General features: G+C 39.9%; 4 protein-coding genes and 1 pseudogene across 9 annotated transcripts in view; 2 read left to right on the forward strand and 3 right to left on the reverse strand.

Annotated features, from left to right (window-relative positions):
• Positions 1–326: 326 nt before the first annotated feature.
• On the forward strand, positions 327–5,817 carry Rpl24 (ribosomal protein L24). The gene is made up of 6 exons (XM_048454280.3): positions 327–469; positions 578–653; positions 1,081–1,191; positions 4,266–4,402; positions 4,752–4,815; positions 5,687–5,817. The coding sequence occupies exons 1-6, from the start codon at positions 465–467 to the stop codon at positions 5,765–5,767; spliced, it is 474 nt and encodes a 157-aa protein (XP_048310237.1). The 5' UTR covers positions 327–464; the 3' UTR covers positions 5,768–5,817.
• Positions 5,818–8,548: 2,731 nt separating this feature from the next.
• Positions 8,549–41,221, forward strand: Zbtb11 (zinc finger and BTB domain containing 11). 2 transcript variants are annotated; one of them, XM_085685528.2, is made up of 12 exons: positions 8,549–9,199; positions 17,768–18,003; positions 19,451–19,682; positions 25,581–26,422; positions 26,729–26,905; positions 30,765–31,010; positions 33,482–33,626; positions 34,959–35,076; positions 37,614–37,733; positions 38,144–38,302; positions 38,413–38,588; positions 39,092–41,221. In XM_085685528.2, the coding sequence occupies exons 1-12, from the start codon at positions 8,890–8,892 to the stop codon at positions 39,607–39,609; spliced, it is 3,279 nt and encodes a 1,092-aa protein (XP_085541654.2). In that variant the 5' UTR covers positions 8,549–8,889; the 3' UTR covers positions 39,610–41,221. The 2 variants fall into 2 exon arrangements, with proteins under 2 accessions (XP_085541654.2, XP_048310235.3); XM_048454278.3 differs by lacking the exon at positions 37,614–37,733 and having other exon boundaries at positions 8,550–9,199; positions 39,092–39,605; positions 40,257–41,221.
• On the reverse strand, positions 38,640–38,703 carry LOC125413248 (U6 spliceosomal RNA; annotated as a pseudogene).
• Positions 41,222–52,080: 10,859 nt separating the features above from the next.
• Positions 52,081–62,367, reverse strand: Pcnp (PEST proteolytic signal containing nuclear protein). 5 transcript variants are annotated; one of them, XM_048454277.3, is made up of 6 exons: positions 62,230–62,320; positions 58,659–58,836; positions 58,421–58,583; positions 57,612–57,686; positions 54,997–55,052; positions 52,081–53,886 (listed from the first exon to the last, which is right to left on the reverse strand). In XM_048454277.3, the coding sequence occupies exons 2-6, from the start codon at positions 58,712–58,714 to the stop codon at positions 53,760–53,762; spliced, it is 477 nt and encodes a 158-aa protein (XP_048310234.1). In that variant the 5' UTR covers positions 58,715–58,836; positions 62,230–62,320; the 3' UTR covers positions 52,081–53,759. The 5 variants fall into 5 exon arrangements, with proteins under 5 accessions (XP_048310234.1, XP_048310231.2, XP_048310230.2 ...); XM_048454274.3 differs by lacking the exon at positions 58,659–58,836 and having other exon boundaries at positions 57,612–57,683; positions 62,230–62,367; XM_048454273.3 differs by lacking the exon at positions 58,659–58,836 and having other exon boundaries at positions 62,230–62,367.
• Positions 62,368–65,451: 3,084 nt separating this feature from the next.
• Positions 65,452–66,804, reverse strand: part of Trmt10c (tRNA methyltransferase 10C, mitochondrial RNase P subunit) — a 3,996-nt gene continuing 2,643 nt past the window's right edge. The window contains exon 2 of the mRNA XM_048454271.3: positions 65,452–66,804. This exon is cut by the window's right edge and continues 141 nt beyond it. Coding sequence (XP_048310228.3) covers positions 65,682–66,804 — 1,123 coding nt within the window. The 3' untranslated portion in view covers positions 65,452–65,681.

Raw genomic sequence — 66,804 nt, forward strand, 5'->3', positions numbered from 1 at the left:
TATTGTCAGCTATACGATTTAATTTTATTTCAAAGGTAAAGGCATAGTGTGACGTCAGGTTTTACCTGAGAAATACTCGTCTGCGGTCTTCATGAGAAGTGAAAAGACACGTGTAATACGCTTGTCTTTTGTCCATGCTCCCTGCAAAAGGTCGGCTCTAGATTCTAGAACACTTGCCTGCGGGGAATGGAACGGCACAGGACCAAAGCCAAGCCTATCTTTTTGACGGCCACCTCTTCGGGCCCAACAGAACCTTTGGAGGTCAGTATCTGTCAGTAATTTCGGTAGAAAGCTGTTGCTAGGAAACCCATACCCGGCTCCCGGAAGTGACATCATCGCAAGGCGCCGGGGCTAAGAAAGGGAATTTAGGGAGGAGATTCTCTTCCCCTGCCCTATAAGGGGTTTTCCCATGATTCTTTCTTTCTCTTCGCCATCTTTCCTCCGGCCGGGCGGCAGCTCTCATCATGAAGTAAGCGATCTTAGTTTATCTCAATCCGCCTCCATCCTGCGGCAGAGCGCCTGGGGATGGCTTTTCTTTGCGGTACACACCCTAACGGGCTTTGGGTTTTCCTTCCAGGGTCGAGCTGTGCAGTTTCAGTGGGTACAAGATCTACCCCGGACACGGACGGCGTTACGCCAGGACCGACGGAAAGGTAAAAAGCCGGCTGGGCCGGGGGAGTGAAAGGACGGTCGGCTGGCTTGGGGAGCACCCCGAGCGGGCCACGTGTCGGGTGGGAAACAGATGGTGCGTGAACCAGGCGGGAAGTGACCGGTCTGTGTAACTAACTAATAGCCATAAAGGGAAATGGCCAGGACTCGGAGCTGGGCTGCACATCTTTTTGAGTCTGAAAGAGCTAAAAGCTAGATTTTCTCAAAATTTGACGCCATCAGACGACAAATTTTGAGACGAGTGTAGGTTCCCCTGCTCTTGAGAAAAGATGATGCCACCTTGTTACTTGTCACTTGTGTCACAGTCAAGACGAAAAAAACTAGACCAAAAATCATGTGAGGATTTTTCAATTTCAGCGTCTTATACTTTGTATAAAAGGAGTGACTGGTTTATGGATTTGTTAACCTCAGGTTTTCCAGTTTCTTAATGCAAAATGCGAGTCCGCGTTCCTGTCCAAAAGGAATCCCCGGCAGATAAACTGGACTGTCCTGTACAGAAGGAAACACAAAAAAGGACAGTCGGTAAGTGGCTTACAGCTTGCTAGCCTCTTAAAATTGCGCTGTCAGATTTTGCCATGTTAAATCTTGATTAAATAAGACTTAAAATTGAAAGCATCAAACAAGTGACAGAAATCACAGAACTAGATGTCACCTTGAATACCATAGTCTTAGGGCCCTTTGTTGAAAGGATCCCCTCTGCAAGTTTCATTGTAGAGGCCCTTAGGATGTATGGTGTTGGCAATGGGTAGAGGTGTGGGTAGTCAGGAGGCTTGGCTAGCTTTAGCTATGTTACAGTACATAAATAGCACTGGCTGTGACATACATTACACGGGGATGGTGGACCACTCTTAAAATCTCAGTGTTTCAGGGTGGAAGCAAGAGGTTCAAGGGCAACCTAAGCAAACTTTGTTTCCCAAAGCAGAATGCACAGTTAGTGGAAGGATTCATTTCTAATTTCATTTACTAGATCTCTTTGGTGTTGGTGCGGGTTTAGAGAAACATGAATCTTAGTGTCCTGATAAAGTGGAATGACAATTGCCTTGACAAACGTTTTGCTTTAACTCAAAATGTTAATTTTGTTTTGTTTTTTGAGACTTTTTTTTTCCTGGAACTCTGTAGACCAGGCTGATGAAATGTTAAATTTAAAAAATTCTAACAACTGGCAGTTACATTCTAAGTATCGAAAGCAAGTACTCAAAATTTGCTATTGAGCTCGTGGAAGGCTGAGGCAGGAGAATGGACTTTGAGGCCAGTCAAGGCTGCAAACTAAAACCCTTATCTCCAAAATAGATGCTGGGTGCTACAGATTGAATGCTTGAAGCTAGAAAGTTTGCTATTATGGGGGTACTTTGTTTGTTTTTTCGAGGCAGGATCTGTCTTGCCCTGGCTGTCCTGAAACTTGTGCCTCGCCTCCTGAGTGCTGTGATTAAAGACTAGTGCAGCTACAGCTTGCTTTAGTTTAGGGTTCTTAAAAGATAGTTGGGTGATGGAAATAGTTCTAGTCCTCTTCTAGCCTGAACATGTTCTTGCTTCATTCCTTCCTCCGTTCTCTTCTTTCTTTAAAAAAAAAAAAAGTATTCCCAGACCTGTAATTTGTTGACAAACCCTCACATGAACTTAGCAGTGAAATTTCCCGTTTGTGGTGGTTGCTCAACACCCCCCCCCTATTGGGTGGAGGGGCAGGTATTTTGGTTAGGAATGTTCAGCCATAGATATATATGCAGTGGGATATTTAACCTTTTAAAGAGTGAAGAACAGCCTGCTTTGAAGAAACCCAAAGATAGTTTGAAGAAATAGGCTAAGTTCCCAAGCTTCCTTTATAACTAAGTTTCTTGCTACTTTTAAGAATTATAAGTATCTGTTTTCTAATGGTCTTGGGTGGGCTAGATTAAACGTTGAGCTGGGCTAGGAAAAAGGATAATTCCATGGTTTCACTTTAATGAGGTGCCTAGAATGGGCAGGCTAATAAAGAATGAAATGTAAGGAGAGGGTAATGGAATGGAGAATTGTTTTAAGGATTTCGGATAAGAAATGATGAAACAAATTTTGACTGTAAGATTAAATCTTTGAAACGAAATTATTATTATTTTTTTTTTTATTTTTCAAGACAGGGTTTCCCTGTGAAGCTCTGGCTGTCCTGGAACTCACTATGTAGTCCAGGCTGGCCTCAAACCCTGAGAGATTAAAAGCCTGTGCCACCACTGCTGGGCTACACAATGAGAACTTGTTTTTCATAATAGCTATGATATATGATACAGATTTCTAGTATAGAATCTACAGCAGGCGTTGGGGTCCTGGATACTAAAGCTTGGTGGGTTTTTAGTATTCTCTTCCTAAGCCCTTTTTATAGGTAGACTATAAACAGTCTTGTTAAAATTATTTATTTTTCGTTTTTTGAGACAGGGTTTTACTGTAGTTTTGGAGCCTGTCCTGGAACTAGCTCTTGTAGACCAGGCTGGCCTCGAACTCCACCTGCCTCTGAGATCCTGGGGTTAAAGGCTTACGCCACCACTGCCTGGCTTTAAAATAATTTTTATAATAGCCTTTATAGACTTATTTTATATGTGTGAATGTTTGTTTGCATGCGTGCACATGCATCATGCCTGTGCTGGATGCTGCAGAAGTCAGGAGGTAATGTCAGGGCCCTGGCACTGAATTACAGGTGGTTTTGAACCACCATCTAGTGCTGGGAACTGAACCTGAGTCTGCTGCCAGAGCAACCAGTGTTCTTACCTGATGAGCCATTTCTCTAGCCTCTACAATAATTTTATTTTTTTAATTTATTTATTTATTAAAAATTTCCGCCTCCCTGCCTCCCTTTTCCCTCCCCTTCCCTCTCTAGTCCTAAGAGCAGTCAGGGTTCCCTGCCCCGTGGGAAGTCCAGGGTCCTCCCCCCTCCATCCAGGTATATAAAGGTGAGCATCCAAACAAACCAGGCTCCCACAAAGTCAGTCCATGCAGTAGAATCAAAACCCAGTGCCATTGTCCTTGACTTCTCAGTCAGCCCTCATTGAGAGCCACATTCAGAGAATCTGGTTTGATCACATGCTCCATCACTCCCAGTCCAGCTGGCCTTGGTGAGCTTCCATTAGATCAGTCCCACCGTCTCAGTGGTCCTGACTTCCTTGTTCATGTTCTCCCTCCTCCTTATTTGGACCTTGGGAGCTCAGTCCAGTACTCCAATGTGGGCCTACAATCATTTTAAAAAGTGCCATCTGACTCCTGAAGAGAACCTTTCTTCCTGAAAATTGAATAATTTTTTGTCCTTTTTCAGTAGCAAAAGAGAACACGATTTGTGATACAAGGTTAAAACAATTTATAACCTGGAAAGCAATGTTTATTTCATGGAATTGGCATGAATTAACTTGAGTATAAAATTTAAGAGCTCTTTGACCAAGGGGCTAAGCATAGTGGTACATACCTAATCTCAGCACCAAGGGTATAGCAGGATTATACAGAGAAATCTGTCTCAAACACACACACACACACACACATATATATATATATATATACACACACACACACACACAGGAAAGTTCTTTTTACATTTCCAGAAGTTATTGAGTCAGGTTGATCAACCAGTCTTTGCTTTGTAGGAAGAAATTCAAAAGAAAAGAACCCGCCGTGCAGTCAAATTCCAGCGGGCCATCACTGGTGCATCCCTTGCTGATATAATGGCCAAGAGGAACCAAAAACCAGAAGTTAGGAAAGCCCAGCGAGAGCAGGCCATCAGGTGAGGAATGCTCCACTCTGACACTGCAGCTATTGGGTGACCAGATGATTTTTCTACTATAGGAACCTAGTTTCATGGGACTGTCAGTTTCAGAAGCATAATGCAGGCCTGTACTCTATAATTTGTTAAACCTCAGTACGCACAATTTTTACGTTAAGAAGACTTGGGTAATGGAATTTATTGACAACTCTTGGGGTCTGCTTTTTGTTGGGTTCTTTGCCAAGCTCTCTAGTGAAGCCCCACTAAACCTTGGGTTTAAGATCTTCCTGTCTTGGCCTCAAAGGTTGTACAATCGAGCCTTAAAGAGTAAAAGTCTTTGGCTTAATGTTGCTTATGATACTCACCACAGGGCCGCCAAGGAAGCAAAAAAGGCTAAACAGGCATCCAAGAAGACTGCAATGGCTGCTGCCAAGGTAACTGGGGTCTTGGGTTTCTTACAATAGGAAACTTCATGTTTAATACAAGGGTTAGTAAATGACAGGTGCAAGTTTCTATTGGAAATGGTTGTAGCTAATTTCCAAGTCAGTGGTTATATCTCAGCTTTTTAGTGAGTCTTAATTTTAGGTGCCTTAAAAAAGGGAAAATAAGATGATTTTGTTTTGTTTTTGGTGGGTTTCTGTTTTCTGAGATGTGTTGCTATAACTGAGGCCGGCCTGAACAAGACTTGTCTCAATTTAAGGATAGTCCTGCTGCCTAGATGGATTATGGGTATGGTTCCTTGTACCCTGCTTGACTTTTGTGTTTTGAAGTAATTTTTCACTTTGAAAATCTGTACAACAGTACGCGTTTACCCAGCTTTTTCTAGTGTTTAAAAAAATTTAAAGCCAGAAAGTTAACAGTTTTTTATTCTTGAGTGGGCAAGATGGCTCTGCCAGTAAACGCACTTGCTGCCAACCCTAATTTATCCCTGGGTACACAAGGTGAAAGGAAAGAACCAACACTGAGTTGTACTGACTTGCACACGTGTCATGCAAGACCCTGAGCCCTCAAGCATAATAAAAATGTTTAAAAAATGATCATTCTGGGTCAACAAGATTACTCAATGGGTAAAGTGAGGACCCTGTGGTAGTAGGAGAGCTAATTTTCAAGTCTGAGCTCTACATGTGTTGTGCTCTGGTGTGTCCTACCGAAGAGAAATTAAATGCATCATACTTAAATGACTGTAGTTAAGTAGTGTGAGACTCAAGTCCCAGTACTAAGACAGTGAAGGGTATGTAAAGAATCTCAACCAAAAGGACAAAGTGACAAGATTCCATGGAATAATGCCCTGTTGTCTTTTTACAGGCCCCTACAAAAGCAGCACCTAAACAAAAGATTGTGAAGCCTGTGAAGGTCTCTGCTCCCCGAGTTGGTGGAAAACGCTAACTTGGTAGTTCATAGATCAAAGTTTTGAATAAAGTCTATTTCAAACTCTAGGTGGCATTGGATTTTCTTTTCCCTTTCATAAAACATGTTGTATGGGGGGAGGGTGGCTTAGCCACAGATTGTATGTTTAGGTTGCCCGAGTTCCTAACGTTCAATCTCCAGCTAAAAATGTTTATCTTTTTTTTACTGGCCATGCTCTCTGTGTTGCACACTTTTAAACTCAGGAGGTAGAGACAAGTAAGTGGATCTCTGAGTTCCAAGACAGCCAGAATTACATAATGAGACTGTCTGGAAAACTTTAAAAATATTTTTTATCTCAGCAATAAAGCCTAATATATCGTTAGTTGAAGAGATGGCAAGCAAAATGATACGGTGTGAGCTGTGTCTGGAGCACAGCTATGATCCCGGCATGTGAGACACATGAAAACAATTCAAGGCCAGACACCATGAAACCTCTTGGTGTATTTTGGTTTTTTCGAGACAGGGTTTCTCTGTCCTGGAACCTGTTTGTACAAGACAGGCTGACCTCTAACTCAAAGGATCCACCTGCCTTTGCCTCCCAATTCCTAGGATTAAAGGCATGCACCACCATCACCTGAGTCCATGAAACTTCCTAACTCACTACCCCCTCCCCCCATGTAGGGTTTCCTTGCAGTGCTAGGGATCAAACCCAGTCACTTGCATATGGGGAAGCATTAAAGGCATATTACTTTAATCTAGATTGGTAAAATTCACTACCTTTTGTTAGTGAAAGAATTATATTGGGTTTGCCTTCTATTGACTAGTGCTTCAGCTATCCTCGGCTCTAAGGAGTTTAAGATTATTAATCGGTTCCTATGATGAGCAGTGAAAACTACTGCTGCCTTTTGTACTTTGTAGACTGCTGGAAGCTCCAGATTGTCTTATTAGGATTAAACATAGCAGTGCACCACCTATACATCCAGCTGTTGAGATGTCTGGCTCTGGCTGTCCAAGGTTCCCAGTTCACCTACTACTATCTCTTTGGGTGCTGGGATTTAAAGTCAGGTGCCACCACACCCACCTGTGTTCTTTTGACAAAGGTTAAGAGACATATTGCCTACTCTGGCCTCCAGCTCAGTAATTTTCCTACTGGAGTATTTGAATTACAGTTCGCTGCCATGTTTAGCCTTTGATTTTTTGGTTTTGGAAACGATTTTTTTGTATTTCTGGCAACCTTGGAACTCTAGACCAGGCTGGCCTCAACTGCATAGACATGCCTACCTCTGCCTCCCAAATGTTAGCATTAAGGGCCTGTGCTATCAGCACCCAGCTCAGTGTTGCTTAAGTATGGAATACTGTACTTGTTTCTTAAACTAGGAGTAATAAAGCTATCAAATTTTAATTTTTTTTAGAAGTTCAAGGTCACCTTGGCCATACAATGAATGAGTCAAGCCTGGAGTACATGAGACCCTGTCAACTGACACCTTTCCAACTGAGCTCCCAGTTGTAGGTGTGTACAAAAGTGAAGCAGATGCAGTCTTTAATTTCAGCATTCAAGAGTCTGTGGTAGGATTGTTAACGGTTGGGGACCAGCCTAGTATAACAATCTTTCCCCTAAAAATCCATTAATTTGTGTAAAAAATAGTCTTATCACATGATCCTCGCAAGGACATAATTGAACAGGACAATCTCTGAAGACAGTTGACTTATGGCACAGGTGGACCACAAAGAGCTAGAAATAAACACAAGGTTAAATAAAGCTTGACTTAGGAAGAAAACTGGATGGATCACCAAGAAAAAGTACTAATAACATTTCCTGTTACCTCCAGATACTTACTAATGACTTCAAAAAGTAAGTTAATTGGGTTTTCTTAGTTGGACTTACTACCTCATGTTCCCTGTATTCTCAAGGTTTTATTAAAAAATCTTGTTAATATTTTTAAAGTAGTATTAGAATCGTGAGGTCACATTCAGTACAGACCAAAATCCTTACATGGGTTTGGATATCTGCATCACCCTTATGGGCTAGGGAAGGATGCTCTTCATTTCCATTATGGTAGGAGAAACCCTAATCCCTTCCTCCTGAGGGCACAGCCATCTGCTTGCTCCTCACCGACAGTAGCCTAAAACCCTCCGAGATCTCTATGCTTCAGTACGAAAAAAGTTAATTGTATTTTCAGTCAAAGCCCATGGGTTGGGGAAGCCTGGAACTTAAAGTTTAGCGAAGCGCACCAAGTGTCCCATCATTCCAAAAGAACAGCATACTGCGACAAGGAATTTAGGTAATCCAAGTTGCCTGTCCATGTTAATTTTAAATAGTTTATTTAATTTTATGTGCATGGTGTGAAGGTGTCAGATCCTCTGGGACTTCAGTTACAGTTTGAGCTGCGAGTGCTCTTAACCGCAGAGCCATCTAAATAATCTGGGCCTGCACAGTCGTCACCACGATGATGATTCTAGAAAAATCTTACTTGGAGTTTGGAGGTAGTTCTAAGAGGATAATTCATAACATTGAGACACTTGATGCTTGATAATACTGCAACTATTTTTGCCCATAACCCAGATAGTGGCAAGCGATTTCTAATTTCAAAATTGGCGGAATCCAGTATATCGAGTGTCAAAGTAAACAGGAAAACAATCTCCTTTACTCTTTGAGGGGGGGTGGTCCCTCTGCTGGGGCAACAAACACTGAACAGTTCAAACACGTGGTTTTTTAGAGAGCGTGGGAAAAGGGGAAAAAAAAAACCTGCCAGGACTTAAGATGTCTGCCGAAGACCCTCGCATCTGCCAGAAGGAGCGTACCCTCTTCCAAAATGTCCTCCCGCAGTATTGACGTCACTTCGCCGGCTCCCTCAGAGCCAGAAACCAAGAGCGCTCCAATCGGGCCCCAGGCCCCGCCCCGCACGCGCGTCACTTCCGGTGGTGCAGCAGCCATTTTGTCAGTGGCCAGCGGATCCCGCGCGCTGCAGAAGTGCAGTTCCCCCTGGTTACCGAGTCGTCGGTTCTCCCTTGGAGCCGCGGGCGCCCTCAGGGAGCGCCCACCACAGGCGTGGGCGTTGCTCCTTGCGCTGTCGCCACTGCCGTTGCATCTAGACGGAGCCGGAGCGCTGTCTGCCTTTCCCGGCCGCTGACAGGCGCCCCTCAGGGCGCTGCCACCGGCGATGTCAAGCGAGGAAAGCTATCGGGCCATCCTGCGCTATCTGACGAACGAACGGGAGCCATACGCGCCGGGCACCGAGGGCAATGTCAAGCGGAAAATCCGCAAGGCTGCTGCCTGCTATGTGGTGCGCGGCGGGACCCTGTACTACCAGCGGCGGCAGCGGCACCGCAAGACCTTTGCGGAGTTGGAGGTCGTGCTGCAGCCGGAGCGGCGCCAGGGCCTCATAGAGGCGGCCCACCTGGGCCCCGGGGGCACTCACCACACCCGGCATCAGACCTGGCACGACCTGTCCAAGACGTACTGGTGGCGAGGTGAGCGGCGGCGGGGCGGCGGGCTTGCGGGCCACGGCCCGCCCACGAGGCCTGCGTGCGCCGTCTCAGGGCTCGGGCGCCTGGCCCCTGCGGCCGGCGTTCGGCTGCGCCGCGGCCGCGGGAGCGAGCCGCACGAACGGGCGGGGGACGCCAAAGCAGCCGCACTTCCCCACAGGAAGGAGGCCCGGCAGGCGGGGGGCGGACCCTCGCCCGGGGTGGGGCTTCAGGGGGCTTCCCCCGGGGCAGGGCCAGCCGCGGAGGCTGGGGCGCGGCCTCCCTGGGCCCGCCTCCTCGGGCCCCTAGGGAAGGGGGGCGGGCCGGGCCCGAGACTCAGACCCCTCCTCTCGGCCCTCGGTGGCTCGCCTAGACCCTGGGCTGCTGTCGTCAGCGCGCCAGCTCGGATTGGGCCAGTGGGTTTGGGAATCTCTGGATTTCACTGCCCGCATTTCTCTGATTCTGCAACTGCGACATTAAAAAAAAAAAAAAAAGGAATAACGCAGTTGTTAGGAGTAATTGTGAGCAGACGTTTGGAGTCTCATTTTTAGAGCGTTAGGTGGTCTTAAAGATTGAGAGATAATTTTTCTTGGGGCAAGGGGCAAGACGGGCACACCATCATAAGAGATTTTATTAGGAAGAATCTATACCGCTTTGGGCATGGTTCCCCCCCCCCCTTGTTTCGAGTATGGCAGTCTTCCTGCCTCAGCCTCTCAAGTGTTGAGATTACAGCCCTGATTTACCAATTACGGTAATGTCAGATCCTGTTTCCTTAGTGACTCTGTGTGTGTGTGTGTGTGTGTGTGTGTGTGTGTGTGTGTGTGTGTGTGTGTGTGTGGTTTTTCCGAGACACAGTTTTTCTGTGTAGCTGTCTTGGTCTGGAACTCACTCTGTCTAGCCTTGAACTCAGAGGTCCGCCTGCCTCTGCCTTCTGAGTGCTGGGATTAAAGGCGTGGGCCACCACACTCGCCTGTTTTAGTAATCTTTTTGATTTTGTCAAAACGGCCCCTGGAACTGTGAGGCTACGCACATTGAGAAAAGATAAGGCTACTGTGATTCATTGACTTACTTATCTATTTAGGCTTAGGTTACTTATAAGTTACTTAGGCTGGCCTCGAATGCCTCACTAGCTGGGATTACGAATTTGTGCCAGCGGACCTGATATAAGTGATTATTTTGGGAGCTAGGAGATAATAGCCATAGCCGGGCGGTGGTGGTGCCCACCTTTAATCCCAGCACTCAGGAAGCAGAGACAGGCGGATCTCTGTGAATTCGAGGCAAGAGCTAATTCCAGGACAGCTAGAACTGTTACAGAGAGAAACCCTGTCTCGAAAAAACCAAAAAAGAAAGGAAGGAAGGAAGAAAAGAAAAGAATAGCCCTAAAATTTTTGATCTCCTGGGAAGGACATGAAAGCAGAACAGCATATTTTTAATTTAATGTATGGGAATATTTCCCTGTATATATGTATGTGCACAATGTATGTACCAGCTGCCCATGGAGGTCAGGGGAGGGCATTGGAGTCCCTAGAATTGGAGTTAAAGAACATTGTGAATGTGGGTGCTGAGAATTGAACTGGGGTCTTCTGTAAGAACAGCAAGTAATTTTTTTTTTCGAGACAGGGTTTCTCTGTAGCTTTGGAGCCTGTCCTGGAACTCACTTTCTTGTCGACCAGGCTGGATTCGAACTCACAGAGATACCCCTGCCTCTGCCTACTGAGTGCTGGGTTTAAAGGCGTGCACCCCCATTGCCCGACTCATACTTGACTTTTTAATAAATCTTTCCCAGAAGTATAAATAATATATTTATAGTTTCTATATATTGGCTGCTCCGTTAGGACTAATAATAGAGATTTTATTGGGAAGAATTATGCCATTCTTAGCTTTGGAGAAATTGTATAAATTATAGTGACTTCACCTATGAGTAAAGCAGTTTTGCTTATAGTGTTTATATATTTTTAAGCTTTTTTAGATTTACTTATGTGTATCTTTTGCCTGCATGCATGTGTGTGCACTACATGCTTGCCTGTTGAGTTCCCTGTAACTGGGGTTATAGATGGTTGTGAGCCACCTTATCATGGGTCCTGTGAATTGAGCCCTGGTCCTCTTAAGAGAGCATAAGTACTCTTAAATACTGAGGCATCTCTCCAGTCCCTCTAAGTTTTTTGCTTTGTTTTTCGAGACAGGATTTCTCTAACTTCTGGCTGTTCTGGAACTCTCTTTATAGAACAGGCTGGCCTTGAACTCACAGAAGTCCTCCTGACTCTGTTGCCCAAGTGCTGGGCATCATCACTGCCCGGTCAAATTAATGCTTGTTAAATTATTATTATTATAATTGGTGTGTGTGTATACATGCAGGCCATAGGGAGCTGATGCTTTTTGTACTGTGGTGGTCAGGTTGAGCAGCAAGGGCCTTTATTTGTTGAATTATCTCATTTGTTCTAAATTCTAATTTTTGTTATGTTTATTAACTTTGTCCAAGTCAAGCCTATTTTAAAAACTCTTGGTAGTCTTTCTCTTCCTTAGAGAATTCCTTTGTGGATACAGTCCAGAGTTACTCTCAAGCAATTTTTATTTACATTTCATTTTTTTAATTATTTATTTTATGTGTATGGGTGTCTTGCTTGTATGTGTGCTCACTGATGTCCACAGAGACCAAAAGGTGTTGGATCCTGGAACTGGAGTTAAGGATGGTTGTGAGCTACCACGTGGGTGCTGGAAATCAAACTTTGGTCCTCTGCAAGAACAACAAGTACACCAAACTGCTAGCCATCTCTGCAGCCTTCGTTTTATATTTTAAAAACTGCCCGAATTAAGTAAGATGTGGTGGTGTCTGCCTTTAATCCTAGCACTTTTGAAGCAGAAGCAGGCAGATCTCTGAGTTTGAGGCTATCCTGGTCTACAGAGTGAATTCTAGGACAGACAGGGCTACACAGAGAAACCTTGTCTCTAAAAACAAACAAATAAATGAAATGAAAAATTACCTGAATTTAGCTAGGCCTTTGATCCTAGCAGTGCAATCCCATTGTTACAAAAACAGAAGAGGTTCACTGCAACATTGAGCCTAGCCTGATCTACACACTTCGTGCCAGGACTGTATAGGGAGAACTTATCTCAACTCCATCCCCCATGAAATCTGAATTAAATCTTCAAGGAGATGAAATTCTGAAGAGTAAACTAGAGTCATAGCTGCATTTTTGTTCAGATTGGTTTGGGCAGATATTTATTGAATATAAAGGTATAGTATGTTACAACATATTAAAAAGACAATTCTAAAGGTAATGGATCTCACCACTTGAGGGAGACAGAGGCAGCCTGGTCTATATAGTGAGTTTGAGGCTATCCAGAGCTATCCAGTGAGACTCTGTCTAAATACAAAAAAGACTTATCAATGTCCTACTTTACTAATTTCATGTATTGCTTCCCTCTGCTGTATGAATTCTGATTTTCTCCCCTAGGGCTGGAATATGCTAACATAACATTTCTATGCATCCAGAATGAATCAAAATTCCTAGCAGGTGAAAACTGGTAAACATCTAATGCTTTAAAATGCACTACAAAACTATGATGTTTGATAGATTAGGTGAATTAAACATGTATTACACTTAAGGATTTTCAATTCAAAATGAGATTATTTTGATTATAATTTCATCATAAATTGAAACATTTATATTACTAGGGTTCAGAAACCCTGACCAGGCATACTGGTACACACCTTTAATCCCAGCACTTGGGAGACAAAGGCAGGTGGATCTCTGTGAGTTACAGGCCAGCCTGGTCTACAAAGTAAGTTCCAGGATGGCCAGAGCTACATAATAAGACCCTGTCTAAAAACAAACAGGCTGTTTTGTTATATGAGTACCCATTCCGTGTATGACTTAAATGCTCATAGTTTTGTTTGTTTGATTGTTTGAGACAACAGAGTCTCTTTGCCAGGCTGGACTATACATTTTCTAATTCAGATGTTTTTTAAATTAGGATATGTTATGTGTTTGCATAATGAGATACTTTAAGGATGCAGTCTAAAAGGCCATGTATGTTTTATAATGTGTGTTATGTTTATATATGCGGCTTTTAGGGGTTTTTTTGGTTTATTTTTTGGCAAAGATTGAGTTAATTATTATGTATATAGTGTTCTGTCCACATGTTTTACTTGCACGCTGGAAGAGGGCATCAAATCTTATTATAGATGGTTGTGAGTCACCATGTGGTTTCTGAAATTGAACTCAGAACATCTGAAAGAACAGTCAGTGCTCTTGACCTGAGCCATATCTCCATCCACTTTGAGGTAGTTTTAAGCAATAATTTTAGTGTACATATGACTGGCCCATCACATGGAGTCAGGTACAGAATTTCTTATTTGTGACATCATCATGTTGATACTCAAAAGTTTTTGATTAAAAATACATATAAATATTACTTATTTCAAGTATATGGATGTTTTATCACCATGTATATCTTTGTACCACTTGTGTGCCTGGTGCCTGTGAGGGCCAGAAGAGAACACTGAATCCTTTGGAACTGGAATTATAGGGAGTTATGAGCCACCATGAGGGTGTCTGAGTCATTTTATTTCTTCAGACCCAGTTTGGTTTTGGTTTTTATTTTTAGGTTAAATAAGGTACTCAATGTAAAATTTATTTTTCTTTTTCTATACTCTATGAACAACACATTTTTTGTAAGATTTATTTATTTCTATTTATGAGTGCTCTTTTTGTATGTATGCCTTACTGACAGAAGAGGGCATCATAGATGGTTGTGAGCCACCATGTGAGTGCTGGGAAATGAACTCAGGATCTCCTGAAGAGCAGCCAGTACTCTTAACTGCTGAGCCATCTCTGCAGCCCAAGAACAATCTTTTATTAGTAACTTGACATTCAAAGAACTATGACCCAGGGGACCTTTTTGGGGAAATAATCTTGTATTGAAGAGTATTAAAAACCAGTTCCCCTAAATGGAAAGGGAGATTTCTTGGCAGGTAGAGCTTGGTAAATGCTTGGTGCACAATGTAAGCATCAAAAAGACTAAGCAAGATATAGCTATAAATACTTCAACCTCATTTTTACATCATGTAGTTTAAATGTTTCTCATTGGATAATGTTATTTTAGAAGAAACATCATAAAAGCATCCAGCTTGTATATCTTAACTTCCTTTGTCACAAGACATGCTTTTAGTGATTACAAGATGGCTTCATAAAATGTGCTGTTAATTTTTCTGTACTGTTACTTATTTTATTTTAAGACAGGGTCTCTGAAACTCTGACTGTTCTGTAACTTTCCATGTAAATCAAGATGGCTTCAAATTTTCAGAGATCTGCCTTCTGTGCTTCCTGCGTGCTGGGATTAAAAGTGTGTGGCACAATGCCAAGCTTAGTGCTGTTTTTGATGAACAGTAAGAAAAGCTCTAGATGAGAAGAGAGTAGAAGTAGTTCCTTGTGAAGTCTTCTGACAACTGAGTGACATTGTGTCTTAATTCAAATGGGTAAGAATGGGAAAAAATTACTCTTATGCATAGGAATCTACACATACAAGGAATTAAGCACTCTATTCTTGTGGTATTTGTTTCTCATCACATAAAAATTTAAGCGCAATTGCAAGATTAACAGCATGATGTGGAATAAAAATTTTGCCATAATTGAACTTTGGGGTCCCCCGCCCTCCCAAGACAAGGTTTCTTTTTTTCTTTCTTTTCTTGTTTTCTCTCTCTCTTTCTCTCTCTCTCTCCCTCTCTTTATTTCTTTCTTTTGACAAGGTTTCTTTAACAGTCCTGGCAGTTGTGACTGTCCTGAAACTCCCTCTATAGACCAGGCTGGCCTGGGACTCATAGAGCTCCGCCTGCCTCTGCCTCCTGAGGGCTGTGATTAAAGGCATATGACACCATCAGCCAGTGTTGACCTTATTATTTATTTGTTTGCTTGCTTGTTCATTTATTTAGTTATTTATTTTTGGTTTTTCGAAACAGGGTTTTCTGTAGCTTTGGAGCCTGTCCTGGAACTAGCTCTTGTAGACCAGGCTGGCCTCAAACTCACAGAATTCCGCCTACCTCTGCCTCCTGAGTTCTGTGATTAAAGACGTGCATCATCACCCCCCAGCGAACTTTTTTTTTTTAAAGGTATATTGGGGTTGGAGAGGTAGCTCAGTGGTTAAGAGCATTTGTTGCTCTTGCAGAGAACCCAGGTTCAGTTCCCAGCACCTATCCAGTGGTTCACACCATTTGTAACTTCAGTTTGAAGGGACTGGACTCTTCTGATCTCTTTGGGCACCAAGGCACACACACGGTGCACTTAGGCAAAACACTTAAATTTATATGCAATGATTCTTAAAGGAAAAATTTGTTGTTGTTAATTTGTTTGTTTGTTGTTTCTAGACAGGATTTCTCTGTGTAGCCTTGGTTGTCCTGGATCTAGCTCTTGTAGACCAGACTGGCCTTGAACTCACAGAGATCCTCCTGCCTCTACCTCCATAAGTACTGTGATTAAGGGCATGCACAACCATTACCTGGCACTTAAAAGAAATTTTTAAAGAGAGAACTAGTAGTGAACTAACTTAAGAAAACACTACGTAGGCAAATTTAAGTAGATTTCACCTGATTTTGTATCTGGCTTCTCTATTTCCCCTTGGCAGAGCAACTCCTGACTTCCATCTTCTTGTCCTCCTCTTTGAGGAGTTAGAGCTAATAGTTGAGTTGTAAAATAGTTCTCAGGCCTTAAAGTAGATAAGGACTTAGTTTTCTTACCATTTTCATCCTTATTCAGATAAGTTTTGATTGAAGTTTCTCTAGTACTACTTGAACTCAGTCAGCTAATACCTTTTTAGTTTTTTTCCCCCTAAGATTTATTTAGGTGTATGAGTATTTTGTCTGCATGTTATGCACATGCATATTTGATACAGAGGTCAGAAGAGGGCATGGATCCTGTTACAGATGGTCGTGAGCCACCGTGTGGGTACTGGGAACCAATCTTGGGTCCTCTGCAAGAACTCTTAACTATTGAATAAGTGCTCTTAACTACTGAGCCATTTCTTCACCCCCCCTTTAAATTAATTTTTCTTTATTTTTATTTTATTTTGATTATATCTTCCCCCACCTTCCCCTTCACCAGTGTCTCTCATAAATCATTTAATTATGAATCTCTGTTGATATTCCACAACTATTGGCTTTTTTAAAGATTTATTTGTTTATTATGTATATAATGCTGCCTGCATATATACCTGAGATCTAGAAGAGATCTCATTATAGATGATTGAGAGCCACCATGTGGTTGCTGGCAGTTGAACTCAGGACCTCTGGAAGAACAACCAGTGCTCTTAGCCTCTGAGACATCTCTCCAGCCCCATCTATGCAGTCTTGTTAAAGCAATATCATAACAAGAGTAGGTTCATTGTGGAGAGTAGATTTGGAATGACACAGGAGTCAGCTTCTCTAGCTGCTTATTGCCACACATCTGCTGTTCTGAAGTAGCAGGCCAGCCTTCTTCATATGTGGGCCTTAGTCTTGGATTCCCAGCTTCAGGAACTGACCAAATAAATTCTTGTTACAAATGACTTAATCGTTGATGCTTTGTTATAAAGCAGTACTAGACAGAGTAATACACACACACACACACACGCACACACACACACACAAATGATTAAGATTTAGTATAACTATTCAAAAAACATTTACAAAGGCATAGACTTAAAGACCAACAGAGTTGTATGCTAGTGTCTGAGAGGCTTAAAGTCAAAAACAATTTTTTTTAAAAAGAAAACCTGATTTTTGTGTGTGTGTGTGTGTGTGTATATACGTGTGTACATACGTACATATGTACATATGTACGTACTTGTGTGCATGTGTGGGTGCCAACAGATGCAGAAGAGGGATCCACTAGAGTTGGTGTTACAGGCAGTTGTAAGCTATCTGACCCATTAGGAACTGAACTCAGGTCCACTTAACGGCTGAGCTATCTCTCTAGCCCAATAGATTTATTTCTGCATGAGGTATAATGGGGATTTTTTAAATAACTTGGAAAAAATGTTTCTCATTATGGCTTGAGCCATATTAACTATTTGTATAGGTCAAGACAGGTGAGTATTGACTTCATGTATTTAACAACAGGGATATATTATAGGTACTGAGGAATGTATTAGGTGATTTTGAAGTTTTTGTGAATATAGAATGTACTTCTATGAACCTAGATGGTATGAGCTATATTATAATATCATTATCATATATTTGATCCATAGCTGTCACAAACATCATTATACAAAATACAATTACTTTATTGCATGGATGCCTTGTAATCCACAAAGAAATGGGCAGGAATATATAATCATCTTGTGCTAGGTGAAATTGAATACTTGATAATAAGTAAGAAAAAGTCTGTCTCAATGTGGAAACAAACCACAATTCATTGCTTACATTTTTGAGATACTATATCTCACATTCTGAAGAATTCACTTTTCATTCTTAATGAGTGTGAGTGTGGTTGCATATGCATCTGAACATAAATTAGTGTATGCATAAAATTCAACTGCCAAGTAGGAACACTTAAATTTGATGTTAATTTTGTTGTTTTGTTTTTTGTTTTTGGACTGAAGGTATATTAAAACAAGTTAAAGATTACATAAAACAGTGTAGCAAATGCCAGGAGAAGCTTGATCGCTCCCGTCCAATATCAGATGCTTCAGAAATGTTGGAAGAATTGGGGTTGGACCTTGAATCTGGAGAAGAAAGTAATGAATCAGAGGATGACCTGAGCAACTTCACTTCACCTCCAACCTCTGCCTCCAAGTCTTCAAAAAAGAAACCAGTATCTAAGCATGAACTTGTATTTGTAAGTGTGCTTTCTATCCAACTTTCAGTCTTAAAGGTTTTTTGTGGTTGTTTGTTTTTCCAAGTCAGTAGTATTGTTAGACTATGAGTGCTGAAACTGAAGGGGTTGTATTTGTCTAAAGCAACAGTTCTCAACCGTCTAATACTGCGACCCTTTAATATACTTCCTCATATTGTGGCGACTTCCAACAATTAAAAGCAATAAAATCGTTTGTTGCTACTTCATAACTGTAATTTTGCTACTGTTATAAATGGTAATATAAGTATCGGATCTGCGGGATATCTGATATGTGACCACTCTCAAAGGGTTTTTGACCCCCAAGGGGGTTGAGACTCACAGATTGATAACCACTGCTCCAAAGTAAAGCTTATTTAAGATATGTTGATTGCCTACTATGTTGTATGAGCTAAGTGTACACTAGTTGTTAATCTTCATTGAACATAATTCTTCACAATTAGTATAGTATCCTATTTGTTCTTAGTTAGTATCCTGATTTTAACTCCTCGCCGCTTTTGTAATGATGCACTGGCACAAGTTTATGGAATATTTTTCTGAATTAGGCTGTGGGTTGCATAGCAAATTACTCTAACAAGGACTTCTGCTTGTTGGGTGTTTTTGAAAGAGGGTTTCATTGTAGTCAAGGCTGGCCTTGAAATAGTTACATAGGTGAGGATGACCTTGAAGTTGTGATAGTCCTGCCTGCCTTTAGGTATTACAGTCATGTTCCACAGATGGTGGTTTATGAGGTGCTGGGATCAAACCTAAGCCTTCATACATGTTAGGGAACACTCTACCATCTGAGTTACATATCTGTCTTCCTTGCTAGGTTTTTGTTGTACTTTTGAGACAGGGTCTCTTTATTGTATCTCTCTCTGGCAGTCCTCAAACTTTCTGTGTAAAACAGGATGATTCAGAATTCAACAGAAATCCTCCTGCTTCTGAATCCCAGAATTAAAGGTGTGTGCCACCATACTTTAATTCGTGGCTAGGCTTTTGGTTGTGTTTGCTGCCTTGTTCATATGTTTTGTTTTAGACTACTAAATTGGTGTCATACATACATACCTTTTTGCCCAGAAAGAAGAGGCAACAAAAAATAGGATAATTTTTGGCTAGGATCAAGTGAAACAGCATGGTTGAGTATGGTGGTGCACACCTTTAATCCCAGCACTTGGAAAGAAGTAGTGGGAGGAGCTCTGAGTTTTAGGCAAAACTGGTCTACTTAGTGAGTTCTAAGTTAGCCAGAACTACATATAGAGAGATCCTGACTTTTAGAAATGCAGAAAATTAATTTACTTAATTTTATAGATAACAGATTGTTTGCCTGTTAAAAATTAATGGATTTTTGTTAAGGGTATATATAATACATTTCTCTCTCTCTCTCTCTCTCTCTCTCTCTCTCTCTCTCTTAAATAAAATACATTTCTTGATCTCAAACATGTTTTGACAGGTTGACACCAAAGGAGTGGTAAAACGTTCTTCTCCAAAACATTGCCAGGCAGTTTTGAAACAGCTGAATGAACAGAGGCTTTCCAACCAGTTCTGTGATGTTACATTGTTAATTGAAGGTGAAGAGTACAAAGCTCATAAGTCTGTTCTGTCAGCAAATAGTGAATATTTTCGAGATCTTTTTATTGAGAAGGGAGCTGTCTCTAGTCATGAGGCGGTCGTGGATCTTTCTGGTAAGATTTTTGTAATACCCTTTGCTATTTATTAATAAGCATATTCTCGAAGGGAAACATGTATCTTCCAGATTAAAAAAAAATTCAGAGCCAGAAATAGTGACACATGCTTTTAATCTTAGCACTTGAAGGACAGAGGCAGGCAGATCTCTATGGGTTCAATGTCAGTCAGCTTGGTCTACGTAGTGAGTTTCAGGACAGCCAGAGCTACATAGTAAGACCCTGCCTCCAAAACAAAACAAAAACTATAAGAAAGAAAAAAAAAATCCTCTAACAGTATTATTGTAAATTGAATACATTAAGGGACCAGATGTAGACAAATATATCTTCGGATCTTAGCTGGAAATTCCATACTAGGTTATAGTACAGAACCAAAGTGATAAGAAAATATGGTTCTGGCATAAAAGCAGACTTTTGGGACAATGGAATACAGTAGAGGGGCCTAGCAATGAATCCATATAGTTAGAACTTTACTTTTGACAAACAGACATTGGATAAAAACGCTACTTTAACATAGTATTGGGCAAACTGGATTTATTCAAGGAGAATGACACTAGATACATATCTTTTACCAAAATAATTAAAAAGTGGGTCAAAGATCTTAATGTAAGACTTGAAACTTTGAACTACTGGGGAAATACTTCCAAGATACAGACATTGGCAAGGACTTTTTGAAAGAATTGATGAATGAGATTTCTTAACATTGAAAAGCAAAGGGAAGAAAAAACAGTGAAGAGACAGCTTACAAAGGGTAAGAAAAAGTCTGGTAACTGCATGTCATACTGAGATGACTAACTAAACTAAAATCTGCATATATCAAACACCCTTGCTACTCCCCAACACACACACATGCATACACACATTGCCTCAAATCATTCAGCCAGTTAATGAGTAAATAAACTAAATATTGTTCTCAAAAGAAAAAAAAATACAAAGACTAATAAAAACTTGAACTTGAGTGTTCAATATCCTTAGCCATCTGGGTAATGCAAATTAAGATTGCTGAAGAGATTGGCTCAATAATTAAGATAACTGGCTGCTCTTCTAGGGAACTCAGGGTTAATTCCTTACACTTAACATGGCAGCTCACGACCATCTGTAACTCCCATTCCAGGGGATCTGATTCCCTCTTCTGGTCTCTGAGGGCACCAGATACTAAAGTAATGTACAGACCTACATGCAAGCAATCCCCTATATACATTTATAAAACTTTCAAAATTGCTTTGAGATTCCCATCCACATCAGAATAACAGAACAAAAGAATACAGATACAGGTGAGGATGTGACGAAAGATGAACCATTATTCATTGTGGATGGGAAAGTATACTTGTATGGACATTGTAAAAATATGTATGGAGTTGTTGGATAAGGTTCGCACCATTAATCCCAGCATTCAGAGACAGGCCTCTGACAGTTTGAGGCCAACCTGGTCTACACAGTCAATTTCAGGACAGCCAAGGCTATGTAGAGAGACCCTGCCACAATAGTAAATAGCAACAAAACAACCCACTAAAAATAAACTACTATAGATGACCCATTTTTACCATTCTTGGGTAAAGTCAATATACTGTGGAGATTCTTGTACATCTATGTTTATTGCTTCACTATGTGTAATAGGTAGGAAATCGAACCAGACTTGATGTCCATCAAGATAAATGGATAAAGAATTATGTGGTTTATGAACAGAATGGAATTTTATGCAGCCATAGAGAACAAAATCAGTACTTTTGTAGGACAAGAGATAGAACTTGAAATTATTAAGTGAAGTTTATATAGTGAGATCCTTTTTCAAAACAAAAATCAAAAAGATAAAGTTTTATTTTTCTGTCACTTTTAATGACAGATCATCCCTTAAGGAGTTTTAGCCATTGTGTATTGAGTGTCATTTGTTTCAAACAAGTCTGTTTTGTGAGATTCTTCAGGAATTTTTTAGTGTTAGCAAGGAGATGGAGTCTTGAGCCATTGTTTTATTTGTAATAAATTTTATTGCTTTAAGTAGAACAACAAACAAAACTTCATGGTTTTTCTCATTTATCACCTGCATTTAAAAGAGTGTGTGCTTGCTGATTACAAAATAGAAAGGGGATCATAAAGGAGAGGAGGGGATTATAAAGGAGATGGAAAATCGAGTAGTTTCATATGTATGACTTGAATGCATGGGAGACTTTGGGAGGAGGAAGGGAATCATCTATCTAAAGGGGGAAGGGTTCATTTAGTAGGTAAGCCACACGAAAGAAAGAAGTACAAGCACAAACATATAAAGAAGTCAACATAAAACCTGCATCTTGGTTTGTTATCCTACAAACAAACTTCAGAAAGATAAACACTTTCTTTTGAACAAGGGAAAAGAAAAAGTGGCTTTTGAATCTAGGACCTTGGCAGGTATTCTGTTCATTGATTTTTTTTTTGTTGTTGTTGTTGTTTTGATTTTTTGTTTTTCGAGACAGGGTTTCTCTGTATATCACTGGCTGTCCTGGACTCATTCTGTAGACCAGGCTGGCCTCGAACTCATGGAGATCCACCTGACTCTGCTTCCTGAGTGCTGGGATTAAAGGTGTGTGCCACCACTGCCCAGCTTTGACTTTTTATTTGTTTTTTTTAAATTTCATTTTACATTCCATCCACAGTTCTCCCCACACCCCAACTCACTTCTCCCAATGGGTAAGGGCTCCCATGGAGAATCAACAAAGTCTGACACATTTAGTTGGGGCAGGACCAAGCCCCTTCCTACTGAGCATGGTACCCCACTATAGGCAATGGGCTCCAATAATCTAGCTCATGCACCAGGGATAGATCCTGGTCCTACTGCCAGGTGCCTCACAGATAAGTCCAAGCTTCACCACCATCTTTCACATATGGAGGGCCTAGTTCAGTCCCATGGAGGCTCCACAGCTGCCAGTCTAGAGTTCTTGAGTTTCTACAAGCTTGGTTTAGCTGTCTCTGCAGATTTCTCTATCATGATCTTGACCTCCCTTGCTCATATAATTCCTCCTCTCTCTCTCTTTTCAATTGGATTCCCAGAGCTTGACCTGGTGCTTGGTTGTGGATTTTTGCATCTGGTTTTGTCAGCCACCGGATGAAGACTCTATGATGATACTTGGGGTATTCACCAAACTGATAACAGGGGAAGGCCATTTCCGGCTCCCTCTCCACTGTTGCTGGGAGTCTTACCTAGGGTCGTTGTTGTGGATTCTTGGGAGTTTCCTAGCAGCAGGTTTCACCCCAACCCCTTAGTGGCTCTCTATCAAGATCTCTCTTTCATTGTTCTCCCACTTCCTTCTTCTCCCTCCTCGAACATCCCCTCCCCATAGCTGCCCCCCGCCCCAGTTTACCCAGGAAATTGAAAAAAAAAATTACGCCCTGGCAATACTGAAGCATACATGAACAGCCCATATGTGGCTGTTCTGTTGAACTTGTCCGTATTGGGTTTCATGGTCTAAGTTGATGAGGATGACTGATCAGGTCTCTTCCTCAAGAGGGCACCAGATCTTATTAAGGATGGTTGTGAGCCACCATGTGGTTGCTAGGAATTGAATTCAGGACTTTTGTAAGAGCAGGCAATGCTCTTAACCACTGAGCTATCTCTCTAGTTTACCCAAGATATCTTATCTAATTCCCCTTCCCTGGGTGATCCAGGTTCTCCTTGTTATCTATCTTCTCTGGAGCGGTGGATTATAATCTAGTTATTCATTACATCTCATATCCATTTATGAGTGAGTACATACCTTGTTTGTCTTTCCAAATCTGAGTCACCTCACTCAGGATAGCGTTTTCTAGATCCATCCATTTGCCTGCAGATTTCATGATGTTACTGTTTTTTACAGCTAAGTAATACTCCATTGTATAAATATACCACATTTTCTTTATCCATTCTTCAGTTGGGGGACATCTAAGTTGTTTCGAGGTTATGGCTATTATGAATAATGCTGCTATGAACATTGTTGAGCAAGTGTTCTTGTGGTATGATTGAGTATCCTTTGGGTATATGCCCAGGACTGGTATTGCTGAGTCTTGAGGTAGATTGATTCCCAATTTTGTGAGAAACCTTCTTACTGATTTCCAAAGTGACTGTACCAGTTTGCACTCCACCAGCAATGGAGGAGTGATCTCCTGACTCCGTGTCCTCTCCAACAATGTAAACTGTCCTCAATACTTTTGATCTTAGACATTCTGACAGGTATAAGATGATATCTCCAATTGTTTTGATTTGCATTTCCCTGATGATTAAGGATGTTGAGCAATTCCTTTAATGTCTTTCAGCCATTTGAGTTTCTTCTGCTGAGAATTCTCTGTTTAGCTCTGAACTCCATTTTTTAATTGGATTATTCTTTATTTTGATGTTGAGCTTTTTGAGTTCTTTATATATTTTGGAGATCACTCTTCTGTCAGATATGGGATTAGTGATGATCTCTTCCCATTCTATAGGCTGTCATTTTGTCTTATTTACTATATCCTTTCTTTGCCTTGCAGAAGCTTTTCAGTTTTAAGAGGTCCCTGATTTATTTATTGATTGTTCTCAGTATCTGTGTGTACTGACTTTTACTTGTACTTTTATACAACTTCATCACCATCTGTTTGTGAAAATAGTATTACAGTCATCACTGTGTAGTGCTTTTTTTCTTACATTTTAGCTATATATATTATATATTCATATATATATATGAATTAAAAATTACCACTGAAAGTAAAACACTGAAAAGCAAATTGAACTTACCCTGTTAACAGAAATAACAATCCAATACTTCATAGTATTAACTAATGATTATGATATAATAACCTTAAGATAAGCAAACTGTAGCCCAGTATCTATTCTCCTTGTATCTATTCTCCTTTCTATTTTTGTAATGAAAGTTGGGCATCTCTACTCATTAAATCTCCTTTTCAGCTAAAATGTCAAAGCAGAGTGGTTATGACAGATACCTATGGCCTGCAGTATTTATTACTTGATAGATTGCAGAAAATATTTAGTAACCCTTGCTTTAAATTAAAGATAAGGTTTTATGTATCCCAGACTGGCCTTGAACCTTATGTAGCTCAAGATATAACTTTGAACTTTGATTTTTCCTTGCTTCAATTTTTGAATGCTAGAATTACAGGGATAGGGATACACCACACCTGGTTTTACATGTTAAGGTCAAACTCACTTCTTCCTACTAATCAAGAATTCTAGCAACTGAGCTACATCTACATCCCTGGACTCAAAGTTAGGTTGTTGTTTTTTAAATACATTTATTTAGTATGGGTGTAGGTGTGGGGGCACTTGTGTGCCACGCAAGGCACAGTTGTCGAAGTCTGAAGACAACTTGTGGAAATTGGTTATCCTTCACTGTGTGGGTTCTAGGGAATGACCTCAAGTTAGCAAGAGCCTTTACCACTGAGTCATCTCACTGGCTCCAAATCTTTGTTTTTAATGTGTGCATGTAGAATACTTTGTTCAGTTAAATTTTATATGATCAACTGATTAGAAAATATAACAATCTTTAACATGTGAAGAGAGGTAAGGGGACAGGTTGGTTGGTCGCTGTCTATTCATTTTCCTACCCCCTTCCCTTTTTTGCCCTCTATTCTCCAGCAACTGTTTCTTGAAGGGAATTGAGGTACCCCCAGGGTTCTAAGGAGTACAGCTTGAAAATGGCTGCCTTATAACCACTCTTGAGGTAGTAAGTCTGTTATTTTCTTCTTTACAGTGGTGTAGAGACTCAGCTCATAGAAGTGAGTTAGTCATGGTTGTTTAACAGCAACCAGAAATAAGAGAAAATCCAGTGGTAACTAAGTGTAGAATAATGGTAACAGTTGGCTTTTCACTATATTCTTTCCTTGTCACAAATCTGTGCTATTCTTAGAAAGTCGTTTTGTGGTGATTGACCTTTTCTTGCTTTTTTTTATTGTTTCATACAGGTTTTTGTAAAGCAAGCTTCCTTCCTTTGCTGGAATTTGCCTATACCTCTGTACTTAGTTTTGACTTTTGTAGCATGGCTGATGTAGCTATCTTAGCTCGCCATCTTTTTATGTCAGAAGTTTTAGAAATTTGTGAAAGTGTACATAAACTAATGGAAGAAAAGCAACTGACAGTGTATAAGAAAGGTGAAGTACAGACGGTTGCATCTACTCAGGACTTACCAGTGCACAATGGAACTACAGCACCACCCGTGACTAGGAATGAAGCAACCACAACTTTGTCGAGTGAACTTGGGCATTGTGAGATTGTATTACTGGTAAATGGAGAATTACCAGAAACAGAACAGAATGGGGAGCCAGGCCGGCAGCCTGTGCCTCAGGTTACTCCAGAGGCTGAAGCTAGTGTGTCCCCCATGGAATGTATAACTGATCCCCATTCTGAAATGGGAACTGCTAGCTTAGCAACGACTACCAACCAACCAGAGACAGAGACTGCAATCATTGGAGAAGATGGTACAGTTGCTGATGTTCATCCTAAAGTTTCAAAAGAGAATATAATCAATACTTCTCAAGAGGACAGTGATATAGGAAATGACACCTCGCCTGAGGACATCAGTGCCAAAGACTTCTCAGATCATAGTCAGAGCCCTGACCAACCTTTAAAAGACCAGGAAACTCTAATTGAGACCACAGAAAAGACAGACTCAGGCCCAGATGATGATACTTACAGAAGTAGGCTTAGGCAGCGATCTGTTAATGAAGGGGGCTACATCCGGTTACACAAGGGCATGGAGAAAAAGTTACAGAAGCGGAAAGCCATTTCTAAGTCGGCAGTTCAACAGGTATGATACAAAATAGGTTGGTTTTTATGTCACTGTAGCTTGAGGGAATTCTAGTAATTAACTTAATGCCTACAATAAAAATGATGTGGGAGGAGGAATGTGCAGTTTACTGCTTGAAGTATTGTATTACAAATATATAACATGACCCATGACTTTAAAAATGATACTGAAGCTGCATAAGAATTGCTGTGAGTTTGAGGCCAATCTAGACTACATAATACCAGGCCATCCTGGGCTACTAGTAAAAGCATGCCTCAACACAGGAGATAAGTGCATTTTCTTAGACTGTGTTTTCTGTCTGATTAGGTGGCCCAGAAATTAGTTCAAAGAGGAAAAAAGATGAAACAGCCCAAGAGGGAAGCTAAGGAGAACACTGAAGAAACATCTCATAAATGTGGGGAATGTGGAATGGTTTTTCAAAGACGATATGCCTTTATAATGCATACATTGAAACATGAAAGAGCTAGAGATTACAAATGTCCGGTAAGTACCTTTTCCAGGTAACTGAAAATGATCCTACATTCGTAAATGGAGTCTATCTTACTGATGACTTTGTTATTCTACTACATTTTTAAAAATAGAATATGACGTCTTATACTGAAGCCCAGGCAATTCTCCTAATTCAGGCTTTCAGGTGCTGGAATAACAGGCATGCACAACCACACTTCCAACCCTTTCTTATATTGCTAAAAGATTCTGATTCATATTATTTATTTGCCCCACCTGAATACTCTTCCAATTGTGCTTCCTCAGTGAAAGTTTGTTTTTACAAACAGTAAACTTGGGGTTAGAGAGATGGCTCAGCAGGTAAAAACGTTTGTTGTTCTTTCAGAGGACCTAGTAGTGGTTCCCAGCAACTCATGGTGGCTCACAACCATCCATAGGCACATGTTTCATGCACATACATACATGTAGGCAAAACAAAACACATAAAAATTAATCAATCCAAAAATTAAAAAAAGACATTAAAAGGAAAGGTAGCAGAAGAAGAGACCTAGACAACTAAATTCTTTCTACTAATAATTGTCTAAAGTGATTTTGAACTAGATTGGTAATAGAGAAAGCTGAGATTAAATCACATTTGGAACAACAAGTCACAAGAATTGATATTACTTACTATTTTGAGAGTAAGAACGATTTCATTGCCACCCTTTGGTCAGGGATTTTCCCTTCTCTGGGGGGTGGGTGAGGGAATCATAACTGTCCTTGAGAGGACAGTGTACACTGAGGGTAGATATCTATCCCAAACCAAAAAATTGAAACCTTTCAAGTTCTTTCCTTACTCAAGTCCCATGAAGTTAGGATGCAAACCCTTAACCAACCTTAAAATGTTTTCTCTGCAAACAGAGAAATCTGAAGGTCAGTAATAAAGGACCTAGTGACATTGTTGGCCAGAGCTGTGGGTTGATATCAGAAACTACTGCCTCCATGTCAGTGTCTCTTCCCCTCCTTCTTGTGTGAATTGGTGCTGAGGCTGGCATCATGGGTCTGCACATGCTAGGTATATACTGTCACACAGTTAGTTGGTCTTTGTTTTGTTTTCTACCCAGTTAGTTTTTTAAATGTCTTACTCTGAAATACAAAGAAACATCACAGATCTTAGGACAAAAGATTTAAAAAAGGTTGAGGAATCCAAGTTCTTGATAATAAAAAGTAATAAAACCTCTCACAAGCAAGGAGGAGTGATAGTGTACTCTTGTAATCATACAATATGGGAGGCAGAGGTAGGAAGATTGTGAGTTCAAGGAAAGCCTTAGTTATATAAATGAGAACCTGTCTCAAAAAAGAATGAAGTCCACAAAATGTGATTTATATAAAAAAGAAACTGCATTTATTAAACAACCAGATACAATCAAGCCCTCCATATTGATAGATTCCATTCCCTCAGATTCAACCAGTGCATGTTAAAAATGTCTACTGCAGGGCTAGAGAGATGGTTCCTTGCTCCTGTAGAGGACTCAGGTTTGGTTCACATCACCCTCACGGTTAGCTAACAACCATTCATAACTCCAGCTCCAGGGAATCTGACTCTTCTGATTCTGCAGGCACCAGGTATGTATGTGATGTTCATGCATACATGTAGACAAAAATCTTCCTTAGATAAATATAAAAATGAAGAAAAACATTTATAGGATTTTTATGCTAAACATGTACAGGTCTTTTCATCATTCCTTAGAACTTTGATTGATTGATTGATTTGAGATGGCATTTCTTTGTGTAATAATTCTGGCTGTCCTCCTGGAACTTGCTTTGTAGACCAGATCTGCTTGCCTCTGTCTCCCAAGTACAGTACCACCACCCAGGTGATAAAATGCTCTTAACAAAAGGAATTGAAGGGAAAAGGCTTTATTCTGGCTCACAGTTGAAGAGCTACATCCATCCAGTAGGGGGATCAAGGCTGCAGGAGCTTGAAGTAAGGGTATGGTCACATGAGGTCCACAGTCAGGAAGCAGAGCTCTGAAGAAAGGCAGCTCAGCACTTTCCCTTAAGTCACTTTTGTCCTGTATTTTGTCACAGCAACGGGAAAAGAAATCAAGACAGTGTCAGATGCATACCAAGGGACAAAAGCACATTGAGGAAAACAGCAGCTTTTAAGTAAAATTTGGTCTCCAACAAAGATCTAACTTGAAGACTTAACTTTATGATGGATTTATTATGATGTGACCCCACTATAAATGGAAGAACACCTAGATAGTAACAAATACCTCAGAAAAGTTGGTATGTACAATTGAATAGAAATAGGAGTGGGAATAAATGGGGAGATTAGACTGTTTTGAAATTTTTAAGTAATGTTTCTAGAGCATGGATAGGAAGAAGGGAGGGGGATGCCAGATGTTTTCATCGTAAAAGGTGAACTCTAGAACAAGGCATGCTGCCACACGCCTTAGATCCCAGCATTTAGAAGCAGCAGCAGATGGGTTTCTGTGAATTTGAGACAAGTCAGGGCTACAGAGAGAGGGAAACCTTGTCCTTAAAAAAAAAAAAAAAAAAAAAAAAAAAAAAAAAAAAAAAAAAAAAGACATGCAGAAGAAGGTTGTGCCTAAAATACTGGATAACAAGAAGTTCTGAAGTTTGCATCCGTGGTTATGGATGAGCAGAGTGAAATTCAGAAAGTCAAGAATTAAAATTAGAAGACAAGGGACAGTGTTCAAAACTAGAGTAGGGAAGATTTTTAGTGATCAGTTGGTACATATAAAGAGACATTAGCAAAATAGAAAATAAAAAGTGAAAGGATCAAAGTATATCATATAGCTCATGTTTGATAGCGTTCATAACCAGTAATCAAGTACAGTGGCTCTATAATCCCAGCTTTCCAAGGCTGAGGCAGGAGGAGAGTCAGGATTTTTAGACTTCAAGGTAAGTTCTAGGCAGACTGGGCTACAGAGGAAAACCTGTCTCAAACAAAACTGGTTGTATATGAACTAATGTGACATAGCTATATTATTAAAGTGGGATAATGGGAATCAATAACATGTAGGGTGGAGAGAATCAACTTTTATATGCATTCTACTAGGTTTTTTAAATAAAAATTTTAATATGGTGATCATATATATCTTCAATTTTTATGAGATATAAGAGCTTTCCTGAACCCCAGTCACTATAAGATAAGATCAGATACCATAACTTTCTACTTTTCCTAGTCCCTATTTCATTTCCACCTAAAACTCTTGTTATTGATATATAGATAATACTTTTTGTGTGTGTTTTGGTGTGGTCTCTTGGTAGTTGTGCCAGGATTCAAACCCAGGCCCTAAAACAGATTAGATAAACCCTCTATCCCAAGTAACTTACAAACTCTGTACTATTCCTTTAAGATCCAACTCAAGCCTACTCTAAGATTTATTTATTTATTATATACCCAGTGTTCTGCCCGCATGTATGCCTGCAGGCCAGAAGAGGATACCAGATCTCATTACACATGTTTGTGAGCCACCATGTGGTTTCTGGGAATTGAACTCAGGACTTTTGGAAGAGCAGCCAGTGCTCTTAACCTCTGAGGCATTTCTCCAGCCCCTAAGCCTACTCTAATTATGCCCTCTTAAAATACTTAGTTATCTCCAGAGTCTTATCCTTTTCATTTTTATAATCTGGTACCTAGTACTTTTCAAAGTTTTATCTTTTAAGACAGGGTCTCATGTGGCCTAGGCTGTCTTTTGTGTGTATGTAGGTGGCTCTGTGCTGCAGATACTTAAACCTCTGATGAGACATCTTCCCAGTACAATATTTATTAACTTTAAACTGTGTATTTGTTTATTTATAATTATAACCAGAATTTAAAAATTGAAATGTGAATTTTCACTTAACATTTTATATAGGAAGAACATTTGTTTTTCTTTTTTAGTTGTGTAAAAAACAGTTTCAGTATAGTGCCTCATTGCGAGCACACCTTATACGACATACAAGAAAAGATGCACCTACTTCATCTTCATCCAATTCCACATCTAATGAGGCATCAGGAGCATCATCTGAGAAGGGAAGAACCAAAAGAGAATTTATATGTTCTATATGTGGAAGGACATTACCTAAATTATACTCTCTTCGAATACATATGCTAAAGCACACAGGTGTAAAACCACATGCTTGCCAGGTAAGGGCCTGTTTATTTATCTCATTTTTTAAAGACGATCAGAAATCAACTGCAGTGATGACATGGGTTGATATGTATTCTCTGAAGTCATCTTTACTCTTGTTATATGTTAGGGAAGTTTATCTTTGGTTCATTTTGCCTACATTAAATATGAACTCCTGTTGTAGTCTTTATTTTTTTTCTTTTCTTTATTATCTTTTCTTTTCCTGTTGTAGTCTTTAATTTGCTGTTGTAGACTTTAACTTGAAGTCATAATTTGAAATGTTTTAGTGTCCATAGTACCTACTGGATGAGAATAGCTGTTCATCACCCTAATCATCCCTTAGCCTTTAGTAGAAATTACCTGTAGTGAAAAAGAATGTATGGCATAAGCAAATACTGCTCAGAAAAAGTCCGACCTAAGCTATCTTTTTGTTGTTACTGAGGATTGTGGGTAAGTAAAAGCCAAAACTCTTGGTTAAAGAATACTGTGATTATCCAGCTTTGGGCTGTTTGGAACATGGAAGAGTTTTGAGCAACACCGATAACCGTACATATAAACATGACAATCTTTTTTTATTATCAGATAGTTGTGGAACCAGTGTAGTTTTGTTTTAGTTTTTTAAAACTTCATACATGAGCATTGTGTCTGTTTCACTTCTGCCCCCCTCATGTCTCCAACTCTTCCTGTGCACCACTCATTCATGATTGCTTGTTTAGTTAATATTTATGTGTCTCTGTGTTGTTGCATTCATATATATGCATGCATATGAATGGTCCATTTAAGTCTGCTCATATATACATGCATGTTTCTAGGGCTGATCACTTGGGATTGGACATCATGTGGAAACTGGTTCCTGGAGGAGACTGATTCTCCTCTGCAGCCATTGAACCCCATCCTCTATAGCCCCATAGCTCTTCTCATTCTTATTTATTTATTTGTTTGCTTATTTATTTATTTATTTATTTTTATGTACATTGGTGTGAAGGTATCAGATCCCTGCAACTGGATCTTTCAGACTGTTATGAGCTGCCATGTGGGTGTTGGGAATTGAACCTGGGGCCTCTGGAAGCAGTCAGTGCTCTTAACCACTGAGCCATCTGCCATCTCTCCAGCCCCTTGAACAGGGTCTTATGTAACCCAGGACAGCCTCTAGCTGGCTATATAGCCAAGGAGGGCCTGGTTTTCTTTTTTTTTTTTTTTTTAAAACACTGAAATTTTTATTACATTTATTTATTTATTTATTTATTTTTGAGACAGGGTTTCTCTGTAGCTTTGGAGCCTGTCCTGGAACTTATTCTTGTAGACCAGGCTGGCCTTGAACTCGCAGAGATCCGCCTGCCTCTGCCTCCTGAGATACCCCATAGCTCTTCATGTAGTAGTGGGACCATATGGAATTTCCCCTGTCTATTTTTGGCTTGTCAGTTGATGTCATTTTGGAGGTACTTCTGTTGTTGAGGCAACTATATTGTTGACAGTTCACGGGTACAGATTCCCTGACAGATGGACAAGACAGCATTTTAGAGCAGACATCATGTTCCTTTGGTGTTGACAGATCCAGTCCTCTGCCTTTCTGAGATTATTTCCTAATTATATCAGTTGGACTTGGGAAATCCACAATCATTTACTCTCTTCATTTTGACGTATTTTGGATCTCTGTAATGATAATCTATTTATTGTAGAAATAAAAATAAGTATTTTAGAATAGTTAGCAAATACATTAGTTTAATAATATGGCAGTAGAAGGCTCTCCTCTCAGCTCTATGACTTCTCTGGCCACAGGTCTGTTTAAACATCTTACTGCATGAAAATAGAATTCATTATAAGAGAATCATTCATCAGTATTAAGTATTTATCAGCTCATGGGCTGTTTTATTTTTCTTGTTACTCGCTGTTTCTTTCTTCACTGTCCCAATTATTTTTGAGTCAAGCTCTAAGAATTGCTTATTTGTAAGTTTAAACACAGTTAGTTTTAGCATCTGGTCTTCAGTGTAACACTACTCAAAATGTGTGTACCATGGGAAATAAACACAGAGTTAAGAACGTGAAAGCTTTCGGAGCTATTGATATTGCTATGTTTAACAAGATTTCCCTGATGGTTTGGGGAAATTGAACATAGCCTGATCATCTTCGAGAGTTTAAGAAGAACTATTTTATGTGGTGTCTTGAGAAACCAAAAGGGTTCTTAACTAAGCTTTCATGCTTTTTTCAGGGGTATATTTTGCCAGGCTGGCAAGGATAGCACAATGTTTTTCCCTACTATTGTGTGTATACTTTTAGGAAGATGGAATTTGTACTGAATAAGAAAGGGAGATAACTAGCTAAGATCCTTGGTATTTGTGGCTTCATCGTTGACATTGTCATTTTGCTAACTTTAATATAAGTCACAGTTTAATTATTTAACATTTATATTTAATACTGATATTTTTTGTATACACTCTTCAAAAATAAAATCTTTTTTGTTTTGCTGCCTTAAATATTTCTGTGTTAGGTCTGTGGAAAAACTTTTATCTATAAGCATGGTCTAAAATTACATCAAAGTCTCCATCAGTCCCAAAAGCAGTTCCAGTGTGAACTGTGTGTCAAGTCATTTGTTACCAAACGGAGTCTCCAGGAACATATGAGTATTCACACAGGTAATTGTAAACATTATTGACATAGTTATATTTAATATTTTTAATTTAGTATTATGTTGATTGGTTATACTATCATTATATCAGAACATTATATTCCCAGCACTTGGGACCATGAGGCAGAAGGATGATGAGTTCAATGGGCTTCATAAAAGTTCTAGGCTAGTCTGGTCTACATAGCTGGGCCTTATCTCAAATTTCTCTTCACCCCCAACTAGAAGTAATTATATTAAGATACTCATAAGTTAATGTGTGCAATCTTTTAGTTAGTAGTAAAATTTTAAAGTTTTCTTGAATACAATTTCTGAATTGTTTTATTTTTATAGAAATACTCTTTTTTTAAAAATTTACTTATTTTGTATGTGTTCATGAATGTGTATGTATGTGTGGCAGTTGGGTGCTGTAGCATGTGTGTGGAGGTCAGAGGACAACTTCCTCCATCATATGGGTTCCAGGAAGGGAAGTAAAGTTGAAAGGGTTAGCAGCACGTGCTTTAGTCACTGAACCTTACATACTTACGTTCAGATATTCTGTAAAACAAATGTGTAAGGTGGCCGATGCTGCTGAACTTAGATTTAACCCAATAACCATTAGTTCATAAATTATTCAGACATCGCACATTCTTACACTGTGGCCTTTCCTAGTATTCATCATCCTAGCTGTCCTGGAACCTGAGCTGGAAGTGTAGATCACACAGGCCTAGAACTAGAGATCCTCCTGCCTCTGCCACTCAGTCCTTGGATTAAAGGCATGCACCACTATGCCTCCCATAACTTCTAGAGTCATGGCAGTGACTCTATTCCTGGTCTCAATTTTGTTTCTGTCAACCTGTTCATACTGGTGACAGTTAGTCTGTGTCAGGGAGAGCTGAGCTGCCACAACTGTAGGATTCCATTCTGCGTGGGATGGGAAGGGCAGGAGGCTGGGCAGAGATGAAGGGAGCAGTAATATCTTGGGAGGTAGACTAACCTAGAGGCTACCCTCTACACCTCCTTTGATGACTTTGCCTGTTACCACTCTGCCCACCTATTCTCCATCAGAGCTCCTGTCCTCTTTCCTTCTTTCTCTCCTATGAATGTTTCAAATGCTGTGACTCAACTCTGTGCTGCAAAGTATTTGTATCAGTGACAGAATACTATCACAGTATGTTGAGTATCTTGATAGTGCTGTAGTTTTAAAAGGAAATAGAGAATTCAATTTTTTCCAGGTTTTTGTAAAATGACAGTTTCTGTGTTCTCTAGTCTTGGTAAAATTTTAACTTCTGAAATGTAACAAATTATGTTGGAAAAAGGGTTTCTTACTAGATTTATAACATGGCTTTTCATTTTCTCACAGGAGAATCCAAATACTTTTGCTCAGTTTGTGGAAAGTCTTTTCACAGGGGCTCCGGACTTAGCAAGCACCTTAAAAAACACCAACCAAAGCCTGAAGTTCGAGGCTATCATTGTACTCAGTAAGTAGTTAATATGAAAAGTTAATTTCACTTATCTCACCTGGGTTTTTTGAATATTGCTTTTTTATAAGAAAATATTCAAAGATAACATTAACTGTAATGTCAGTTTACTGAGTGATAAGTCTACCTAGCTCTTACTGTTGGTTTTAAGAGTTTTTTAAAAAAAGTGATTGAAAGAGACTTTCCAAGGTGTCCTACCTAGGGGTGGAGACAGTAGGGGAAAAGTTTACCACCAGCCAGGCTCCTTTGTAGGGTTCCTTGAAATACTGTAACTGTTTTTCTTTCCTTACAATTCTCTCTGTTCACTTTCCAAAATTACCTTCTTCAAAATTGAAGTCAAATTATAAAATCGAAAGTAGTCACCTTATGTCACATTGAGTAGGCTCCAGCTGCACCTGTCGGCTGCCCTGACCTCTCCTATTCATCTGGAGTCGCCAAACACTTGCATATTCTCAGATGACTGGCAAGGAACGCTACTATGTTTTTAGTTCACAGTGAGATTAAATCTACAATGTTTGATCCACCTAAAAAAAAGATTTAAATTCACCTTAAAGGGAGATTGTAATACGTTCATAGTTTTGTACAAATAGAATTACTAATTCTAGAATTCAGCTTTGAGACTGACAGTTTGCCAGCTGTCTTAGTGCTCCCTCACAGGTTGTGCAGATTCAAGTCAGCCAGTGATAACACAGGGTCTTTGCAGATTATATCTCAGCATGTTTTCAGTCTTAAGCATCTGTGCATCATGATTCTCAGAAAGAGAGAAAGAATTTTCAAAGTTCTTATTCCCCAAAACATCTCATTCTCATGCTTTTGGTATTTTTGTTTCTACAAATGTATTGCTTGCCTCTAAGAGACACAGGCTAATGTATTTGGTTTTAAATGCTCTCAACAAACAACTCTACTCCAACTATACAGTTTTGGGAGGGTTGGAATGTAAATAAAAGGCATCGAGTTAGCCAATATTCATAGTTCTAAACCAGGCATGGTGATGCACGCCCTTGGTCTCAACACTCAGGAGGCAGACTTAGATAAAACTCTGTGAGTTCAAGGATAGCCTGCAGTCTACATAGTGAATTTTAGTACAGCCGAACTACATAGCAAGACCCTGTCTCCAAGAAAATGAACAAAACGAAACATAGTTCTTTAGATCCTTGTAGTACTAGGAATCCTTACTAGGAATGCAGGCTATTGTGTTCAAGGCTGCTGCTAAGCTCTACGGAGCTAGAGTAAATTTAAAATGCCATAAAACTTTAGTTATGCAGCAATTGCTTTTTGTAAAGATTTATTTTTATTGTATGTGTATGAGTGTTTACCTTCGTGTTTGTATGTGCACCATGACTGCTCGGTTTGTGAAGAGGCCAGAAGATGTTGAATCTCATGGAACTGGAGTTAACAGATGGTTGGGAGCCACTGTGTGGGTTTTGAGGATCAAATCTCTGAGTCCTCTGCAAGAGCAAGTGGTTTTAACTGCTAAGCCATCTCTCCAGCCATAGTAATTATTCTTCTTGATTAACCATTTGCTGGCCATTATAGGTTTTATTTTTGTTTTTTGTTTGTTTTTTGAGATAGGATCTTTCTATTTAGTCCTGGCTTTCCTGAGTCACTGGGTTTTTTTGGGCTTTTTTTTGGGGGGGGGACAGGGTTTACTGGGTGAAGCTCTGGCTTACTTGGAACTCCTTTGGTAACCCCTTGACTTGCCTGGAACTCAAAAGAGATCTGTTTGCCTCCAGGATGCAAAGGCATATGTTACCACACCCAGATTCAATACATACTTTTGTTAAGTTCCTAAACTCCCAATAAAGTTAGCCAATTGATCTAAGACGATAATGTTCGCTGTTTCCTACCCTGCTGAATTTGCCAGTTTTTCTACAGTTACTCTTATTTTAGAGTAGAAATAGAGTTGACCACGGTGACACATGTCTGTATCCTGGTACTTGAACTGAGGCAGGAAAATAGCATGTTTGAGACATACTTGGTCTACAGAGTGAAACTCTGTTTCAAAACAAATGACCAAAATAATAGTAATAATAATAATAATACCAGCAAATATGCGATGGACTTTCTGTTTTGTTTTGTGTTTTATGAGACACGGTCTTTTTTTTTTTAATGTTTTCTTTATTATTATGTGTAGTGTTCTGCCTGCATGTACACCTGCAGGCCAGAAGAGGGCATCAGATCTCCACCATGTGGTTGCTGGGAATTGAACTCAGGACCTTTGGAAGAGCAGTCAGTGATCTTAACCTTTGAGCCATCTCTCCAGCAGTCTTAATAGCCTTGGCTGTCCTGAAACTTGCTATGTAGACCAGGCTGGCCTTGAACTCAAAGAGGTCTGCCTGCCTTTGTCCCTAAAGTACTGGGACTAAAGGTGTGTGCCACCAGCACCTGGCCTTAGGTACAGTGTTTTTATCAATACTTTTTTGTTGTTATCTGTGAATGAAAACCCAACCGAACTGGTTTGAATGAAAAGTCAAGTCTGGAGGTCTGAGTGATTGGTTAAGTTGGATTCAGATTGATTAGTATCTGGTTTCTCTCAGGCTCCATATGGACAAAGTCTGGCAGTGGTTTCAGCTTCTCATCCTCTCAACTTCCAAATTGTCAAGATTCTTTTCTGGTAGTTCCTGTAAAAGTCCCGAGTTTCACTCTGATTGGATCAAGTTAAGTCATTTAGCATCCCTAAGCTGATTGCTGCTACCAAGGGATGCTGTTACTGTTACTGATTAGGCCTGAATCATTGCTTCGTTCCTAGTGTCAATGATGAAGCCTACCTTCCTAACATGGACGAAAGAGGAAGGGGATGAAGGGGATGCAAAGAGAGGGATAAGGAGAGGTGGACAGTAAACTCACTTTGGTAACTTGGGAGCCTTGCATGATTCCTTCTCAAGTATTTTGAGTATTCTGAAAAGAATTTAAATCTTGTATCCTTGATGCAAGATTGAAAAAACAGATATCTCTCTCTGATGTTTTAAATTTGGAATAAGTTTTTAAGCTTCAAAAACTTAATATAGTGAATTCTTGGAGACTTGTTTTAAAGATGATCTAATTGGTTAACTAAACTTTATTACAGGTGTGAAAAAAGTTTCTTTGAAGCTAGAGATCTGCGCCAACATATGAACAAACATCTTGGTGTGAAGCCATTTCAGTGCCAATTTTGTGACAAGTGCTACAGCTGGAAGAAAGATTGGTATTCCCATGTCAAGTCCCATTCTGTCACTGAACCTTACAGGTGAGTCAGTCTAAGAAGTATCTAAACTCATTGAGAAATATACCCACTTCAGTTGATTGGTATGGCCTTATTACTTTAGAGAAAGCTAATTTGGGCCTTTTCTATTTTAGGTGTAATATTTGCGGCAAAGAATTTTATGAGAAAGCTTTATTCAGAAGACATGTAAAGAAAGCCACCCATGGGAAGAAAGGAAGAGCAAAGCAAAACCTGGAACGGGTGTGTGATCAGTGTGGAAGAAAATTCACTCAGCTGAGAGAGTATAGGAGACACATGAACAACCATGAAGGTAATGCCTATTTATCCTGCTAGAAGTGGGCCAATGAGCATTCTTTTTTTTAGGGGCCATGCTGATCTTCTCTGTATCTTTCCAGTTTTAATATATGTGCTGCCAAAGCGAACACATGTAGCATCGTCATTTGTCAGTCTTTTACCAGTTCCCTCTCTCTTGGGAGATTAAACCCGTATCTTGAAAGACTGAAGTGATGCTGAGTTTGAAACTTATTTGGAGACTCTTATCCTATGATTGTAAGATTGCAGTTAAAGGATAAAATCATGTCAATCTTAGTTGTTCATAAGTAACTTCTATTATGCGAGAATGTTTTTAGAAAAATTCTAGTGCAAAATCTTGGTTAGTCCATTGGAAATTATTCGATGCTAACTAAAAGATTATAATAATAAAAGTGAAATGGTTGTGGACATACTTTAAAAACATTCACAAAATTATTTTCATATATATTAGAATTTGGAACCTTATCCCATATACCCTCTTTTCTCTTTCTTTTTTGATAGGAGTTAAGCCCTTTGAGTGCTTAACATGTGGAGTAGCTTGGGCTGATGCCAGATCACTAAAACGTCATGTCCGAACACATACTGGTGAACGGCCCTATGTGTGTCCTGTGTGTAGTGAAGCCTACATAGATGCTCGAACACTTCGTAAGCATATGACTAAATTCCACAGAGACTATGTGCCTTGCAAAATTATGCTAGAAAAAGACACTCTGCAGTTTCATAACCAAGGAACTCAAGTAGAGCATGCTGTCAGCATCTTAACTGCAGACATGCAAGAGCAAGAAAGCAGTGGGCCTCAAGAGCTTGAGACTGTGGTGGTGACAGGAGAAACTATGGAAGTTCTTGAAGCAGTTGCAGCTACTGAAGAGTGTCCATCAGTATCTACCCTTTCTGACCAAAGTATTATGCAAGTGGTTAACTATGTGTTGGCACAACAGCAAGGACAGAAGCTGTCTGAAGTTGCAGAAGCCATTCAGACTGTTGAAGTAGAAGTGGCACATATGCCGGAAGCAGAGTGAGTACTGCAGCCACAGGAGACGACTGCCCCTTGAGCTCACAGAGCGTGTGTTTACAGTTATGTCACTACCCATGTAGACTTCATATGTGAAACTGGGCACAGACAAGAAACTTCTTGTCTGACCAGTGAGTTCTGTAGGAAAGTCCACTTTCTGTAAAGAAACTGAAAACAGAAATCTGTTGGATGGGATGTAGTTGATCATGGTATGCCTTTTATGAATGAATGTTTATAAATAACTACAAAATTTAAAGATGTGCAGTTTCATATTTTGACATTATTTTATTACATATTTTGAATGTAAGAGGCTGCACGGTTAGCTTTTCTTCTGTTTTATTCTCAAAATACAGAGGTTCTGTAACTAGTTGTTTGTGGATTTAAAAAAATTCTAATATAAAGCATATCCATAAGATGCATAAGTATATTATATTTTAAAAATGCTTTCGATCTATGATTCTTGACTTACTATTTATTTTAACTGCTTCTAAGTCAGAGAATCTAGTCTGTCTTGAAGCACTTGAGTTCTGTGTTGTAATCAAGTTTGCATAATTAATTTATCTGTATGGGGACTCACAAATGCAAAGCTAATTTTACAATACCATTTAAATGCATGAGATGTCTATTAAAGCCTTACTATACTATCTCTTCAAGGCAAGTAATTGGCCATGAGAAAAGAGTACTGTTATTAAACACTGTTGATGGGAAGTTTCTGCTTGATAACATTGGACTATAAATGGAAAAAAATCAAAACTGATTATTTTGCTGAAGAACGAACAAGTTATCGAAGAAGTTATGTTTGGTATGTTTTAGCTTTTGTATCATGTTTGTTTAAATTTGTTGAAAAACTTCATCTATAGTGACAATATGGATGCTATATGATTGTTAGATAATTTCAAAATGTTTAAAATTCTTAATGCAGCCCTCTATACTGTGTTACACAAAAAAAGTTGATTATGGTACTATCAAATTGCTGAACATATTTTGAAAAGTTACCTTAAAACTAAATTATATTCATTCATGTGTTTGATTTTTTTTTAAATTTCTCACCTTTCTGAGTTGTCAGATTCAGATTTTGAAAATAACTATGGGGAGATGGCCACATTTCTCTCTAGAAAACTATTGTTCAAGCTATAATTGTTAAAATTAAGCTTTTAGATATTAGAAGCTTTCTTAAAATATAAAATTAAGATATAAACAGATCATATGTAAATCATTCCTAAAGCACAAGAAATGAATGTGCCTTGATGTACATATATTAAGATGCTTAATCCAGTTTACTTTAAAAAAAATGGCTTTAAGGTTAAAGAGTAAATGTTATAGCCGTGCATGCATTTTCTTGCATATGTAATGTGTGCATTTGCAAATTTGTTGTTGTTTTAATAGCTGTGTGGCTTTCAGTCTTAAAAGTGAATCTGTATACAGCCTACAATTTCATATAGGCTATTCACTGGTCATTTACATCAGTTACTGAAAAAGTATTTCAATGCAATTAAAATTTGAAATTGTTGTTTATGTTCCGTTTTCACCATTGTTGTTAGATTTAGTTAAATGTATAAGATCATTAATGTATATGAGAAGTATATAAATAAAAGATGTTCAATCTTGTTAAAAGCAAAGCTTTAGAGTTGACCTTGACATCATTTCAATCTATATCAGATAATATATTTAACATCATGTTGTAAAGGGTGAGGAAATTATTTTTGTGGGTGTGGTCTATGCAAGTGCCCTTAGGTATTGTGCAAGTGTGGAAGCCAGGGGCCAACCTTATCTGGTGCCTTCCTTTATTGTTCTCTACTTTACTTTTTATTTTTTACTTACACTTTTAAATTTGTGTGTGTTTGCATGTGTATATGTGTTTGCATGTGTCTATATGTATGTGGGCACACACATGCCAGGGCTTACATGTGGAGATCTGAGGACAACTTGTAGGAGTAGGCTCTCTTCCTCTCAGCATGTGGGTCCCAAAGATTGAACTCAAGTCATTATTAGTCTTTGTGGTACGTGCCTTTACTAAAGAGTCATCTTGTTGGCCCTCCACCTTATTTTCTTGAAAATATGTCACTAAACCTGGAGCTTGCTGTTTTGGACTAGACTGCTTGACCTGGAATCTACATATATGCTCTTGCCTCACCCCTGTCTAGCACTGTTATAACAACAGATGAGCATGCCTGGATGTTATGTGTGCTCTGGGAACCCAAACCCAGTTTCTTCTGGTTGCACAGTAAGCATTTTACACACACCCCCAAGCCATCTTTGAGTTACTCTGACTTTGAGGCTAGCCTAGTGTACAGAGCAAGTAAGTTCCAGGACAGCCAGGGCTACACAGAGAAACCCTGTCTCAAAAAAAATGAAGGGTAGGGGTTGTGTGTTATAATTAGGTTATGTGCTGATGCTTAGTTAAGCACTCATATTCTCTTGGGAAGGACCTGAGTACCAGCTGTCTATATCAGGCAGCTCATGACCTGTAACTACAGTTCCCAAGAAATCTGAGCACTCTGGTCTCCTGGGGCTTGGGAACATGCATCCCCATGCACAAACCCATATAGACACATACACATAAATAAAAATAATAAGAGCTGGGTGGTGGTGGCACACACCTTTAATCCCAGCACTTGGGAGGCAGAGGCAGGTAGATCTCTGTGAGTTCAAGGCCAACCCGTTCTACAAGAGCTAGTTCCAGGATAGGCTCCAAAAGCTACAGAGAAACCCTGTCTCGAAAAAATAAACAAAAAATAATAAAAATGATCTTAAAAATTGCATAGAAAAATTAAGGAGCTTCCAAAACTTCAGCAGTGTTTGTTTTGTGATCTTTGTGGATTTGTTTATTTTTAATGTGTGTGTATGTGCCTGCGGGAGCCAGAGGATATTGTAGGTCGCTATCTGTCCAAAATGGGTTCTGGGAACCAAACTCCCAAAGTGCTCTTTTGGTTTTTCAAGACAGGGTTTCTCTGTAGCTTTGGAGCCTGTCCTGGAACTAGCTCTTGTAGCTCAGGCTGACTTTGAACTCACAGAGATCTGCCTGCCTCTGCCTCCCAAGTGCTAAAATTAAAGGCGTGCACCACCACTGCCCTGCCTTCCCAAAGTGCTCTTAAGCACTAAACCATCACTGTTTTTTTTGGGTTTTTTTGTTCTTTTTTTGATACAGGTGTCCCAAGATAGTCTCCACTGACAAACCAGGCAAACTGGTGTTGAGCCTGTATGTAATGATACATTATGGAAGAATGTGTATTTTACCTGTAGTGATTCTGTTTAGAAGCATACATTGTTTTATTGTCAGTTGAATTGTCTCCTGACCAAATCTGAGTATTTGAAGAGAAACCTTTAGTTTTTCTTTTTGAGACTGGGTCTCCTGTAGCCCAGAGTGGTCTCGATCTTGAACTCAACATGTAGTTAAGCATAAACTTGAATTTCTGATGGTCTTATCTACACATCACTAGTATTGGGATTACAGACATGGACCAGAGTGTACCCAGTTTATGTAGTGCTGGGGATCAAAGCCAGTGCCTCATACATCCTAAGCAGTTCTATCAACTGAGCCCCACACCCTGGCCTTTCTGTTACTGCTGCTGCTATTACAGTGATTTGGATCATTGATATTAGTGAAGTAATGCTGTAGGATAATGCTTTTGTACACTGTAAAGATTTGTCACTCATATTGGTTTAATAAAACGCTAATTGGCCCTTAACCAGGCAGGAAGTATAGGCGAGGCCACCAGATTAAGAATTCTGGAAAGAGGAAAGGCCAGAAGCAGTTGCCACCCAGATGCAGAGGAAGCAAGATAAGAATGCTGCACTGATGAAAGGTACCAAGCCATGTGGCTAATACAGACAAGAATTATGGGTTAAGTTGTAAGAACTTGTAAGAGTTAATAATAAGCCTGACTGAGCTAATAGGCCAATCAGTTTATAATTAATATAAGCCTCTGTGTGTTTCTTTGGGACTGAATGGCTGCAGGGGACCAAGCAGGACAGAAACTTCGGTCTGCAAAGTAATGCTTTTATTGTTAGTAGAAATAAATCCTCTAACATATTTGTGCATCCATGTGTGTTTGTAGCCCAGGCTGGTCTTGCACTCACATTTTTGCTTCAACCTCCTGAGTGTTGGGATAACAGATAGGAAGGAGTCACTTTAACATGTGTTCTCTGTCTACTTATTTCAAAGGGCAGTGGTTGCAGAATTTCTCCAGGTTACTTCTGAATGTGAAGCCACTTTTCTCTCTAGAGTTTACTGTTTGGTTTTATTTAATATAATGTATATGAGGATTTTACCTGTATATGTCTATGCACCCCTTTTCTACCTGATGCTCATGAAGGCCAGAAGATGGTGTTGGATCTTCTGAAACTGCAGTTAAAGATAATTGTGAGCTGCCATGTGGGTGCTGGGAATTGAACTTGGGTCCTCTATAAGAACAGCTAGTGTTCCTAACCATTGAGCCGTCTCTACAATCACACTTGTTGGTTGTAAACTCTATACATGTGTCCTGTTCATAATCAAACTTTGGAATTCCTTCTTTTCTTTTTTTTCTTTTCTTTTTTCTTGGTTTTTCTAGACAGGGTTTCTCTGTAGCTTTGGAACCTGTCCTGGAACTAGCTCTTGTAGACCAACCAGGCTGGCCTCGAACTCACAAAGATCCACCTGCCTCTGCCTCAAGTGCTGGGATTAAAGTTGTGCACCACCACTGCCCAGCACCTTGGAATTTCTTAACAGGTCTTCTATCGTGCATATAAAGTTAGCCCTCAGCTCTGCTGAAAAAATAGATTAGCAAATCTATTGAAATGTGTGAAGGTACTTAAATATTTTCATTATTTTTGTTGCTTTGTCTATTTTCTCAAGTTTTGGAGTTTGTTGCTACTTTGTTGGGCTTTTCCCAAGGGGTGTGAGCTCTTCTCCATCAGGATCTGCTCTATTTTGATTATTTTCCTGTTATCAAGCATTCATGTTGAATCTTGATCAGGAACGCAACACTTAAGTTGTAGCCTTAATGCTGGAGAAATGATTCAGCTGTGAAGACCAGGGTTCAGTTCCATGCAAGCGCATGGCACCTTGCAACCATCTGTAACATCAGTTCCAGAGGACCTAGTGTCTTCTTGAGGCTTTTCTGGGTATCAGGTGCACAGACATATGGATGCAAAACACCCATACATGAAAAGAAAATAAAAAGTTGTAGCCTTTGGAAGATGATGATTAGGTCATTAAGGCTGTAGGGTAAAAGGGCCAGCCAAAAAAACTGACCCTGACCCTGAAACCAGAGCCAGTGAAAGAAATACACTTTGGTCCTGGAACTAGAACCAAAGAAACAATACCTTGACCCTGAAAGTCAGAGCCAAACAAACACACTTCTGGTCCTGGAAACAGAGCTGATGAAAACACACTGACCTTGAAACCAGAACCAAAGAAATAAACCAATCTCTGAGCTTATCCAAGATCAAGGGCTTGAAATCTGACCAATTCCCACCCTAAAAATATCTGGAAAAACTCCACTCCTAAGCAGTCCTATATAAGCCCTGTGCTGTTCAGTTGGCAGAGGCATTCACTCTCTTGGATTCCTCCCTCCCAAATAAATCTCTTGAATGAGATTTGGCTGAAGAATCTCCTTAGGAGAATGGAGCAGAGCAGCAAAAGACGAATCTGCTGGGAAACTTAGCAGAGTGAAGCAGCGCTCAGCTGTAACAGCTCTCTCTGGAAGAGGAGCGGGATTGCCACATCCTGCGGGGGAGGGGGGTAGGGTGGGGATATATCCCCTGCAGGAACCCAGTTTCAGGTAAAGCCCAACTCCCAACAGTCAGGATACCTTTCTCCTCTTAGCTATAAGTATCCAGGATACCTTCCTTTCTCAGCTGTAGATATACTAGATATACCTTCATCTCCCGACAGGATGCCTTTCCCTTCACAGCTACAGGTATAGCCTGAAACTTTCCCTCCAGAGCTGTAACACTTGCAAAGGCTCCACCTCCAAGAAGTAAATTAGTGCTGCAGCAGGGCTAGGGTTTTTTGTTTGTTTGTTCTTCTGCCTTCAGCAAGTAATGCAGCTAGTGCCTTCTCAATACAGAGGCAAAAGTTCCTAGATCTTGTACTTCTGCCTCCTGATCTGGGAGAGAATGCTCTATATTCTTATTACACCATCTATAAATTATCATTCTGGTATTTTGTTTTAGTAGCACAGGGTCATACCTTTGAGAGCCTGTTACCCCAATGTCAAAGATTGGTCCTTCCTGGTCAGTCCACTTATCTGCTGGGTTGCTCAAGGAACTATTTTACATTAACTCCACAGTATATGACCTCCTAGTGAGCAACTGCGATTTGAATTCTTTGGCAGTGTGATGACAGGTACACTATCATTTAATGTTGGTGAATGTTTTTCACTGGTTTACACTTTGAGTGAAGAAGTGCTATTGTTCACTGTCTTCTATGACCCAAATCATCTTTTCACAATTTGTTAAAAGACTTTGACTATCTCAGCCAGGCATAGTGGCACACACCTTTAGTCCCTCACTGAGAGGTAGAGGCAGACAGAGCTCTGTGAGTTTGAGGCCAGCTTGGTCTACATAGTGAGTTCCAGGACAACCAGGGCTTGCTGATTCCAAGTACTGTTTTTCTGTTGTTGTTTTTCATGACAGGGTTTCCCTGTGTGTAGCCCTGGATGTCCTGGAACTTACTCTGGAGACCAGAGTGATCTTGGACTCACTGAGATCCACCTGCCTCTACCTACCTCTCAAGTGCTGGGATTCTACCCAGCTTGTTTCTTCCAAGTTTTTAATTTGGTGTGTGTGTACCACAGCTATAGCGGTGCTCACACAAGGATAGGCTTTTACTCAAATTGTTATTCAGCTTTGTTCTCTTTCCATCTCTGATCATCAGCATACTCATAGTTCTATGGTAATTTTGACACCTTATAGAGTAGGTTCTGCTTTTGTGGAGGGGGGGGGAGTAGTGTTCTTGAGACACTAGTAGCTCTCCCTGGCTGGCCTGGAACTCACTATGCAAATAGACCCTGTTGGCCTTGAGAGCTCCCCCCATCTCTGCCTCCCAAATGCCGGTATTAATGTCCTACACCACCATGCTTGTCTATAAATACAATTGCAGATTTTTTTTGTTTTTGCTTTTGTTTTGTTTTGTTTTTCAAGACAGGGTTTCTCTGTAGCTTTGGATCCTGTCCTGGAACTAACTTTTGTAGACCAGGCTGGCCTCGAACTCACAGAGATCTGCCTGCCCCTGCCTTCCGAATTCTGGGATTAAAGGCATGTGCCACCATGACTGCCCAGCTGAAAATTGCTCACTTTAAATTGATTTTTTTTTTTTTTTGGTTTTTCAAGACAGGGTTTCCCTGTGTAACAGTCCTAGCTCTTGTAGACCAGGCTGCCCTCGAACTCACAGGGATTCACCTGCCCCTGCCTCCCGAGTGCTGGGATTAAAGGCGTGCGCCACCACAACCAGGCTTAAATTGATTTTTTAAAGAGTTATTATGTATATAGTGTTCTCCCTGCATATATGCCTGAATGCCAGAAGAGGGCACCAGATCTCATTACAGACAGTTGTCAGCCATATAGTTGCTGGGAATTGAACTTGGGTCCTCTGGAAGGTCAGTGCTTTCAACCTCTGAGCCATCTATCCAGCCCATAAGCTGAATTTTTAAAAAAATCATTATTTATGTGTATGAATATTTTGCTTGAATGTATGTTGTATATCAAGCACGCCTGGTGCTGGCACAGATCAGAAGAGCACATCAGATCCTCTTGGTGTTATAGACAGTTTTAAGCCTCCATGTGTGTGCTGAGAATCAAACCCAGGCCCATGGAAGAGCAGCCAGTGCTCTTAATCACTGAGGTAACTCTCCAGTCCCATTTTCTTTTTTTGATGCAGGATTTATGTCTCCCTGGCTGGCCTTGAACTCACAAATATCTGTCTGCCTCTCCCTCCTGAATACTAGAATCCTCTTAGTAGTTAATTTTATAAATAACGTAAGCTTAATGGATATTGTAAATAAAGTGTCCTCAGGAGACAGAGGTACATGAATCTCTTCTGAGTTCGATGCCAGCCTAATCTACAGAGTGAATTCCAGGACAGTTAGAGCAGTTACACAGAGAAACCCTGGGACATGATATCTGAAAAACAGAAAACCAAGATTTTGAATGATAGCACATTGTTGTTAGACATACTGGGCACACTTAATCCTAGTATTTAGGAGGCAGAGGCAGGGGAATCTCTGGAAGTTGGAGGCCAACCTAGTCTATCCAGCAAGTTTTAAGACAGTCGGGACTACATAAAGACACTGTCTGAAAAAACAAAACAAACCAAGAAATTCGCACAATTTTGGTGATATTTTGCTTCTGCTCTAACAAAGTGTGCCTGCAGATCAAAGGATGGAGTTAGCCACTAGTTAACGACAGAGGTCTGGAAGTCTGTATAAACAGACGGAAGTGATATGGCAAGGTGAGAGAGGAATAAAAGCAAGAGGAGACAAGAGCTCAGCCCTTATTTCAGCTGAGGAGTTAACAAGGTAAGAGTTGGCTGTGGCTTGCTCCTTTATCTCTCTGATCTTTTAGCATTTACCCCATATCTTCCTCCAGTTTTTATTATTAAGACCATTTAGAGCCGATTGTGGTGGCGTACGCTGGTAGGATTTGCTGAAGGAGGCAAAGGCAGGAGAATCATGAGTTTGAGGTCAGCCTGGTCTACAAAAGAAAAGGAAAAGGCCAATTAGAACTCATGCTACAGAGATGAGCACTGGCTGTTCAGTTAGTAGAGTGCTTGCCTAGTATGCATACAAGTCCCAGGCAGTCTCTACCATTGGATAAAAGCAATGCACTGTGATCACAACACTGAGCAGGTAGGGGAAGGAAGCTCAGGAGTTCAATGTCACTGTTAGTATGGCTAGACCACCGTGTGACGGTGAGCTGTGTAAAATATTTTTAAAATGCAGTGTAAAAGCTAACTCAATTCATGAAATAACCAGGCTAGCTTAAGTGATAAACAATTATATTTTTATTTATTATAAGGGGAAACTCCCGCCACAGGAACATAAAATCCAGGCTTTGCTTGGTTGCAGCAGAACCAGAGAGTGCACCTGGTCCATGCAGGTGGTTTTCCCTCTGGGTCCCAGGAAGCCACACCTCATCCTTGGATCCACCTCTTCAGGATGTTTGGTTAACAAAGCTTCCCCCATCAATGCAGAGTTCGGATTTTTGTGTGCTAATAGGTAGATGGCTATTGTGTTTGTGCCTCAAGGCCATTGCTCAAAGTTCTCAGACCTGTTCAGGTAAACCCTAGCTCTGATTCACTTTATAAAGACACCTCTATTCTCTCATTTCTCCCGTTACCCAATAATATAGAACAACATAGAACAAAATTATACAGGAAAAGAAACAACAGTACTATTTCTAATTAATGATAGATTCTCCAGAGGATGGAGAGCTACATTCCATCAGAGATCTTACACACAGAGCTTGGGCCACATTTCCAACATCTGTTTTTATTGCGATGAGCAGCTCTTCCCTACAGCCACCCTTTCTTAATTTTGACAGTCACCATAACCATCTCCTGACCAAAATGGATCCTTGTGACCCGGTGTGGTCTCAATATCTGTCTAGTCAAGGATAATGCTGAGCTTTCAATACTCCTGCTTCCGCCTCCCAAGTTCTGGGATTCCAGGTATGCATTACTAAAAGTGCCTGGGTCTTGCTGCACTGGGGATCAAACCCAGAGCTTTTTGAATACTAGGCAAACACTTTTACAACTGAGCTGTCTCTAGTCTCTGCCTTAAGATGATACATTTTCACGTATTCTCTAATTCAGTTGTCCGTTTCCCTAACCTAAGGATAGTTCTCTTCCTACATGTGACGCCTCTGCTACACCAGAAGTTTCTTAGCTTGAGTCCTTTAATTAAATGTTTTGCATGAGTGTGTATCTGTTGTATCTCATGCATGCCAGAAGAGCACATCAGATCCCCTTGGAGTTATAGACAGTTTTGAGGCTCCATGTGGATGCTGGGAATCAGAGCCAGTTCCCATGAATGAGCAAACCAGTGCTCTTAACCACTGAGCTATCTCTCCAGTCCCTATTTTCATTTTTTGAGAAGGAAGATTAAGCCGTTGGCAGAATTTAACATTCATTCTTGACAAAAGCATTAGTTAAAAATCAATTGCAATTTCAGCATGACAAAGTGTTTTACCATAGCAATTTAAAACATTCCTGAAAGACATAAAAGCCAATCTTGCTTAATACCCCTATTAAATTGCATAGTATACTCAAAATAAGTCTGTGTAAACCTTGAAAAATGAAAATCCTAGAAAAATAGGGGTGAGTTCATCTTTAACCTCAGTATATTTAATTAAGATCAAACGGCAACAAAAGAGAATTCAGCAAGGGTACAACTACTGTACTTTAATGGAGAAATCTATCGCAGGATACCACCATTTTACAAGTTAACACTGTAGATAGAGCTGGGGACTGTTTGGGTGCATAAGGACTAAGGTTCAATCCTAAGCCCAACCAAAACCTAAACAGCAACAGAACAAACTGACAATATGCACTTGCTAATAAGAAATGGGTCGGTAGCATTACCCAAAGCACACTAAGTGAATTTAAGAAGGAAATATGCACTCCCCTAAATGGAGAAGGGATTTATTGTAAATAACTGTCGAACACTTTTCCACAAGGTAATAGAATTCTCAACCTGCATCCTCAGAGGCTGAGGCAAATTTCAGTTTAGTCACAGTAAATGTGAAAATAAAAAAGATGAACATTTTTATATGTTCCATTTAAGAATCCAGGAACAAAAACCAAAAGTATCTAGGAAAGTCGGGTGGTGGTAGCACTTGGGAGGCAGAGGCAGATAGATCTCTGAGTTTGAGGCCACCCTGGTCTCGGGAGGGTGGGATAAAACCCCCAAGGATCTAGTTGCTGGTAAGAGCAGGAAAGGGTGCTTGCTGCCAAGCCATACTGACTTGTAATCCAGAGTGGAAGGAGAGAACAGACTCCTGCAAGCTGTTCTCTGACCTTCAACATGGGTACATTGGCACATGTCCATGGGCACCTTGTATGATATTTTGTGTTCCGACAAATAAAAGCTTTCTTGGAGTCAGAGGACAGTACCAGCCACTACTTGCCCAAAATGAACCAGAGTTTTGGATAACTGTAGACAGATGGGAGAAAGAACTCGTAGGAAGGCAGAGCTGATAAGAGGATCTGGCCCTTTAAGGAGGAAGGAACAGAAGAGGTAGGAACTCACTGGTGGCTGCTCTTCTGCTTCTCTCATCTTTCAGGTTCTTACTCCAATATCTGACATCCTGATTTTTTTTATATTTATTTATTTATTATGTATACAATATTCTGTCTGTGTGTATGTCTGCAGGCCAGAAGAGGGCGCCAGACCTCATTTCAGATGGTTGCGAGCCACCATGTGGTTGCCGGGAATTGAACTCAGGACCTTTGGAAGAGCAGGCAATGCTCTTAACCACTGAGCCATCTCTCCAGCCCCGACATCCTGATTTTTTATTGATAAAGAATAATTAGTTAAGGCTTCAGGCACCCACAATAAATACATGTGGAGGGGGCTGGAGAGATGGCTCAGCGGTTAAGAGCATTGCCTGCTCTTCCAAAGGTCCTGAGTTCAATTCCCAGTAACCACATGGTGGCTCACAACCATCTGTCATGAAGCCTGGTGTCCTCTTCTGGCCTGCAGACAGAATACTGTATACATAATAAACAAATAAATATTAAAAAAAAAAATAAATAAATACATGTGGAAAAGAATAAATGGGACAAGGAAAATATGGTACATTTACACAATGGAGTACTACACAGCAGAAAAAAAGACAGCTTGAATTTTGCAGGAAAATGGATGGAGCTAGAAAACATTATTTTGAGTGAGGTAACCCAGACACAGAAAGACATGTACTCACTCATAGGTGGTTTTTAAATATAAAGCAAAGAAAACCAGCCCACAAATCACAATCCCAGAGAATTTAGACAACAATGCGGACACTAAGAGAGACTTATATAGATCTAATCTACACGGGAAGTAGAGAGTATAAAAAGACAAGATCTCCTGAGTAAATTGGGAGCATGGAGACTTTGGGTGAGGGTTGAAGTGGGCAGGGGAGAGGCAGGGAGGGGAGCAGAGAAAAATGTAGAGCTCATTAAAAATCAATTAAAAAAATGTAAAAAAAAGAAAAAGAATAAATGAAGGCAACTCATGAATTGACAATGAACTGGCTCTTGGATTGGGGGTGTAACAGTGTTATAAATGGAACATGAAGACCTGCAGAACAGTGTAAGGTAGAGCACTAGATAATGCTAACATACTCTACAAATGTTTAATAACTAGTATGTAAGAGGTTCTGGAAACAGGCATCTAAAAAGGTGTTTTCATTCTCCCAACCATGACAGCATGCCATACATACAAAATACTTCCGAAAAATGTTTTCAATGACACAGTAAGAAATTATTAAATGAAATAAAAAATAAGACCACTACCAAGTTTGACAAAATTTATTGTAATTTTAGTAAAGACATTCAGCTCAGTCGTCTCTCTCCTCACCTTGACCTCAGGTTAATGTCATTTGAGTCAAGTAAAGAATATGTAGGAGAGATGTTATTTCAACAAACAGTAAAATGGACAAATGAACAGTTTGCCTACATAAAAGTTAAATTTATGTATCTTGATATACTTAAACCATGTAAGAACTAACAGTGCTATGTACATTTCCGTTGTTTTACTTGGGGCTTATTAAGTAAACTTAAATACAGTGAACAAAGTGTTATGAATATTCGCAGGCTGCTTTTTGGAAGTTATTACATTAAAAATACCTAGTGAACAACTATCACCAATGAAACCCACTGAAGCTGCCTCCAAATTCAACATTGTAATTGTCAAGGAAACCTCATCATTTATTTTGTTTGTGACTGTTAAAGATGCATTAACTGTCACATTAAAAAAGCCCATATACAATAAAAAATACAAACCAAACACCAGCAATACACAAATCTAAGAGTATGTGAGAGACTTCATAATGAAAATGTGTTTGAAGAAGCATTTTCTGTCCTATTTCAGTCATTAAAATGTGCTTTTGAAATCACTGGCCAAAATGTATATACTTAAAGTTAAGTCATGGAGTTGTACAAATAAATCTTGTGAGTTCAATTCAAATTGGAGCTAATGAGTTAGTAACTTAAATGCTTCAAAAGTCACAGAAAGTGCATTGCCTTATCTGTCTTCATACAATTGTTATATCTTTTTCCCCCTTTTTTGGTATTTAAACCTTTTAAAAATAAAAACCAGTCAAATACTTAAAGCAGTATGTACATTTATATTTTTGGTGGGATTTTTTACTTTAAAAGAAACAGCTTCCTTATGATTTGCCTCAAGTTCTGGTGGAAATGCTTATAAGGAACTAGAATAAAAACCAAGAGAAGCACATTCAAAATACTGATTTACTTTGGTAGCAAATAGTGTTCATTGAAGACTCCTGAATGGAGATAATTTCCATTAAAGTGAAGTGGGCTATTTTTAATAATACTTCACATAAGAATTTTTGACAAAAAAAGTTTTTTAAAGAGCAAAGCGTCTATACTCACTGATAGCGATGCAATACTAGTATATGGCAACCCAAAACAAAATGAACTGCCTATAGGAAAAGGTTTATTTTAATTTTATCTAAATTTACTTTCAGTCAATAGTCCAGGAACATTGTCTTCTCAATCCAATACCCCCTCTCTACAAGGCTGCTCCTGGTAGCCAGACAGTTCAGGTAATGAGGGAGTGGACACAGGAGAGTAACTGCTCACAGTTTTAAGTAGACAGTGACTTTTGGCTTCCCTCTTAATGTGCTAATAGTTGTGTCTAAAAAAATATGCAATTCTTAGAAAGGTACCACTTCTGATTTCTTTATTATCTGTAACCTTTGGAAACTAATCACATGAAACTACAAAATTAGCAAATGTCTTGAAATCTGTATATAAAACATAAATTACCTCTAATTTCAAACTCTCATTTATTAGTGTACCACTCAATCTTAAAAAAAAAAAAAGATAAAGAAAAAGAAGAAAAAGGAAAAGAAAAAACGGCTCCAAAGCTAGTCTTACACCATTCTTTACAAAAGGAGACTGTTCCTTCTAACTGCACCCACCCACACCCGAATCGCAAAACACTTCATTTAATTGTCTTGGTCATGTACATTTCCAAGATGAGATTTTATATTTCGCTCCCATAGCTTCTGATTATCGGAAAAGCCATGCTTTCCTTTATTAAAGGAGTTTGGTCCAGCTGATGTTGGTGTGTCCCTGTGTAAAAGAAATGCAATTTATTCAAATTGTTGTTTTGGTCTGTTTTAAACTTATTAATATATTTGCTTAGCATTCATTATAAATACAGATCATCAGGAGCCCCTATAGCAATTTTTACAATGTCTTTTCTATACAGGGTTAAGACTTCACATTCAATATGTCTGCAGTTGAGGACGGGAGTGGAAAGGGGAGCCTAGAGTCTTGCAATGTCGTGACTTTTGAAGACAGTGTCTGTTAGTGCAGACTATCCTGGAATTCAGAGAGCCACTTGCCTCTGCCTTCTGAGTGTGAGGATTAAAGGCATGGACCTCTCTAGGCCCACCCTGATGTATTTTTCCTTTTGTAGAAAGTCTAGGGACTACTGTAAGAGCTCTACCACTGAGCGGCATTCCACAACCAAATGTGTAATTTTCAATACACATTTAAGGTAATATATATACAGTTAACAGTAGACACCACTGCAGCTCTAGTACTGCTGCCTGAGAGCTAGAGGTATAAACTCAGTTGTAGAGTAGTTATCCAGATTACCAGATCCTGGGTTCAATTCCCAGCACTGCAGCAAACAAACAAAGCAATCTGTAGCAAAATGAGTGACCTAAAACCCACAAATAAGGTTAAAAAATTAATTCGGTGGCTTATCACCAACATTTACAAAAATGGAACAAAAATCCAAAGATGTGAAACATAGAAAGAAATGTGCAGTGTCATGTTTTATGTGAAGTCCAGTTTCCGTTTTTAAACTGAACCATGTGTAAGCTGGGTGTGGTCGTGCACACCTTTAATCCCAGCACTCTGGAGGCAGAGGCAGGTGGATCTCTGAGTTCAAGTCCAACCTGGTCTATATACAGAGCTAAAAATAAGTATAACAATAAAAAACTGTGTATTTCACTTGGACCTGGTAACAGTATGAGATGTATTTCTTACTTTCTAGTAAATACGACAACTGGCAGCTAGTCGGACTGCTCCTATTTGCATCATACACTTTAAAGCTCATGGATAGATTTAAATTCTCTGTAGGATCAGATGGGCATACTACGGATTCATGTAAAATGTGTGCAACTTATTCTTCCCTTGTCTTCCTTAGGGTTCTGTAGTAACTATGGTTACCTTCCAATATTCTTCATCCTCATCTTTGCTTCTGGAGGCATTTCTTCTGGCTCACTCTGCAGAACAAGTAAATTGAGATGAATAAAAATTACTAATTCACTTGGTCTAAAAAAATCATTAAGTTCCAGACCACTAGGGGCCTGTCTCAAAACAAGCAAATGAACATGGAGACTAATTAAGAGCTCTAGCCCTCCCAGTGTGTGTGCCACTATGTCTAAGCCTTCTCACTTTTACTTACTTTTTATTTTATTCTTTGTTATGGCTCAAAAGTACTTCAGTGAAGGAGGATGAAGAGAACGCTCAAAGGTTAAGAACACGTTCTGGTCTTCCAGAGGACCTGAATTCTGTTCTAGCTTCCAAAAGCTGTAACTGTGGCTGCAGAGAACCTGCTGCCGCATTCCTTTCATGGCACCTACCCTGCCCTCATACACACACTTTAAATATTTCTTAAAGCTTTTTTTCACGAAAACAAATTCGGGGAAGGATAAAGAGAAAGGTAACTCAAAGCAAGGATGTAGATTATCTGTACAGTCAGAACACAATACAAAAGGTTCCTCGAAAACCTCCAACTAGAACCAAGTTAAAATAACAAGTATGTCAAAGAGACACATGAACTTCACGTTTTCTGGTACACTTTTCACTTTGGCAAAGGCATGGAACCTGCCTAAATGTTTATGAGTAAATGCTTCAAGCAAATATCAAAATATATATTCACAACAGAAAAATTTTAAATCCACTCTTTTGGGGGGGTATACTTAGGTACTCTTCTCCAGTTGCACAAATAAATAAATCCACATTGCAAAGGCACACAGAAGAAGCAGCATATAAAAGAGAGCCATACTGTTAAGACATTACACACAAAGTACGGCTGCATTACAAGCACCAACAGCTTCCTATGTGTATACTTTCCCTACTTCCCAGGGTGTCTTTTCCTTCTGGTCTTGTACATATCCAAATGTTTCATTGGCTGAGTATGAGTATGGTAGAGCGAGTTCAGAAGCTTGCCTCAAAGACAAAGCAGTCAAGAGCAGTGCCCCATTCCTTTAATTCCAGCTTGTCTACTAGGTACAGGGCTCTAATCAGGTTTGACCCTCCACATCACATAAGATGTGTATGGTGTGTATGGGTATGGTAGTACATTTCTGTAATCCCAAGACATGAGAGGTGGAGGCAAGAGGAGCTGAAATTCAAAGTCATCCTCAGCTATATATCAAGTTCCAGGTCAGTCAGTCTGAGATATAGTGACCACGCCTTTCACAAAGGAAAAAGACCCTGGAAATTTCCACTAAAATCTGTGAGTATAGCAGGATTAAGGAGCACGAGAGAACTGGGACAGACAGAATAACAGATGGACACCTCAAGCTCACTCTGGAACACACTCATTAAGAGGAAGTTGTAGCAGAATCACCTGCACTGTATTTCCTGCTACAGATATACCATGCAGCACGACATAGCCGCTCTCTGTAACTTCTGAGCACAAGTGACATCACCAAAGGCAGCAATACCGAGGTCAGGCATGAGAAGGCTGCAGAGAGCTCAGTGGGGAAAGTGTCTGCTACCAAGCCAGACAGCCTATTCAATCCTCAGGACTCACACAGTCAAAGAACTAACCCAGCAAGTGGTTTTTGGACCTCTACACATTTGAATGGCCATGTTCCTAGTGTGCATTATAAGCATCTGACTTGATTAAGTTTCTTGCCTAAAAATTAGCAATACTTATAATACATTTAAACCAACAAACAGACCCATCAAATTTTTAGTTTTGGGTATGTACCTCAGTGATAGAACAGTTGCCTGGCATGCACAAGGTATTAAGCTCAGTACAAAGGGAGAAAAAAAAAATGAAATATCAAATTTTCTTAGAAAATTTTACTAATTCTATTATAATACAGAAATTTGAGTAATACTGTTTTACTGTTAACAATTTAAATACCATTAGTACAAATTCCAATTTTTCATTACTATCCTTTCCTCTATAAAAAAAAGTTTATTATTTTTAATTAAGAGTATATGTGTATTGTATGGGTATGTGCATGTGTGTGCAGCTGCCTGTGCAAGCCAAAGGAGCTGAATCCCCTGGAACTGGAGTTACAGGTGTTAGTGAGCCTGCTCTCAGGAACTGAACTCTGGTCCTCTGAAAGAACAGAGAATGTTCCTTACTACCAAGCCCCCATTATCTTCTATTTTTTAAAAAAATATTTATTTATTTACTTATTATGTATACAATATTCTGCCTGTGTGTATACCTGCAGGCCAGAGAGGGCACCAGACCTCATTACGGATGGTTGTGAGCCACCATGTGGTTGCTGGGATTCGAACTCAGGACCTTTGGAAGAGCAGGCAATGCTCTTAACCGCTGAGCCATCTCTCCAGCATCCCCCCATTATCTTCTTAAAGGAACTAGTTAAAGGAAAAATAAGGGCCAGCAGGGTGGCTCAGTAGGTAAAGAAGCTTTCCATGCAAGTCTGACAATCCTGCGACATTCCCTGGATCCTACGACAAAAGGAAAGAAGTGTCTCCTGACTCCCACATGCATGACATGACACACATGCCTTTCATGGCACATCTCTCACACACCTTTAGAAATAAAGTAAACTAAACAGGTATTAACTTACATCTTCATCTTCATTGAAAGCTGCTGCTACTGAAAGGGTTTTTGGAGCAAGAGTTGGAACTGTTTCCTTAGGCTTCTGAAGAAGAAACATTTAACAGAATTATCACAAATAAAATTTATATAGGTTTATTTAATCAAAAACAATTGTTCTTAGAAGACTCAAATTTTTCATAAGCTTTCACAGTAAGAAACTCAGTATATTTTGGGCAAAACTATCATATCTTTGAAAACAAGGGTTACCAGCAGGTAAGTTTTACTTTATTAATTCCATGTATCCAACAGTTAGGATTTATAATTTAGTATTAGTTAAGCTAAGGGACGCACACAGAAGAAATGACTAGTAATGCTGTCTGGCCCACAGTAACCTTAATATGACTACACAGCTCCTTCAGAATCAAGGAGCATCACACTGAGTTTTTCTACCAGTTACGTTCTACCTTTAGCCTCTCAGATGCTAAGCATATACTCTACAGTACAGCTACAGCACAATACAATTTACTACTTTTAATATACCATGTTAAAAAATTTAATTCCTAAAGTTCAATATTTTCAGAGATTCTATTCAACTAAAAAAATCCTAAATGATTACTTTAAAAATCATGCATTCATTAGAATATGCCTTTTTCTTCAACTGCTTTGAGATAGAATTCATGGGCCTTCCCTAAAGTGTTCATTACTTTTTGACCACTTACATGTAAGTTCAGAGTCAGTTAAACTCTTATTTAACTATATATACACCCATACTAAGAAGAGCAGACTGATGTAACAAATCATTAAGGGCTATTAAATAGCAGACATAAAACAACTCACACTTGATCCAAGTTTGATGGAGATGGCTGATGCTTTCTTTGTCGTCTGACTGCCTATGGCAAATCCAAACTTGGAGATCTTTGTAGGCTTTGTTGGGAGGTCTGCAGCTTCTTCATCAGCCGATCGCTTTTCAGCGCTGCGACTGGAACTTTCCCCTCCATTACTGGAAGAAACAGTCTTAGTTTTCACAGGTTTTTCTGCTTCTTCTTCAGGTCCTGGTGAAGTCGAAACAACTTACCAAGATGAGCTATTTTTACTGAGCAGATTGATGGGAGCAGCAACCTCAAAAAGCATCTTTACAAGGAAGATACCTCTGCAGTTGTCACCTACTGACCCAACAGTCTCTTCCACTGTTTGTTAGAGTATATAGCAGGAACTGAGATTGTGTGGCAGTACAAGAGGCTCCCATGAATTAACTAGCATAAAATACAGAGCAATTTAAAATTATAAACACAGAGTTCACAAAAAGTAAACACCCTTCAGCTAAACATTATCCTATTAGTTGTACATTAATCTTGGTTCCATTTGTGGAATTTTGATGTTCAGAAATTACAATCAACAAATTCTTTTATTCAAACTAACTTGTAAATATTCAATCATGTGGCAAGATAAAACATCTGGCAAATAAATAATATTTTTAGTAATGCAGAACTAATTACACAAAACACCTAATCATGAACATGACCACTGTTAACGTAAACTACACTGTGAATTCAGTCTACAGCTTTTTTCCTCCTTTACCACACTGAACACAGGGCTTTGCATATACAAGGCATGCACTCTACACTGAGCTACATCCCCAGTTAGTTAGGTTCTTAAGTGATGTGTTACTCAAGATACACCTTACATAACCTATGGAGTTGAAAAAGAACTTCACAGTCATCTTGAGAGTTCACCCTACTCCAAAAGCTGGGCTAGCACCTGTGTTAAGCTAAGGGCTATTCCAAGTCAGACTTTGGCTTTTATAAGTCAATATACACTTATATTTCCTCATGAATGAAATAGCTAATCTTAATTTCAAGAGAGTACACATATATATGTAGATGTAGGAAGCAAGATGTATTTCAATAATTTTGCTTGTATGTGTATTAAGTCAATTATATAAGACTATTTAAGAACACATTGGAAAGACATAAAAGACTGGCCATCTTTTTCTCTCCAGTTCTACCCTGCAGGATATACTCTGTGACAATAAGTCAAACTTACTTGTAGCAAAACAGAAGACACTCTTAAGTGACTATCTTGGCAAGTTCAATAAGAAAAAGGGGAAAAGCTAGAATGGGAGTTAGGAGTAGTGGTGTAAACACAGTAACTGACAAGTAAAAAATATAGTTTTCTCATTTCCAGACATGGTCCCACTATGCTGTCCAAGTCCAGGCATTCCTGTCTGTAACTTGCACAACTCCTGCTTCATCTCTAGGGCAGTTGGGATCATGGGCTTTTATGGTGAATGACTACATATTAATACTGTGAATATTTTTAATAGTGTAAATTTTAATGAACAAATAAACAATCATTTTTAAATAAGAAAAGCACTTACATATTTGTAAGTCATAATTATATACATTGCTAGATTTTAAATATTTTTTTTCAAGACTGGGTTTCTCTGTAGCTTTGAAGCATAAAAAAATATTTTAATGAAGACTTCTGTCTCCTTTATAGCAGATAAAAAGTATAGGTTAATGTCAATCAAATCATACACAATAATATAATTTTTCTTTTCCACTGAATAGATGAGATGGGGGTTGGGCTTTAGGGAACATAGATACTTTGCTTTAGAAGAAAAAAATACCTAGTAAGAAAATGTAATTCCAAAGGTACCATTCATGAGTCATGTGCATACTGGTAGCTTCCTTACCTGGGGGGGGAAGGACCCAAGTCCTTCAAGAGTTGTGTTTAACACAGGAAATGTGTACATCATTGAAGCAGCTCTTGGTATAACCCTCAATAACTTAAAATGGCTATGATTATGTATTAAGTTGCTAGTCTCTAAATTTCTACTTAAGCTAAACTGTGTAACATTAACCAAAAACAGTCTTAAGGAAAACAGAGAGCTCTTTCAACGTAGACTGAAGTGAAAGAAAGTTCAAACAGCCTCTTTAGTAGAGACATACTAACTTTAATTATGGGAACATATTATTTACTGGAGTAGAACGCAGCAGTAAAGTTCATCCTTAGCATAAATGAGGCCTTGGGTTCATTCTCCAGCATCAATAACATATAATAACAAGAATAAATGAATAGGAAAAGTACTTGTATTCCCAACACTGTGGGCTGTTCAACAAAAGAAATGTTCCAAGTATGGACAAAGTTTCCCCAAAATGCTGAATACTTGCCGCAAACTTATCAATTCATTTGTATCTATGGGTTTAGCTATGATTCCTCTGCATAATTCACTATGTCTGAGGTTAATGATCTATATGACATGAGAAAAATTAAGCAGAAAAGGGCTTTTATTTTAAGTGACCAACAAAGACCAAAATTTTTTGATACTGACTAGCAAAGTAATCTACACAACCCCCTATACACCATTTACATTAAAAGAGTTCTCTAAGTGAAAAGTCACCTAAGATACCTACGCGATAGTTTTCCTTTAAACTACCTTTAATAACAGTGGAGGTGAGCTAAAGTAACTAAGAACTAAATTATTCATTAGCCATTTTACTAGTGGTTTTTTTTTTAAATGAGGAAGAGACCTGACAAAGTGGTCATGGGCCTGTAATTTCAGTACAAGAAGGGAGAGCTAAATGAGCTAAATGAGATCCTATCTCAAACAAACAAAGGGGGGTGGGGGGGACGACGAGGGGCTTTGGCTCAACTAACAGCACTCTACATATGTTTAAAGAAGCAAATTTTGAGTCCAAAATAACATTACATTTATCTTCTTAGTCATTTTTATTGCCGTAACAATTAACAAAGCTGGTAGACCCTATGATTCGCCTTTATGCTCTGAATCTATATATTCTCGCATTTAAGTCTTTTAGGGTTAAGGCCGAAGGGAGCTAGAATAGTGAAACATTAAAACATTCTAAACAAGACATTATGATCTGCTCGCACGTGTTACTTATTGGTACGACAAAAGGGCGTAGGGGCAGAGACTACTTTTTCTTTATGCACACGATCAAAAATTACGGGGTAAGAGGAACGAGAGCATAGCTATAATCGGAGTTCATTTTCGTGACAAATTACAGGAAGATCACACCTGGCTACTACGCCAACTAAACATCCGGCACAGTCTCCGCTGATAGCCCACGACAGATAACTATAAAGAAAGTGAATCAAACCCTAATTTCAAGCTTTTGCAGCTTGAACCAGATTCCTTTCCCCCTGCATCCTCGACTTATCCCACTGCAGGGTTTATAAATACTCTATTTGAAAATACAGCAAAGAGTGCCTGGGGTCTTTCACCTCGTCAGTGAAAAGGGAGCACCAAACGTAATTAACTACGTGTAACCGAGAGGCCGGCTCCCAGGCACAGCCGGTTCGGGGCCAGTGGCCGCGGAGGCGGCTCGGCGCTCGCGTGGGGGCCTGAGTGCGCAGCGGGCCCTGAGTTCTCTGTTGTTTGGCTCCCACCCCGAACTCAGTCACCCACCTCCCTTCTCAGGGCCGGGAGGTAACTGGCGGCCTCTCCTCTGAGGAGGCTACGTGGGCCTGGATCCCCGCGGGCCACACCGGGCGTGCCCAGCCCCTAACCCGGCCGAGCGCCGCCTCGCCCGCGCTTGAGATGCCCTAAGCACCCCCGCTCCCCGGGAAGCCCAAAGAAAGGCCGGAGTAGCCCCCGCAGCCCGCGACGCTGGGGTTGTGTTCACCTCCGGCGGCTCCGGCTCGCTGCGGCTTCTCTGGCTTCTCCTCTCCCGCCTTCCCGTCCGCCATCTTCCCCGCCGCGGCCTCCCCCTGCAGCCTGGGCAAGGACGTCACGGCCCCGCCCAGCAACCATAAAGCTTCAGGCGGGCCAGCGAGACCGCAGCCTAGAGCGACCGACCGGGGCGGATGTAACGTCATTGGCTTGCAGCGGGCTCCGGAGGGCTGGGCTGTCTGATGGCGGGGTTGCCTGACGTTGGAACCCTTGGTGGAATTCTAGGTTTTTGCTTGCTCAAGGGTGGTTCCTTTTAGTTATTGGATTATCTATGGGCTAGGGCTGTATGTACCTTTACGGAGAGATTTCAGCAGTTTCCGAACACCGTCTAGTGTTAACACCCTTCATACACTACCGTTTAATCTCCTGGACAGTTCAATGTGACATCATCCTTTTAATTTGTGTACTGATTTCGGAAAGCAATTTATGGAAAATCACGTAATAATGCCTTACGGAAACTGTTGTGGAAGTTTTCCCTCGGTATTTGCACTCGTGAAAAGTTCAGTGTATAGTTGTATCAAGCAAGCAAACATTGTTGGTGGTTAAGGGCGCTTGCTGCTTTTCCAGAAGACTACGAATTCCCAGTACCATGTTGGGTGGTTCACAACTGCTTGTCACTCTAGCTCCTGGGAATCCAACAACCTCCTGAACTCTGCGAGTACCCACATGCACTTGCATATACTCACACACACATAAGTAAAAATACACTTTAAAAAACGATACATATAGTGATATTTTATTTGTTTAAATAAATAAAGCTTGCAACCGGGCAGTGGTGGCGCAGACCTTTAATCCCAGCACTTGAGAGGGAGAGGCAGGCGTATCTCAGTGAATTTGAGGCTAGCCTGGTCTACAAAGTGAGTTCCAGGACAGCCAGGACTGTTACACAGAGAAACCCTGTCTGGAAAAACCAAAAAATAAACAAATAAAGCTTGCCTGAAGATCAGAGGGTAAAACTAAGCCATAAAGACTAGGCAGCGGTGTCACTTTAATCGCAGGATTTGGGAGACAGAGGCGGATGATTCTCTGTGAATTCAAGACTACTCTGGGCTACACAAAATCAGTGCAGAAACAGATCCAGGTGGTGGTGGCGGCTCACACCTTTAATCTCAGTACTAGGGAGTCACAGGTCTTTAATCCCAGCACTAGAGGGGGATATAAACCGAGAGGAATGAGGCTCAGGGCTCAGTCTGCAGTTGTTCAGCCTTGGAAGAGTTAAGGCTTCTCTAGTGACTTGGATGTTGTTTTTCTGATCTTCAGCTTGAACCCCAATAATCTGTCTCTGGGTTTTTATTATTCGTGCTACAGATACACTTTTAAAGGCAGGAACTGACCTCTCTAGGGAAAAAGGAAATTTGGTCTACTGTGGTCTGAGGATCTCGGCCTTGTATCTACTCTAGTCCCTTTTCTAACTAGGTGTGCTTTGTTGGTTTTTTTGTTTTGTTTTGTTTTTGTTTTTTGTTTTTTTTTAAAGACAGGGTTTCTCTGTGTAGCTTTGGTTCCCATCCTGGAACTATCTCTTGTAAACCAGGCTGGTTTCAAACTCACAGAGACCTGCCTGCCTCTGCCTCCTGTGCCACCACCGCCGGGCACAGCCCCAATGTTCAGACTTGGCTTGATCTACATTTACTTCTTGATATTTTTTTCAAGATATTTTCTTTAGTTCAATAGCTGTCTATTGGTTAAATCATCCTATTATTTCAAGGTTAAAGTATCCTGTGAGAATTTAAAAGTAAATCTAGTACCCGATTCTTGTCTCTTAACGTGTACAGACACAAACAATAGAACAAGAAACATCTAGTAGTTTCCCCTGCCCCTTTGCTAGCTCTAGTATTTGCCTTTTCCTAACAAGAACCACGGCAAAGCCACTTCTCTACCATGAAGATTCTTGTTAAGTCCTAGAAACCTTTAGTAGATTCATTTAGTGTTGAATGACTTACACGCATTAAGTATGCCTACAGTCTCACCTGTTTTGTCTTGTCCCCGGAGTTACTGGTGGTTGTAAACCATCTAATGTGGTGCTGGGAGCTGAAATCAAGTTCTCTGCAAGAGCGGGCCCTCTGAGCCACCTCCCAATCCAGATAATTTTTTCCCCAAAGAAGTTGGTTTTATCTCCACACTTGGATAACCAAGATTGTGTTAAGTAACATGCCCAGCATCATATACAGGCTTTAGTTTCATAACTACTACTTCAAATTTAGAAAGGTTTAATCTATTTTCTCATCAGAGAACAGTTTCTGACATGGATAAATATGTATAATGGAGCCAGGCATGATGGTGCATCCCTGTAATTGCATCATTTGGCAGGTGGAAGCTGAGAATCAGGAGTTGAAGATCAGTCTCAGCACACTGTTTGAGGCTGGCACAGGCTACTTCAGATACCCCCCACCAAACACACACACACATACCCCAAACAAACAAAAAAACCCAAGCTAAAAAGTCTGATACTCAAAGAATCCATTAAAAATAAAAAAAGCTGGGACTGGAGAGATGGCTCAGAGGTTAAGAGCACTGGTTGCTCTTCCAGAGGTCCTGAGTTCAATTCTCAGGAACCACATGGTGGTTCACAGCCATCTGTAATGAGATCTGGTGCCCTTTTCTGGCCTGCAGACATACATGGAGGCAGAATGTTGTATACATAATAAATATTTTAAAAATAAAATAAAAAAGGCTATGTTATAGAGTATTAGTTACATTAGCTTATGCTATGGAATATTTGTTTAATGATGCAAAGATGTGCTGCATTCTTTTATGTTGCATTTGTTTAACTCTGTGAAGCTGTGTTACTTTGTTTAGAACACCTGATTCGCTTAATAAAGAGATGAACGACCAAGAGCTAAGCAGGAGAAAGGATAGGCAGGACTGGCAGGCAGAGAGTATAAATAGGAGGAGAAATCTGGAAGATCTAAAAGCAAGAGGAGGAGGACTCCAGAGACCAGTACCCAACTACACACCAAGCCATGGAGTAATAAGAAAGGTTTATAGATAAAGATAAAAGCCCAGAGGCAAAAGGTAGATGGGATAATTTGGGAAGAGCTGCCTAGAAAGAAGTCAAGTTCCCGGACATTAGTAAGAAAAAAATAAGACTCCGTGTGATTTATTTGCACATTGGGTGATGCGCTCCCCACACACGAAGAACAAAAGAAAAAAGAAAAAAGAAAACCAACTACAAAGCTATAACGATAGAACTTTTATTGTTTTCAATTCTAGATTAATCTATAATTTTTGATTGTTCCTACAACAAATAAAACATACTTTCAAAGTTTTCCAGATACTTAAATTAGAAAAACACAAAACTGTTTATCTGGAAAGACTACTTAAGATACAATTCCGTTCAGAAATACTTTATTTGAAATGTATTTCCAATCTATTTGCTTCTTATACTATTAAATTTTCTCATGTAGGTCACCTTTTCCGTGTGCGTAAATTTAAGGAGCCTTCTAGAAACGACCGTGTCTTTGTCTTCTTCAGCTTCCTAAAATCCTCCTGAGAATGCTGAGTGACCTCCAAATAGCCAGTGTGCTTTCTCCTGGGAACAAACTTTAGAGCCTCTTCCCAGTTACCAGTGTTTTTCATGCAGAGTAAAATACGGATCATTTGATCTAAGGTGAGGTTTTTGTTACCGATGTCCCACTGTAAATATTTATCTAGTGGAAGGCGTTCTGTGGCTAGATTTAGCCGTTTTGCCTTGGCCAGGGTTATGCCTGTCTGTGCATTTTTATCAACAAGTGATCCAATTATATAAATTTTATCATGCTTGAAGGTAGTCATAACATTAGGAGAATCTGCAGTTAAATATATAATACTGTCCTTTGGAAATACATCAACGGGAGACTTTTCTGTTGCTGTTAAGAGCAATTTGTCCCACTTTTCACTGTAACGTTTAACTAATTGTCTATGATAAGCACTATCTAGTTTAAGATTGCAGAAATAAATGTGGAAAGGATCAACATTTTTTCTGTTCCACCCTTCACTTTCTAGAAGTTGAGAAACAGTATTCTGCAGTTCATTTGGTTTCATACAATTTTCGTAATCCATGTCAAAAACCAAAGGCTGCCCAAATTGCATAGCCTGGACACCCTTCCAGCCCAGTGCAATGTTCATCTGCCGGTCCCAGAGTCGGAGAAACATAAAGTCCTGTTTTTCTTCACCCTTCGTGGTTTCTAGCAACTTGGCCTTTTTTGCTTCTTCCCTGGCCTCTGCTTTCATTTCCTTCTTTATTTGCTCAGCTTTTTTCTTTATTTCTTTACCATACAAAAACTTTAAGTATTTTTTCTGGGCTGATTTAGAAGCACATTCCATAAGGGTTTTGAGTTCTTCTTCAGTGATACGTTCTGGTACTTCTCTGCCAAGCAATCTCCACATCTCAATTAATTCTCTGGTGGCAGCTAGAGGATCTTCACCTTTGTCCGAGGCCATTGAGGCACCATCTTCTTGAATGCTAGATTTCATTGTAGTTTTCCACCTATCCAGTTCTAGCTGTTCTGGAGCGGACGTACTGTCCTTATTTTGACAGGTCAAAGAAGAT

Source organism: Myodes glareolus, chromosome 2 (assembly GCF_982192425.1).
Source record: "Myodes glareolus chromosome 2, mMyoGla1.1, whole genome shotgun sequence".
NCBI lineage: Eukaryota > Metazoa > Chordata > Mammalia > Rodentia > Cricetidae > Myodes > Myodes glareolus.

Excerpts from the sequence above, each read along its gene's own strand:
- Zbtb11 (XM_085685528.2), top strand. The coding sequence starts at position 8,890 with ATGTCAAGCGAGGAAAGCTATCGGGCCATCCTGCGCTATCTGACGAAC. Across the intron at positions 18,004-19,450 it reads CTAAGCATGAACTTGTATTT|GTTGACACCAAAGGAGTGGT; the intron begins GTAAGTGTGCTT and ends ATGTTTTGACAG. Across the intron at positions 31,011-33,481 it reads TAAAACCACATGCTTGCCAG|GTCTGTGGAAAAACTTTTAT; the intron begins GTAAGGGCCTGT and ends TTTCTGTGTTAG.
- Rpl24 (XM_048454280.3), top strand. Across the intron at positions 1,192-4,265 it reads AACACAAAAAAGGACAGTCG|GAAGAAATTCAAAAGAAAAG; the intron begins GTAAGTGGCTTA and ends TTTGCTTTGTAG. Across the intron at positions 4,403-4,751 it reads CAGCGAGAGCAGGCCATCAG|GGCCGCCAAGGAAGCAAAAA; the intron begins GTGAGGAATGCT and ends TACTCACCACAG.
- Pcnp (XM_048454273.3), bottom strand. The coding sequence starts at position 62,357 with ATGGTTGCTGGGCGGGGCCGTGACGTCCTTGCCCAGGCTGCAGGGGGA. Across the intron at positions 57,687-58,420 it reads CCATCAAACTTGGATCAAGT|AAGCCTAAGGAAACAGTTCC; the intron begins GTGAGTTGTTTT and ends TTTCTTCTTCAG. Across the intron at positions 53,887-54,996 it reads AGGATGAAGAATATTGGAAG|GGACACACCAACATCAGCTG; the intron begins GTAACCATAGTT and ends TCTTTTACACAG.